Source organism: Doryrhamphus excisus, chromosome 19, assembly GCF_030265055.1.
Source record: "Doryrhamphus excisus isolate RoL2022-K1 chromosome 19, RoL_Dexc_1.0, whole genome shotgun sequence".
NCBI classification, from domain to species: domain Eukaryota; kingdom Metazoa; phylum Chordata; class Actinopteri; order Syngnathiformes; family Syngnathidae; genus Doryrhamphus; species Doryrhamphus excisus.
In genome coordinates, this window is record NC_080484.1 from 9,651,353 (window position 1) to 9,723,016 (window position 71,664).

At 41.9% G+C, this 71,664-nt stretch overlaps 4 protein-coding genes and 1 long non-coding RNA gene across 11 annotated transcripts in view; 2 read left to right on the forward strand and 3 right to left on the reverse strand.

The window, feature by feature from the left end:
* Positions 1 to 569: 569 nt before the first annotated feature.
* Positions 570 to 32,191, forward strand: LOC131107369 (tyrosine-protein phosphatase non-receptor type 14-like). Its single transcript, XM_058057327.1, has 20 exons — positions 570 to 891; positions 11,152 to 11,556; positions 13,073 to 13,248; positions 20,903 to 21,000; positions 22,238 to 22,305; positions 22,392 to 22,462; positions 22,529 to 22,616; positions 22,695 to 22,783; positions 22,869 to 22,956; positions 23,361 to 23,443; positions 23,533 to 23,593; positions 24,239 to 24,317; positions 24,490 to 24,956; positions 25,043 to 26,332; positions 27,089 to 27,229; positions 28,436 to 28,654; positions 29,776 to 29,904; positions 29,986 to 30,220; positions 30,291 to 30,454; positions 31,114 to 32,191. The coding sequence occupies exons 2-20, from the start codon at positions 11,383 to 11,385 to the stop codon at positions 31,240 to 31,242; spliced, it is 3,849 nt and encodes a 1,282-aa protein (XP_057913310.1). The 5' UTR covers positions 570 to 891; positions 11,152 to 11,382; the 3' UTR covers positions 31,243 to 32,191.
* On the reverse strand, positions 7,898 to 10,628 carry LOC131107370 (uncharacterized). Its single transcript, XM_058057328.1, has 2 exons — positions 9,900 to 10,628; positions 7,898 to 9,692 (listed from the first exon to the last, which is right to left on the reverse strand). Exons 1-2 carry the CDS (start codon positions 10,441 to 10,443, stop codon positions 8,458 to 8,460), a joined length of 1,779 nt encoding a protein of 592 aa, XP_057913311.1. The 5' UTR covers positions 10,444 to 10,628; the 3' UTR covers positions 7,898 to 8,457.
* Positions 32,192 to 32,794: 603 nt separating the features above from the next.
* Positions 32,795 to 39,168, reverse strand: LOC131107048 (N-lysine methyltransferase SMYD2-like). The gene is made up of 12 exons (XM_058056687.1): positions 38,948 to 39,168; positions 38,259 to 38,322; positions 37,633 to 37,743; positions 37,503 to 37,563; positions 36,191 to 36,315; positions 36,049 to 36,116; positions 34,784 to 34,886; positions 34,259 to 34,369; positions 34,071 to 34,191; positions 33,828 to 34,002; positions 33,213 to 33,321; positions 32,795 to 33,144 (listed from the first exon to the last, which is right to left on the reverse strand). Exons 1-12 carry the CDS (start codon positions 39,115 to 39,117, stop codon positions 33,064 to 33,066), a joined length of 1,299 nt encoding a protein of 432 aa, XP_057912670.1. The 5' UTR covers positions 39,118 to 39,168; the 3' UTR covers positions 32,795 to 33,063.
* Positions 35,357 to 55,088, forward strand: LOC131107599 (uncharacterized). 3 transcript variants are annotated; one of them, XR_009120281.1, is made up of 3 exons: positions 35,357 to 37,748; positions 38,991 to 39,198; positions 54,963 to 55,088. It is a non-coding gene; the product is annotated as an uncharacterized LOC131107599 (long non-coding RNA). The 3 variants fall into 3 exon arrangements; XR_009120280.1 differs by lacking the exon at positions 54,963 to 55,088 and having other exon boundaries at positions 35,357 to 36,373; positions 37,570 to 37,748; positions 38,991 to 39,501; XR_009120279.1 differs by lacking the exon at positions 54,963 to 55,088 and having other exon boundaries at positions 35,357 to 36,026; positions 37,570 to 37,748; positions 38,991 to 39,501.
* Positions 55,089 to 62,933: 7,845 nt separating this feature from the next.
* LOC131106884 (prospero homeobox protein 1-like) overlaps positions 62,934 to 71,664 on the reverse strand; it is an 85,375-nt gene continuing 76,644 nt past the window's right edge. For all 5 annotated transcript variants that reach the window (XM_058056386.1, XM_058056385.1, XM_058056384.1 and 2 more), the window contains one exon: positions 62,934 to 64,170. In XM_058056386.1, coding sequence (XP_057912369.1) covers positions 63,985 to 64,170 — 186 coding nt within the window. In that variant the 3' untranslated portion in view covers positions 62,934 to 63,984. The remainder of the gene's footprint in view (positions 64,171 to 71,664) is intronic.

A 71,664-nucleotide genomic window follows, 5' to 3' on the forward strand; every position in this document is an offset into this window, starting at 1 on the left:
TGTCAAAGGGTTCGTTAATTGATATGTCCTCAAGTCTTGGCCAGATGTGTCAAAGCCGACATGTTGTTAAAATGTGTGTACCAATAAGTTGTAGAGCCAAAGGGCCAAACTATGGGAGGTAAATATACGAGGGAGCATCTTTGTTGGACATTTAGTCACCTTTGTGGCCCCTGGAAAACTATTAAACCAGGAGGACATTTACCAGGAGCCCCGCATTCCTCGAATTCCTGTGGTGTGATGTCACAGAAGAAGGGGCTGCCCCCCACCATTTATAGACGCTGCTGCCGCTGCCTTCAGGGAACTTGGGATATTCCGAAGTCAGTGTTTGGCTGATTACTGCAGATGTTTTTCGCACTGCGTTTTACCGTTTACACTACCTTTATAAATATAACCGCATTTGTATTATTTCCCTGTGCTGTGACTTGTTTTTGTAATGGTAATGATTTAGTTTTCAACTTCGCTCACCGTGGAAGTAGCGTTGATTTCAAAATGTCTTACTGTTCATGAACGCAGCATCACCTCCTCTCTCCCCCGCCCGTCCTGTCCTGAACGCCCCCGTCAGGCTAGCAGGGGCTCCTCATTTACTAGCATAGCAGGCGTCCCACCGAGACGAGAAGAAGACCACGTCGCTTTTCTGTACATTTTAACCCTCTCCTGTGTCTTTTCTTCACTCTTTGTCGGTGTCTAACTTCACGTTGAGCTTGCTGAAAACTTTTCCCCCCCAAACCGTTACGGGACCGTCTGTGATCTCCTCCCTCCCGTGATTCCCAGTACAAGATCTCGCATTCCAGGTGGAGACCTAATCCAAACTTGATGGAGATTATGTATTTTATCTGAGGAGAAGAAAGATAGAGAGTGGAGCTGCTCCGGAACACTTCGGCATGTAGCGGGGTGAGTTTTGCCGTTTCGAAGTTGCTGATTGTGGGCTTTTTCTTGATGAATTCTATGGGTGGAAAGCCTATAACACTGTAAAAAACGTAGGCCAAATGGCTGGGCCACGTAGGGAAGCTAGACAGGGCATCCCAAACATTGTCACGCCTTGACCCCACCCCCTTCAACACATTGCCCAAAATATGCATTTTACCTTTCATATATGTTAAGTAATGTTTTGCATTACAATGAACTTAACATTTAGTATAACTTTAGATAAGTTGGAAATAATGCAAGGGTGCCGTCTATTATTTCTGTGTGTGTTTTCATTGTTTCATCAGTCGAAAAGTGACACTTTTCTAGCAGAACTTTATTGCAGATTTACACTCAAAAGCACACATTTACAGCTTTGGAGTATACATGATCAAGCAGTGACTCTGGAGTCCAGCAATTGGCCCAATACATATAATGTCGATTATACTTGTCTTCTGTACCTCCACTATTGACAGTTAGCGGATGATGTATTGCATAACTGACTTAGTATGCATGTTAAAGATGTGTTTGGACATGTACCAATAACTTCAAAAAAATCATCTCAAAATTTACTGCAAATATAGCTGCAGGAGGCGTAGGCCCGACACACACACGCACACACACACATCTGGCTGCCTTTATAAGCTCAAAGGCATGCTGTGTAAATTATATGGTGCCAGAGAGAGTGGTTTCTGTAGGAATACACAGCAGTTTTTAAAACACCGCTGGAGAATTTTAAAGGTCCCAAAAATTCCAAGTCTGCCATCCCATCACCAATTTAGAGTGGAGACATGGAAGGGAGGGAAAGGAGGGACTTTCGGTGTGTCAGCTTGTCATGCCAAAACAACGGCTGCTTCCAAGTAGTAAAAATAGTTTCAAAATATGTGTTACAGTTGTGGCAGTCCAAAACACAGCACACACAGAGCGTGCCTAAACTTGCCCAACTCTCTTATTTGCCACCTAGCAGGTGCTGTGGGTGTGTTGTCAATCATTGCAATGCCCCGCCTACCTCCCGCCCCCTAATTTTTTGGTATTTAGAACTCATGTTTTACTATGGCATCATTGCAGCACGCCACTCGCCTGTGGAGCAAAGAAGAACAATGCCACACAGTAAACAATCAACAACAATGGAGGACATTGGTAGCATAATTAGCACCATATTGCATTTATTGTTCATACTTCTTGGCAAAATGGCGACTTGCTGTCTTGTTTGTATGGAAGGGACCATTTTTTCAGTACCCTACTGTTTCAATCACAACAACTTGTGGAAACATGTGAAAAACTAAGATACGTTGAATGCATCATGGATGCCATGACACTTGCATGGCATTATTATGGATTATTTAGCCAATTCAAAGTAATAGATTTCAAAGAGTCTCTATATAAACGTGCATTCAGAATCCTGTACAGGTAGTGCCTAAATCGATCTGTGGCGGTAAAATTAATTAGTGGCAGACTGCCACAAAGAAATGAATGCATGGGAAACACTGAGTGTGCATCACTTTTCCTACTATTCACAACATTTAACAATGGAAACTGGGTTGTTTACTATACCTAACCTAAGTGATCCCAAATGTTTTTAACATACTGTATATAATCCTGAAATGGCAGCCAAGCGTTTTATGTAAACGGTAGCAATGCGTTGCTTGTAAATTCGACGCCTGCATTATTGCAGTGTAACGTCCTATGTTGTGCATTAGTGTGTGATGTGGTTCCCAGGCGAGTGGTGGGGGTGGGCGTCATGGAAAAAGTGAACAGCATCGTGGTTTGGCCCGAAAAAGAAGAAGAGACGTGATGGCGGATGGTCCCCTTCATGTTCCTGCCGTTGAGACCCCCATATCATTCCCGCTGTTTATTTTTCCCTCCATTCTTCAGCCCCCGCCTTTCTTCTCTTGAACAACTGTACCAACATGATAAGAGATGTCACGCCACCTCCTCCTCTGTCACTCCCTATCCCTCGCTTGCTTGGTAAGGTGCTGGGAACAGTTTGCATGCATGGAGATGACATTCCCACCATTAGCTTTCCTGTTACAGTAATACGTATCTCTGTGATGTCAGTGTTGCAGGATGCACTGCCGATAAATAATCCTTGGGAATAGTGTAGTGTACTTTTCACCTCAGCTGTTTTGGCCATTGCTGTGATTTGGCGGCAATACAATTTTTATATAAACATAAAAAAATACATGCACTGGTGTGAGCCTTTGACCTCCACTCCATCATTTTGTGCTGGATAGTATTGCAAATCAATACTGATCTTGCACATCAGGTGTTTGCTGATAGGACTCTGGTCGTCAAATGCACTGACATGACCTTTTGACCTCTGAATTTGTCAATTTTCATGTGGGATATTTTTTAAAATATGGTCCTTTGACTCCATTTTGTGTCAGATATTGTTGAAAATCAATAAAAAATGTCCTTAAATAGAGTAATATCCCCTCAAAATTAGCTACAGATAATATATGATGGACTTCTGCAAAATACTTACAGTGATACTATTCGCTATTTTGTGTTGAACATCAATGAAGTTTCTCTATGTGTGATAATAATTTGTACAAATAATAATTGTGGACCTGAGGAAGCGAAATCTGCTCACATGACCTCGCTATTTTGGCCATTTTGACCTTGTCAGCTACTATGGCGGTCTTATGTCAGCGGCGTAGCGACCCATTTATAGTGTGCCATATGTGATATCTTCATAATTGTATCAATTCTCTACAATCAGTGAAAACTGTATGAGTGCAATGCTTTTGACAGTTGGTGTTACAAGTGTGCCTGAGATGGATGAGATGGAAGGAAATTGAGCAGATGCGCCTTCAAGAAACGTCTGGCTCCCCGGCTGTATGCACCATCTGTTTGCAGCTGCTCGTATGTGTGTGTGTTAGTCACATAGTGCACTTGTGTGTGTTATGGATCATGCCCAGTTTGAGATAAGAATGTTGATGTATGAGTAGCATCCGCTAATGTGGCAGACTTGATCTCATTGCGTTCTAGAACAAAGTATCCACATTCTTCCCCAAAATATAAATTTCATGGTAAAAAAACAAAACAAAACACAGTAGTTCACCTCATACTGGAGTCAACAAACACAAATGGTGTTTTTTTTTCCTGGTCTAATCAAATTTGACTTGTCGCTAAGTAGAATTCTGTTGTAAAAATGGCAAGTAATGCTGCCAACCTCTCAATTTTGCAACAACTTCACATTTTGAAGGTTCTAGTTTTTGTTTGATTTGGTGTTTTGATTAAAATTTACACATTTTTCCCTGAGTAATCTTGCACGTAACAATCTGTTGTATAGAGCTGCAACAAATTACAGATGAGTCGATGACAGAAATGTATTTTTAGTTTATATTTTTAGGTATGTTTTGGTTTTTATATGTTCCAAATACTGAAACACTACAGTTTCAGTTTTTCGGAAAATGTGCGCTTATGCGAGTATGTCAGATTCAAATTACAAATGAGCTTTTTGTCATTTTTTTTAATGGAGATAGTTTTGAAAATATAGTCATTTGTACTCGAAAGTGTTCAAAAACACAAAGAAACAAAAAGTGTTGTTTTTGCCTAAACAGGCCCAAATACCCGACTTCCCGACCATGGACTGGCGTCGACTACGAGGCAGGCGGCAAAGCACTTAACCCATTTGTTGTGCTACAGCGTTCATGTGTAACAGAAGGGGGGGGGGCACTGGTATTTGAGACCCAAACCAGAAACACAGATCAGATTGATTGAGTTACACATGCTACACTTGTGTCCTCGGCTATGGTCTCAGCAGTGGGCTACAAAGTGCTTTTTTGTTCCCACTATTGTGTGGAAAAAGTCTGAAAGCGACGGACCGAGGGAGGGAGGTAGTGAAAGCCCTGTCTGTTGAATTTCTCTTTTTGTCCAAGTATAAAAAACACAACAAAAATAAACGGGTTTTGCTTGTGGCATTTAGTCATGAGTTGAATTGATGTCCAACCAGAGCAAAAGTCTACTATTACTTTGGGTGGTTTGGTTCATTGTCAGGTGGCACCTGAAAGGGAAGGTCAAAACATTACACTTGTCAAAGTGGGAGGGGGTATACCTGTGTCAACAATGGTGTTTTCAGGCTCATTTTATAAGCTTTTACCAGCTGTTCATACACAACGGAAGTTGACCTTTTGGTTAAATATGTCAAACTGCCTGTCAAGTCGCTCTCCTTACAATTTCCCCTGCAAAAACATAATTTTATAACGTATTTGTAAATGTTTCTTTAAGTCATGGCCATGCTAAATATGCCAATGACCATTCCTGACTGGAATACAACCAAATTTTTACAGCCTTGGCCAAAAACTGAAGCATTGTTCATTTCTTCAGTTTCATGTCATCACAGTCCAGGTTCAAATGGTGGTGCCAGACCCAAAAAAAAAATTAGAAAACAAACAACACAACAAGAGATGTTTTTTATGTAAATTTAGCCAAAACTTGCTATCGTGGAGAAGAAAAACAACCCTCTTCCCGCAGCTTTCACACGCCACAAAATTACAACGTGCAAATTCTTTGCGTTTTTTGAAACACTTGAAATAAACGCAACGGTCAGGCGAGAATGCGCCTGCAGAGCTTCTAACCTATTGTCTTTCTGTCTGACTGTTTTGACTTGGCCACGCATTCTCCCCACTTTGATGCTGATTACTAGCTTCGAGCTACGCTAACTGCTGTCTGGTCCTTTGGCTAACCTCAGAGGACCGAGCGGACCGTTTGTGTTGTTGATCCTGTGTGAGTGTGTGTGTGTGTGTGTTTGTGGTGCGCCCTTGTTCGTGCTTGTCCGTGTTTGTTCGCTACACAGTGAAAGTATGTAAGTATCTTTATTCCCGACGTCGCTGACAGGGATGTCGGGCAAGGTCACGGGGGCTGTTGTTGTGGTTCAGGGCAGGTGAGGGGTCATGGCGGCCACATGTACTAAAAAGTAAAGCAGATTTAGCGGCCTTACTCACCCGTCTTCTAAGGGTAGCTTTGCCGGAATGGCAAAGAAAAAAACATAGAAGCCATTTTTTTTTTAAATGGCCCAAAATAAGATATTTTTAAGAGCCTCTTGCCCTCTGTCATTCACTCATAAACACGCTTTTTCCTTGTGCTGCATACTTGTGTCAGGTGTGCTCTGTTTTTCCAGTCAGAGGAGAGAGGAATTTGGGCCAGGGTCCAAGCTGACTATCGTCAGTACATTACTCCATCCCGGGACAAGAAGCAACACATCCACTCCATTTGTTCTCCTCCTCCTTTTACCCCCCCGACACCCGCCCTCCCCCCCAACCACATCCCCATGATCAGTGGAGCGTTCTTGCAATGCTTGTTCTCCGACTTGCATCCATTTTCCTCATTCTCTTTATTTGCCGTAACGTGTTTGTGGTAGAACAATCAAGTTCAGAACTAGTAGCCAATACTACTTCACATTCCGACACTCGCCTACAATTGCAATAGTTAGCGATGAAATTTCTAACAAAGCTTAATCGCTTGGTAATATGAAATCAAATGCTTTTGAATGGAACTCATTACATCAAGGCAGAAAAATCCTAACCATTCCACTCCAGTCCAGTAGATGGAGCTTTTTTCACCACATTTGGTGGGTCACTGCCCCACTTGAAATTTGTTTTTAAGGAGTTTAGTAGCAAACTGCGTGAATAGTTGATCATTGCGTGATCTCTATGTTGTTTTACAAACACAATAAGGTGGATTTGTTGTGCTTAAAAAGTACATGAACAGACCAGTTTGTCATTTATCAGTTGGTGAGTTTTTTTTGTTGTCATTCCAAAACCCCAAAAAACATACTTTTCTTAAAAAAAAGGAGGGGGGGTTTAAAGGGGAACTGCACTTTTTTGGGGTGAAGGGGGGTGATCATCATTCATAATCTTTATGTGCAACATGAACAAATTTCTTTCCCTTTTCTGTGCATTATAACACGAAAAAACAAGTTAATTTGAGCTAGCTTACAATGCTATAATTGGGATACACCTATTTTGACTATGTTAATAGTTTTTTCAACATGTAATAGTTCCAGCATCTTGCTGTATTTTGATGATTTAAAACACTACCCAAACTTCATTTCTCGTAGCATTGATACATACTTACATACTGATTACATACTTATTCTAGTTTAACAACACTCGCAATGTCCACTCTCATTGGGATGGCTGTGTCTTCCAGCACAAGACATGTGCTCCAGTCCTCAGGTAAAAAATGCTGAGGGCAAACGGGCATCTTGTTGATTCTTGGAGAGCTAGCTATCCACTCTTCCATCTGTGAATGGCGCTGAGACTAGCGGCTAGCGAGGTTTCTTGTTAGTTAGTTGTGCCGAGGAAAGTTCCTTCAAAAGGGAACTGCACTTTTTTGCACTTTTTTTTTTTGCACAATTTTTCCCATCATTCACAATCCTTATGTGAAACATGAACTCAAATATCTTTCCCTTTTCTGTGCATTCTAGCGCCAGATAACAAGTTTTATGAGCTATATATGAGCTAGCTAACAATATGAGCTAGCTAACAATGGACGTCATGGGAAATCACAGCAACGTCAAATCCCTCACACAAAAGTGTTCCCTTTACATAACTGACTTGTATATTAACCAAGCTACAGCGATATTATTATTGTAGCAGCTAAATATCAACAAACTAACTAGTTAGCTAGCTCATATTAACTAGTTTTCTTGTGTTATAATGCACAGAAAAGGGAAAGAAATATGTGTTTGTGTTTTACATAAAGATTGTGAATGATTCCCCCAAAAAGTGCAGTTCCCCTTTAAGTTAATGTTTGATTATTTTTTTTACGTTAATAAAATACATTGTGTGGAAAATGTAAGTGTAAAAGTAAATGTAACCTGTCATAGTAAGTGGAGTAAATGTTTATTTAAATTTAATGTTAATTTTTAACACATGTAAACTGATACAATAATTTAAATTGAGTATTTTTTGTGTTAAATGTGTAATATTTTCATTTTCATGGTTATTAAAAACACAACATTGACCGTACTTAGGGCCCTATAAATTCCGTTTTATTTTTTCCCAAATTCCGTTTTATTTTTTCCCAAATTCCGTTTTTTCCGTTTTAATTTTTTGGAATTCCATTTTTGTTTTACCTTTTACTCATTTTACCACAAAAGAGTGCGTTTTAATAATGTTTATGAATAAAATGCACACTAATTAATTAGAAATGAACTTACATTCATTGAGGCGACACAATATTGCACTTTTCCTCAATACTTTACTACTGCATCATGTAACACAACATTGCACTAGGTACTTCAAATAAAAAATGTTTGAAGTGAAAACAAATGACATATTAAAAAATAATAAAGTGCTCAACCAGCCTTTTCTCTTCAAGCGAAAATATACTTGACTTTATACAAAACACCGTCAATTTTTTAACATAGAACATATTAAAACAATCTTTTCCACAGTACATAAAGTGCATCAAAACAAGGCAAAATGCAGCAGGAAGTTCCTGATTTATGAAATTTAAGTTGTAACATCTTTCAACTATATAAAGTGACTCAAAACTAGTATTCAAGTTATAGGACTAGTTAGTCCTTGTGAGCCATCTGGTCTCTTAAGTGTCCCACCTAGCAGAGACATCACCATTGAAATACATGATTGCCAGCCTCTTTGTGTTTTGCTCAGTGAGTGTCTCTCGCTTGTCTGTGAGGAGAGTTTTGTATTTGCTGAAGGTCCTCTCACAGTCAACTGAGCTGACTGGGAAGTAGATGTAGGGCACAGCCACTTCAGCAACTCTTGGAAATCTTGTACTCATGCCTCTCCAGTAGTTTGCGAGCTCCATATCAGTGGGTAGGGGCTCCCTGGACACACAGTGCTGATAGGCCATCCACTCTTCACTTAGCTCTGGTGATGGGTTAGCCATGGGCTTCAGTGTTGTGTAGGCTTCGATCCGCTTTTCCATTGCTGGAGCCTGCCTGGGATCAAACACCCGCAGCAGCCTGTAAACCTCTCTGGCTGGATGTTGGTCCCAGTGCTTAGAGAACTTTGTGAAAGCCAAATGGAAGGCTTCATGGAGATTGTCAAGCACCTCCCTCTTCTCTCGAATCTTCAGTTGTCTCAGCAGCTCATCCATCTCAGGCCCATATCCACATGTTTTCGCTGTTCCATTAACCAAGTAAGAGCCAAGCTCCTCCATGACATTGTATGCAGACACTGCTGTGGGTCTGTGGGTTCCTTCCAGGATGGTAAGGGATGTCATCAGTTTGGAGCAGGCCTCTGAGATGAAGGTTAGCTTGAGAGTGAGGGTCTGCACCTTCTCCTCTGTTTCCACCAGGCTGAGGATGTTCGTTACTGCCATGGCTGTTGATTCCTCTGCCAACAGGAAATCTCTGTACTGATGAACATGCTTTGTGTGATACTTGACAGCCTCAAACCAGCTGTTCCATCTGGTGCACACAGCTTCAGGAGGAATCTTTACCTGCACAACCTCCTTGTTTATTAGGAAGTTCAACCACCTTCGCTTTCTGGCTGGCTTTTTGAAGAAGACAGATCGCATCCATGTCACAAGTGAGGAAACATCAGATAAGTATTTGAAATGCTGCCACGTCTCACCCACCAGATTGATGATATGGCAGAGGCAGGTCACATGTACACTGCTGGGCATCAGTCCTTGCAGGACCTCCCTGTATGCTTTTATACAGTAGGCAGCGTTGTCTGTAACTACTGCCCAGACATCATTCAGATGGAGGTTGTTGCTGTGGAGGGAGGCTACAATGGCTTGTGAAACAGTGGAAAAGTTGCATCTGTCCATGAAAACTACATCCACCAGAAAATACTGGTTTTCAACTCCTGTGATGAAAGAAGAAAACAAACATATTAGCTCTACTCACAGACACACAGAATTTCCCAGTTTGGGATCAATAAAGTACATCTAGCTGTCTATCTATCTAGCTACGCACATGCACGCACGTGCGCGCGCGCACACACACGCACACACACACAGATGGTGACTACCACTACGCTGTATATTAGGCTGATAAATTAACATTAACTTACCAATAACGATGTTAAGCACACTGCAATCCCTAGCATCAGTGGTCTCATCCACAACAACGGATAATTTTTTCCCCCGGATCTTCTGGAGCACAGAGGAGATGTGTTGCTCAAACACTCGGGGGAGGTGAAGTTGTCGGAGGCTGCTGGCATTTTCAGGCAGCGCTCCTCCCTGTTTGCAGTGCTTCACGAGAAAAGGACGTATTTTTCCCAACTTCTCCAAGGGGATGTCGGCCTCAGCACACATGCTCACAAAATCCTCGACGAAGTCTTTTCTTAAGTCCGCTGACTTGAACGAGGCAGTAACGCATGTCTGTCGGGGCTGCCTGCTAGCGTTAGCGCTATGCGTTTCTTTTTTTTTTAGATGACTTTTGGATAACAAGTGGTCATCACATGTGTTTTTTCGCTTCCAGTCAACTGAGTGTTGACAGAAAGTACAAAATAACATGTCACCAGATACATAGAAGTCACCTGGGTACTGCTCGGCTCTGTATTTTGGCGTTAGCGTGGTATTGCGCAACTTCTTCGCAGACGGGGGGAGTGCCATGTTTGAAAAGGGGAGGTAGGCAGGTATTGTGTCACATTGATTACCGACCTCCGGGAACGATTCCCCAGGTTTATGTTCCTCTTTCTCATGAAAACAGCATTTCCGCGATATTCCGCATTCAAAATAATTTCCGTTTTTATTGTCCAATTCCGCGATTCCGTCCGCGATTCCGCGAACGCGGAAATTATAGGGCCCTACGTACTGTATTATACGAAATCTGACAAAACGTCCAGAGTATTTTCCACTGTCTTGTAAACTATAAAACCACAATTTGTGTGGGCATGTCAGCTTTCCTTCTTCATAATATTACAGCAGCTAATGGTTGTTTACATACTCAAGCGCCCTCTCTCACCATAACAGTTGACATTGTGTGTGTTTTTGTGGGAGAGCATCGTCTTTGTGATGTTGCACACTACAATGGTCTGGCACTGTGTTGGCCAGAATGTGCGGCATAGGGGTGATAAAAAGGAGAGGAAAGGCCTCCCACATGGGCAGATATGAGTCTTGGAAGCTCTATTAGCTCCTCAAAGCCAGCCGCCGACTTCAGATGGATGCCTCAGTCGGTTGTTTGATGTCCATTGATGCGAAGCCTCAAAACCCGGGGTTGCTGGGGGGAGTGCAGCTGTCACAAATGTAGCATCAAACTGTACTGCTACTGTGACAGTCATTCAAGCAACCTTACTGACAGTCCTTTTTTTCTTTCTCCAGGACCTGTCCATCTTCCTCATCCTCATCCGGACATCTTATGGGAATGGGCCAGCACCTGGCCAGGGTGCATCTCTCCACCCGGTGGTACGGCCGGCACCGTGCGAGAGTGAGGGGGGCAGTGGCGTGGTCATAAAAGGCCAAGTCCCCTCTTACTCTCTCCTATCTTCTTTGTGGGCTTTCACCCACGTTGACATTTGACCCTTTCACCCTTGTCGTGCCCGGCTACCAGCGATGCCCTTCCGGCTAAAGCTACGCCGCACGCGGCGCTACAACGTCCTAAGCAAGAACTGCTTTGTGACGCGCATTCGCCTGCTGGACAGCAACGTGATTGAATGCACTCTGTCAGTGGAGAGCACGGGGCAGGAATGCCTGGAAGCTGTGGCCCAGCGACTGGAACTCCGAGAGGTGAGACAGTTTAATTCCATTACTACAAGGCAGTCACATTAAAACTTTAAAGGGCACAAGATCAAAATACATATTTACCTATACTGTATATATAATTAGGGGTGGGAATCACTGTTTTTTAATTGTATTGATACCTAATGCTGATGTATTGATGCTTTGCTACCATAGAGGCCAATACTAGCTTCCTTAGCACTGGCTAAACCCATCGACAATCATAATTGACTTGGTATTACGGCCTCCATCAAGACCAATTTTCACCACAGCTCCATCTACTGGATTTGGTGGGTTGCTGCCCCACTTGGGCCCAATTCCAATTCCAGTAAAAGCAAAGTTTTTACTTTGGAAATAGAAAACAAGATTTAACTTCTCTCTGTCTTAGAACCTGCGCCACCCGTAATAATGCAATACATAGTCAAATATTGATCGTTTGTCCCGTTCCACAGTGCATCACAACAAACACCGTGTAATTTTCCTTAGCCAATCAGCATAGAGCAATGTAAAGACAAAAATGACAGACATTGTTATCAAACTAGTGATTTACATGTAAAAGTATTATAATACACCTCCAAGGATGCTACATTTAATTTGTTTTCAAGGTCTACTGGAGGATTAAACAACATGCAACTGTATTTTTTTAATACAAATATACTTTGATACATCATTTGGACAGATTTTTTTCATTCAATAGCATGAGCAAGTGTATCCAAATTTATGACAGTTACTGTATAACTACAATGGATTATGATACTGCATTGCAAGCGGGGGTTGGGGGGGGTGTTTATGGTGAATCAAAGTGTGCGCGTGCTTTCGTGTACGCATCAGAGGAACGCTGTATGTGTGTGTAATGTTGGGGGTGGCTAACAAAATGACAGAAAAGGGTGGTGTGATGTTGGCTACTCACACAGTGTTGTGGTATTTGCCGGGTGTCAGACATGTTATAAATGAGGTGCTGCGATGCCTCAACCCAGGCCCTGTTTGTTGTGTTTCTCTTTATGTTTGTTTACGTGAGGCGCTGGCCGCACTTGCGTGTGAAGGGGATTTTTTTTTGTCTTGGTCATGTGTGTCTTTGCAGCTGCAGCGACTTAAAAAAAAAAAAAAATCCCACCGCACGCACAAAACAGGTGTGTGTAGCCGCCCCTTGAAAGCGTTGACACACTCAAAATAAATGTTGCTCTTGCATGCTTATTCACGTGAAAAGGATGGTGAAGTCATGCTGCAGGTTGTTAAATAATGTAACCCGACTCACAGCTTTTCTTGAGGGGGAAGTGCCGGCGTTAATTATGCTTTACAGAAGACCATTTGCAATGATGAAATTTATGATGTTTGATTAAATGACAGATCATCACAATCCAAACAACAATTGTGGAACATAGCAACACACACAAAGTTTGGTCAGATTTGTTCCCCGCCCCCTCAAGTACAATACTTCAACATATTTGTGTGATGCTCCATTCCACTCCATAGTTCTTGTGATCCTATCTTTTCTGACACTTGTGTATCTCCATCCTGGCTCTAGACCCACTACTTTGGCCTGTGGTTCCAAGGAAAGACGCAGACTCCGGCACAGCGCTGGGTGGAGTTAGAGAAGCCCCTCAAGAAGCAATTAGACAAGTTTGGCAATGAGCTGCTACTGTTTTTCGGCGTGATGTTCTACGTGCCCAGCGTGTCCCGCTTGGAGCAGGAGGCCACAAGGTAAACACCGGACCGTAATCTGACAAAACCATCACTATTTCACTTTGCTTATTTTCCCGTTTTCCACTACATCACATTCTAGTACCTCATCAGCTCGCGTTCCAAGCATGCATTTGGGGATGCATAGCCGGAAATGACCAAAAGAAATCGCTGACCAATGTAATGGCCACATAGTTCCATAACAGAGTCTAGAAATGTCCTTAAGCGCGTCACAATTGGATGGTCAGTTGGAAAATAACTATTTGTCATCACGTGCAGGACGGGTTTATTGTGATTAAACAGTCGTTGGAGGTAATTAAGAATCTGTGTAGTTTGGACACTTGGAAAAGTAAGGGTTGTTAGATGTTATATTATACTCCACAGTCTCCTTTTTGCTTCAGTGGTCTGTTGGATTGCTGCCCGCAGTCTCCTTTTGGATATTGTTGGATTTAGCTGTTTCTTAACACGTCTCTTTACCGCTGATGAATTGAGTGCGGTGTGGTTTTTGCAGTTTCCTTGGACTATTTTTGATGTGGAAACTTGCACGCCCCGTACTGACAAGACTAGAGCTGAAACACTGCAAAAAAATCTAAAATGTCTCAGTTTTGATGGGTATTTCTTTTTTAGGTAAATAATCAAGCAATACAACACAAGAAAGAGTTGAGCATTATTGTCTCTGTAAAGGCAGGTTTTGCATTGGTTGATTACATTGTGAGTTTTTTGCCTGTACATTTCCAAAACCCTTCCTTTGAAAACAATGCGGTGATAGATGCAAACCATTCCACAATATTGCATTTGTGTGTTGAATCCGCTCGTACATAACACCACTCTCTTCAGACAGTGACAGCTTGTGCTAACAGATGTGAAAGGGAGGTGCGTCCAGGGGTCAGCGTGGAGTGGACGCTTTCGGATGGCTTGTATACTCGCACACGTAGCACTAACACCCAGCTGGTGAATATGTGGCTTCTTGGCTGGCTAGATGTGCAAAACGGTCGACTGCAGGTCACGGCTTGAGACGGTTGAATTTAAATTGTGTGTGCTTCTTTACCATTGTGGCACTATTTTTTTGTACTGATAGTTGATGTGAATGGATGACTGACCAGCCTGACTTTGTGTGAGAGTGTGCCGAGGCTGGGATCTGCTCTGTTAAAGGGATGGTATTCCAGGAATCCCCTGCGGGCTTTATGGTTTGTGTGTGTGTGTGTGTGGATATAGGGCTTGGAAGGGCCTGAAAGGCAATTTAGGGAACAATCACCTCCTCTTTCTCTCTCGATTACCATGCCTGTACATAGTGTCAGAAGCAGATTTTTATTCTAGACCCGTATTTGATTTCTTTCACTCCATCCCTTCATCCTTCCCTCTCTTTTTCTCCTTGTGTGAGTCAGGAATGTTGGCACAGCCATCCAGCGTAGGAGGCGGACCACACATTCCTCCCAGCAGAAGTGCAAGGGGGCGGGGGGGGTGGTAAAAAGTAAGGGGGGGGGGTGTCTGGTTTACACAACACACACATGCACACACGCTGGCTTCACCTCACACACCTCGCACACTCTCACAAGAATCCATGGAGAAGCCAGCTGCAGGGCTGTCAGAGGACTTAGTCACAATGCGGCGCATTGTTTCTTGTACGCTCTCCCCGAGGCAAACTTTTGGGAAAGCCCCGCCCCCTTTGTCACAGAACGCTGTAAACAAACGTCACCGTCAGTACCACAATAAATTCAAGGGTTATGTGCTGGTTAGACAATTTGAAAAGTGAATATAATAACAGGCTGGCCCAGCAGTTAGCAGGGTTAATGAAGTTGCGTCATTAACGCATGCAACAGTATGTCACAATATAAACAACAAGGGTGAAAGCCAGGGCTCTCGTAGTAGCAGTACTAGTATTTATAATACACACTCCTTTTTCATGCACTAGGTTAGTCAGATTCCCCAAATAAATCTTGCATATGTGTCTGTGAGCCTTATTTCTAAGTTGATTGTTGGCCGTATGCTTCATTGTTTTGATTTTAGTGCATGTACTGTACATACTGTAAACCAGGGGTGCTCACACTTTTTCAGCATGCGAGCTACTTTTAAAATGACCGAGTCAAAATGATCTACCCACTACAAAAATGCAAAACATCTATTTATTTTCAAATGTATTGAGGATTATTTGTACGTACAATGTATGTTGATGTACCTTACATAACCAAATGAGCTAATATTGCAAAACACACATAATTAACTATTAACATTTTTTGTAATTACCTGAGTTTACTTTGATGACTTGCACTGAATTGAACCAGCCAGGGATGCATAGTCCGGACAGTAGCTGCTGATAGCTAGCCTCAAGCACACTTCCAAATGTTTATCAGTCATGGATAATATCCGTATCATAATATCCGTATAATATTCCATATCCGTATGGAAGTGATATGTTTTTTGCCTTTTTACTTGGTCCAGTTTTTGCCTTTTTACTTGGTCCAGCTCCTTCACTCATTTTAGTGACCATAAACTTTAGCGAGGGCTTAAAATCTCGCAATTCGCCGACTAGCTTAGCACTTTGCATCGTTGTTTACGCATGAGCGGTGACCTAAAGGTCAAAATTCAGTTGTCATCTGACTGGTTGTCCTGTATGTCAATCAAGTAACGGGGATGGATGATAGGCTGACATCGTAAGTTCTGCTGCACTTAGAGACGTTGTTTGATTTGATTGGTCGCCCGAAGGGCAACATTCAGTTGTCATCTGAATGGCTGCCCTGTATGTCAATCAAGTGACGGCATTGATGCTGGGATGATATTTTTTTAATGTCACGCCGCGATCGACCAGCGATCGACCAGTACCACCTCCGCGATCGACCGGTAGATCGCGATCGACTTAATGAGCACCCCTGCTGTAAACATATTGACTGCCACCGTGGTGTTATTTGGAGAGCATTACAACTATATGTGCTACACTTATAATACTAATTAGACGCACGACATCCATTTTAGTTTGGTCTAATGGGTTCTGAGTCAAACCTTGTCAACTCGGACGGTTTCAATCTGTGAGTATTAACATAAACTTTCAAAAACAACTCTCAAAGTAGACATGATGGTGTTAATTGTTGGATGAATGAACATGGAAAGACACATAGATAGAAAAATGGCCCTGACTGCACACCATCTGTATCAGCAGTGACTAAAAACACACCAATCATTATTAGTATATTTTAAGTTTATAGCACTTTCTTTAATTAAGTATGGGAATAAACACAACTTTCCTTTCAAACGTAGCCCTCCTTTGTTCTTTGAAGTTATTGTTTTGGGTTCACGTGGAGGTGATGTGACACAAGGGGTGATTTTGGGGAATATCAGAGGAGCAGCAGAAGACATGCGGGGACGGAGAATGTAAACGTTTGGCAGCGAGACTTGTCTTTTGGTTTACACCACATTATTTATGTGGTTATAACTTGCTGCCCGCTTGCTTGAACTTAAATATAATTATGTCTCGGCTCACCGCACAGAAAACTATGTTTATGCTTTTATTGTATACACAGAGTGAGTAGCTCGGATTTGGGGATATTGTTTTCTTGATTTACCGCTGACAAATGTTGTGTGTGTCACCAGGCATTTACAAACAGTTGTAGCTTAAGATGTCCTGCATTTGTCTGCCTTTCATACGAACCTAACACGTTACTACAATCTTGATTTCCACAAACCAAAACTCTTATTCACAGTAGATGGCTGAAATGTGCGTTATGGCCAACAATTTTGAACATGAAACCATGTTGCTGTGAGATGGAAAGACAGCGTCACAAAGGAGTGTAACTGAGAAAATGATCCGTTTAATAACGTGGTCCCAACTTTGAAGTTGTGACTGATGTGTAACCCGATGCCTGATCTCTTTCTTTTCCCGTCGATCCATTCATCTGTTTCATCTTCTCTCTGTGCAGCTGTGAAAACTGGTGGTGTGTGTTTTAGTAAATCTAAGTTAAATATTCAGAATGATCCAATTGTTAGGTAATGAAAGAATAATTCAATAAAGGCACGGCCTGTAAAAACACTAATATGTGTATGAATGCAGGGATGCTCAGCCCAGGAATGGTATGAAGCATAACTAACCTGTCATAAACTGTGGTAACACATTTAATGTGTGGATTGTGTAGATGGAACCTCTGGATCTCATCTACGATTTAAAAGCTGGCCCAAAAAATAAAAATATTTGGAATTTGGAATCTATACAGATCTCAGTATCTGACCTCAACAGCCCCCAAGGCTAACTACTAGCAACACCCTTGAAATCCTATCTTTTGTCCGGCTAGTTATCACACACAGCTGCACTGTGTAGTCCCCCTTGCTGATTCAACATATTTCAATTGAGATCCTCCTCGCTTCCCACACGAGTCGTCTGCTCGCATCATGGGGCCGCAGGGGTTCCCAGGGTCAAACTGCATGGGGTAGAGAGGTTGTGGTCGTGCAGCTGGCACATTCACATTGAAGCATGCATGCACATATGTTTGCAGGCTTGTTGTGTAAAGATTCTTTGGACATCTGGCTGCATGTCTTGCGTGGGGTTTGAACATACTTTGGGCTAATATAAAGGGCTCTTTGTGCCTGTGAGGACTGCCTGGAGTGCCAAAAGAGTGCTCTGCCACGGTGGAAGTCACAAGTGACTCCACGTTAGGGAAAGTTTACCTCATATGTACCACATACTATGTAGCTTATTCAACTCTCGTTACTCCCATGGTGATGTCATTCTCACGTGGTTGGTGTGTGCCAAAACAGGTCTTGTTCACTCCAAATATTCCATCACAAATCATAGATTCATGTATTGATACTGGATATAGGCTTTCTGGTCATGAGGCTTACCCATAGACCCTTGCAACATTTATCAAGTTACAATCCTTCAATCCTCTTGTGTTGTGTTGAAAGCGATTGTCATTGTAAAAAAGTGAAGTATTGTATAATACTGACACCATCCCTCATCTATCTGGAAGTTGCATTATTATTACTGATAATAGGATGTATTATAACAATAGTATGTAAACAGCATCCATCCATTTTCTATGCTGAAAAATTGTATTAGTTTTATTCATCATCAGTGTACAGGTGGTCCTCCGGTTACAAACTAGTTCCGTTCCTACAATGTGTTTTAATGTCTAACTTTAGTAAGTCGGAACCCATACCTGAATTAACACTTAAGTCACTCACAATGTACACCAAACACACAAAGGACGCTGTTTAATTCATTGTCACCTTCAATTATTTAAATTATTTGTACAAATTACTGTTTACGCTGTACATTGTTGTTCATATTTGATGTCATCTATTTATTCTCCACATTATTATTTATTATTTATTATTACACGGGAGGCAGGCAACGACATTTCGTTGGCAATTTCACTGCTGTGTTATTGTGCAATGACAATAAAGAAAGTCTATGTCTATGTCTCAGATCTGCTATGTAGCAGATCCTTTATCGTACGTAAGGATACTTTAACGACCTGCCAGTGTATGTTTGTGATTTCCATCGGTCTGCGAACGTGACTGCGTGTGTGGGGGCCACGGGAGGAAGACAACTTTGTGAGCAGTTAAGTTTGGTGTTGTTGTTAATCAAGCACCTCCTTGTTATTGTCATTATGATGTTTATCCTTAATAATGGTCGTGACAGTCCAAGGTTGACAGTTAGTGTAGCTTCGTGTGAGCCACACAGCATATTCTTCACTATAACTCGGATTTAGCTGTCAACAAAAAGGAGAAGGGAAAGTAAAAAGCAGAAATGTCATGTTGAGGCAATATGCTGCAGCCATATGCTTCTGGTCTGCAAAGGTCACAAGTCGACTAGATGGGTTTGGTTTCAGGGGTCAGACGCCAGAAGCGTTGGTAGGAACCACTGGCTCTGTAAGATTAGATGTTATTGTGGCCGTGCTGTGTAGTTTGGGCACCCCTGGGACCTTTGACTGCGCTGTTTCTAGCACGCTTTCCCCAACTTACATTGTCATTTCAACTGATTCCTGTCTGCCTCTATGTTGCACGAAACCCTCGGGAAAACACGAAGCGTTTGTGCAAACAGCGATCCACAATGGTTTTGTCCCGCTAGGCTCCTCCTTCTCCTCTCTCCCTCGACCGCATCAAGCTCCACCTCCTTCGCTGCAGCCGTGGCGGTGCGGCCTGGCTAATTAGAGGGTTGCCACGGGAACGGAATGGCATCCTAGCCAATGGGTGTAATGACAGGGTGTAGGGAGGAGGAGGGCGGGGTCAGATTATAGGCTCGGCAGTACACTGAAGAGGAGCTAAAAAAAGGAAAAACAGAAGTGAAGAGGGGGCGGCGGGTGAGAAAAAAAATGCAAGGAGGTTAAGAATGTTGGAACCACAAAGTCATGCGGCCCTACAGTGAGACTTGAACATGTACGTTGGTGTCTTCACACTGGAAAGACAACGCCTGATGTTGCCTTGGCAACAAACAGGAAACAGCATGCAAGTTTTTGATGCAGTCACCCTAACTGTTTCTCCCTCCTTCCTCCTTCCTGTGTGGCCGCACCATTCTGCTCAGTTCAGTTCTAAAAGTGGACAAAAAGGCACTGGAGAGAAGCCCTTGGGAATTGAACCACATTGTGTGAAAGCTCTGGTGGCCTCAACAATCTTAGCAGTGTCATATTATATTGTATCAGCTTACTGCCAGGCACAACCACAGCAGCCCCAAACCACAAGGCATCCTGGTTTTTCCCAAACATTGGCACAGGAAATTGTAGCGTTCCTCTCCTTCTCGCGTTGCACCACCTCACAGTCGGCATTAAACGGAGTAGAATATTTGTCATAAATCTTGAGTGCAAAAATGAGTCACTTCTGTGATTCAGCCATTCCTCAGCGGAATTCTACAAAAGGCTTCTGTGGCAACTTTTTTCTCTTGATGTGTACTTTGTAGTAGGTAGTTTTTTTTAGGTAAAAAAAAAACAACTTTTTTTTTCATGTGGCATGACAGTATTTGTTCTTCATGTTGCAGCAACTCTTAAAAAAGCATGCTTAAAGCGAACAACTGCTTTCAAGTTCGTGTTCTTGTCCTGTCGTCTGATTACGATTACAGAGTACACGTGAACTTAAAAAAAAAAAAAAATTTACAAATTGGATTGCGTATTACTGTCTGTGATTAGTGTCAGTCCTAGTGCTTGCTTACGTGATCGCCTAAGGAAAAATAACACTAGATGTGCTTAGATAGTATTTAAGAGACATATGTCGCTGCACGGCGGACAAGTGTTTAGCAGGCCTCACAGCGAGGACACCCTAGTTCAATTCCACCCTCGGCCATCTCTGTGTGGAGTTTGCATGTTCTCCCTGTGCATGCGTGGGTTTTCTCCGGTTTCCTCCCACATTCCAAAAACATGCTAGGTTAATTGGCGACTCCAAATTGTCCATAGGTATGAATGTGAGTGTGAATGGTTGTTTGTCTATATATGCCCTGTGATTGGCTGACGACCAGGCCAGGGTGTACCCTGCCTCTCTCCTGAAGACAGCTGGGATAGGCTCCAGCACCCCCGCAACCCTCATGAATGAATGTCGCTCCAGTATTATACACTGTACTTTGCGGCCTTCAGTCTCCTCTTGCATAAGTCACATACACCAAATACAGGAAACTCTTTCACCTCCATTTCTGTTGTTGTTTGTTAGCCCCAAATATATGTCCTCAAACTCTAACCTTACCTACCCCTTTGTTTTCCAGGTATCAGTATTACCTTCAGGTAAAGAAGGAACTCTTGGATGGACGTCTCCACTGCACGGTGGAGCAGGGTATCAGACTAGCTGGCCTAGCAGTGCAAGGTAAGACTGTGTGATGGGTGACATGCAAGAACGGCTCATGCGAATAATCTACCCGAGGGAAACAGAAGACACAAGAGAGCGCAACCTCACACTTTCTCAGGTCGTCTTGACTTCGCTACCTAATATGGCAGCATACCACAGGGAGAGCCCAGTCCACTTGAGTTCCTATGGTATCAGTTTTAACACACATACACATACTCCTGGTTGATGTCTGTGTCTCCAGGGGAATGTAAACAGACAGTTTGCTTATCACCAGCTTCAAGCTTAGTCTTGGCCTCCACCAGGAAGACTGTTATCAGGCCGGGGAGGTGAGGATCCGCTTACTATGCACGGAGCAAAACACTACATACAACGCCTAGTTGGACGCACGACCTTCTAAGTGGGAGTACTACAGCTATGCTGTTCACATTTAGTTCTACATTCATTTAGAATCACTTACAAGAAGAAGTGAATCACAAGAGTGGGGGGTTTGTGATCAACTCTGAATCACTTCTCTACTCTATAATGAGGCTGGGAGTCGGAATTTCGTAATGTAATGGAGTTGTGTAACTTAATATCCATATAGTATCATGTGTAAGTCAACACTAGCTTTTTTGTGTATTCAGCTAGCAGGATTGTACTAAAACCACAAAATTATCAAAAGATACATTTTGGTGAGAATCTGGATAAACAAGACTACGGTATCAATGGAATCACAATGACTTTGTCTTGGTTGTTATTCTTTATGAACTAGGAAGTAGCCTGCTCGCTAACAAACACATAGATGAACAAGCACACCTTTTTTCAGTATTGTTGACAGTCTAGGGATGTGTACCGAAACTACCATAACATATAATGGCATCGCGGCTGATGTAAAGGGTAGTAACTGGACCAAAAATGCCTCATTTCGGTGCTAAATGAATGCAGACTCAGCCACCTACAACAAGTGCTAGAGGATAATATTGTGCAAATAATGTTTCTGTCACTCTGGACACGAGCACGTCAACACTTCCTCATTATCCACCAGTCATAGTCACAGCGAGGTGTATTCACTTTGGACCGGAATTCTGACCATCAACGTTACAACACAATTCAATATACAGTAATGGACATACAGTATGTAAAGTATTATTTCAATGCTGATGCAGCAACATATGGGAAACACACCATTTGTCAGGCCAAAATCTTTACCCACATCTGTTTATGGTCATTAAGGAATTGCTATACTTCAATAAGCGTGCATCACTTGTTTTTCCAGCTGACTTTGGGGATTTCACTCAGTTCATGTCTCAGGACTTCCTCAGGGAGTATGTGCTCTTTCCAGTGGTGAGTAGTCCCTAAATCATATTGATAACATCAGTACTTTTCTTTATTACAGAGAGCTACAATTGCACTCTTGTTTTAAACCCTAGAACTGGCCTAATGGAGATGAAGTACTTGAGGAGTGGACTCAAAAGGTTGCAGAAGAGCACAAGAGCCACTGGTACTGGAATGAAATATTTATGCAATGTGGGCTTTGGTTCACTATTTTTGTCATGCATCTTTACAGCCGAATGCAAGCAGCGGAGGCTGAACTCTTGTACATTAAGGAGGTGGAGAAACTGGATGGTTTCGGACAGGAGAGCTTCCCTGCTAAGGTGGATACTAAACCCCCAAAATATCCGCCACACTTCATTTCATGTAGCATTTCTTCTGATCTGTTCCTTCATCCGCAGGACAACTACACCAACGATATTTTCATCGGCATGTCTTTCATCGGAGTGTTTGTCAAACACCGAAATGGGCGGTCCATCATGCTTCACAGGCAAGTCCTATTTCAGCCCACATGGCCTCACATGTGCCATGACAACAGGCGTACATTTGTGGGAAAATAAGTATGTTTGCCACAGGTGGAAGGACATCGGCACCATAGCGCACAACAAGTCTGCCATCACAGTGGAGATAACGAGCCGGGATGACACTATCATTTTTCACACAGTGAGTATTGTGTCTTTGCAAGTATGAAGAAGAGCTGATAGCTTCTTGAAGCTATCAGGCTTTTAAATTGGCAAAATAGCACAAAAAGCAATAATTCTATGGTTATTTTGCATTCACGATGCATTGTACTATGTATAACTGGGTATTAATCTAAAGTTAGTTTAACTAAATAAAATAAGGTTGCCCAAAAAACAAACAGTGTGATTTAGTGTACACCATTGCAAACTCCAATCACAATAATAACCATATTGGGAAATCATTATTATCTTTGTACACTTTGTACTGTAATGTTATGGCTAGTGTTAGTACACTCGTGCACATGCTGGGGAAGGGGGGGGGGGGTCCACTATTACAGCATGTGCTGTGTGAATGTTACACATCAATGTTATTGTTTTTGCCTTTAGGAGGATATGGAAATGGCCAAGTACATCGCTCGTCTTTTCACGGCCAGACACAAGTTCTACAAACAGAACAAGATTTGTACAGAGTAAGAGAGCATTGAATCAAACATGTGATCAAGCCACAGCGTAGCTGTACAAGTTTTATTCATTTGCTTCCTTGTTAACTCATTTTCAGGCCAACTCATTCCCCTGCACCAATCAGGAGACGACCCACCTGGACTCACCGTCTCTCTCTGGTACTCTCAGCTTGTCAAAACCTTCCGAAATTGAATTGTGCTCTTTTTTTGTCGGCCTTGTGTAAAGCTAGATGCCAGATGGGTTTTGTAAAGACTGTGGTTAGAGTCTTGACCCCGCTCTCCCACTCTTGGCTGCTCTTATATTGGGCCACCGAGTCTCGGGTTGAACATGTGGTGTGGTGTGGGTGTTGTTGTAAAGTTTGCCTGGCCGTCTCTTGCTGTGATTTCCGGTGTGACAATGAAGGCAGTGATTTGTGTGTCTCCATCGCTGCTGACCAGACAATGGCTGCAGCTAAATGGGGCACAATGGTCCCTCGCTCCGGTTGAATATTCTTATGTCTGTCTGTTGACTACTCTACAGACCATAAGTATGTCACAAAAAGGCTCAAAAATTAGCTAATCCAAATGCTGTATACTGAAAATTGTTTTTTTTTTTATTTCAAGAAGGCGATAATTTTTTTATATATATGACAACATTTGACTATAAACATATACACAACATAGTGATTCATTCAGTGTATTGCACAACACAACACCAGCATAAATAACAACAAGTACCTGCATAAATTGTAGGATGCCCAGTCTGATACCTGGCAGTCGTCTACAAACTAATTGTTGCATTCGTATGTGTGTTTCCTATTCTAGCCACGGCCGCAGTCCTGTAACTTCCAGACAATGCATTCCCAGTATGGAGAACATTATCAAGACACACAGAGCTCTCAAGGTAAAAGACACGCATATTTACCTTAGAGTTTAGGGTCCTTTGTATTAATTACAAAAGTGTCGGGATTGAGTCTCACAGCTAATTAGCCAACAGTTTGGGATTACTTCAAGTTGATTTATGAATTAAAGGACTTCAACTGTGTCAGTTGTGTACTCCTGTTTTTCCTAAATAGACAGTATCTTCCATGACGACCCCTACTACAAATCCCAGACCAGCCTGGACCACTGCCAGGTGGACTTCCCCTTCCGTAACGGAACCTTGCCCAATGGAAGCATGTACAGCAGCCCGAGCTTGAGCTCCCTCAACCATTCCCAGACGTTCATCCCGCCCTCGCCAATGTCCTCCAACCTCAGCATCCCGGGCAGCGAGCTCATGCGCCCCGATTACATCCCCAGCCACCGCCACAGCGCCATCATCGCTCCGTCCTACCGGCCCACGCCCGAGTACGACGCTGTGATGCGGCAGAAACGGCGCATGCTCCCCGCTCACCACGACCTCCACAGCCAGTCGCTGCGCAGTCTGAACATTAGCAATGCCTGCGCTTATCGCCAGCCTGAGGCTTTGGTGTACAGCCAACCGGAAATGAGGGAGAGGGGGCCTTATCACGGCCTGGGACCCAGTCCTGGACCTTACACACAGGTAAGAAAAATGCAACTCCTACAATGTAACATTCCTATTTAATCTATTTAAATTGAAGTCTTTTTCCACATTTCTTTGCTTTCCAGATCAGCTACAGTAAGCCGGTGTCCCATGGCCCCCATCAGGGAGGACCAGCCAGCAATCAGGGGCCCTGTCATTCACCATGCATCAACGGAGGCGGAGGCAGCAGCACTGGAGGTGGCGGCGGTGGTGGTAGTGGTGGTGGTGTGGGAAGCTCAATATCTCACACAGTTAGTACGCCTGAGCTTGCTAATACCAAACAGCAAGGGACTAATCCTGGGAACTACGCCGCGACCGCTCATATTATGAGAAACCACATATCACGACCTCCCCCGCCGTATCCCTCCACCCCTTTCCGACCTGCCACGAGCACGCCAGACCTTGCCAGCCACCGACTTCGCTGCATCGGGGGAAGCAGTCCAGAGTTGGTCACACGAATGGTGCAGCTGTCGGTGAAGACCTTCCAGCCGGACAGCTCGGCGGTGGTGCACCAGTCCTTGCAGGAGGTTAGCGAGCCGCTCACCACTGCGGCGAAGCACCGCTCCACGTTGGGCAAGAGGCACAGCATGGAGGTGATTAGCAGCATGAGAGCAGGAGGTGGCATGGAGGGTATGGTGATGAAGGGCATGAATACCCCTCTTCATCGGAGGAATACTCTCCGAGAGCATGTGATGCCTCCTCAGCCCATGCCGCAAGCGCAGCCCCAACCCCCTCAGCCGCAAACTCAACCACAGCCTCACCCAGCTCCTCCTCAGCCAAAAGACTTGCCCATACCCATCCCTCCCCAGAAGGAACCAGCGGTGGCGCCGCCTGCTCCTGTTGCCTATCAGCATCAAAAGACTCTTTCAAACGCCACCATGCTCATCCACAGCAGTGAAAGCGAGGAGGAGGAGGAGGAGGAAGAGGAGGAGAGGCCTGAGCTTGATGTTCAAATCCCAGGTTTGAATGAGGACATCAGCATCAGTGCCCAGTTACAGGCCGCCTTGGCGAAACTGCCCAACAAACCCCCTCCGGAGTACCCCGGTCCTCCAAGACCCCCCAGCAATGTTTCCATTCACTCTCACAATCACACTCACCACCACAATCAAGCAGCACACAGCAGCCAGGGACCAATGGACCCATGCCAAGCCCAGGGTCAGATTCCTGGGGATGGCGGTCCTGAAAGTGGTGGTAGTGGGACTCTAACGCGAGGGGACCAGGGTGCGGTCAATGGGAACGTTTTAGGTCCGTCGATTTCGGAACCCGATCTGACCAGTGTAAAGGAGAGGGTGAGGAAGGAGCCGGTCAAGGAGAGACCCGTGTCGGAGATGTTCTCTTTGGAAGACAGCATCGTGGAGAGGGAAATAGCGCAGAGGGTAAGACTTTATCTGCTTGAATTTTGGCAAATTCATCTGAAAAATGTCATGTATCATTTCTTTAGTGCCATAAATGTGCAAACACACAATCTAAATAGTTCCAGGGTCATCCTTTATCTTAACTTTCTTAACTTTATTGAGCACAAAACACACTATTTAATTGCACGGTTTGCTAAACTTTTACACCTCAAGAGACAAGGAAAAATATATGACATATTTTCCATTGATATTGACATTGACAAAAACATAAATAATGCTCAATATTTCAAAAACATTCTGTAAGGGGAGGAGAACACATGCACGTTCTTTTTCCTCCCCGAAACAATGTTGTTTAGCTAGTTCCTGATTAGTAGTAATCCGGGGTTCAGCACCTGAGAGGGTAGCACTAGGCTCTGAGTCCCGCCAGGCCACTAAAACCTCTTTAAACCCTGCAGATTATGCTTTGGGCTTGGCTGGTTCTCTGTAGGTTGGTCTGACTTGTGGAGATAAATCTGTTGAGTTTACAACAAAGAAGGCCAATGCATAGCTGGCGGTCACCCTCCCTGTTGTTTTGACTGTCCTGACGAGGTTAAGAGGTGAAGGGTGGGGCTCTCCTGTAGGTTTTAATAGCATTTGAGATTAGGAGAGATAATCTTTTTGAAGGAAGGTGGGACCAGGCAAACTGGGTCAGAGTTTGGTTCCCTTTGCGGCGAGGGAAGGAGCAATGCTGTCATGCTGTCGGTACCTGTAAGCATGGGATTCTCCTCTCTCTTGAAGACGCTGGAAAGACAGAAGATGTCTGTAGACTCCATGAAGAGACCCTTGATGATGGCGGCCCTCAATGGTCTCTACGTGGCCCGGATGCCCGTCCCGGAGTCTCCTTCGGAGGATGGTGCCAAGGCTGCTATTGATGAGCGGGTAAGAAGACTGCAGCAATGCATAGAAAAAGTGTTATCACCAATAATGTTCATATTATTTTTGGTCGTTGAGAAACCACAGTAATAAACATGTCACATTAATACTCTGTAAATACTGATGAGGCACACCTTTACCATAAGGGGTTTTAAAGGGTTTCGAAATTTCAACCAGAATCAATTGCCATTCATCATTTAAAGTTTATGAAGCAATTATTAACTAAGTTATACATCATTAGCTAACCATTTATCTTGATACTGTCACTGTAAAGTGGTCCAAAAGTGGATTTTAATATTTTCTCACCCACCAGTTTGTCTGCTCAAATGTTTATTGTATACATTGTTTATTATGGCATATTTAAATATTATTTAAATAAACTACCAGACTGAAGATTATATATAATAAAATCCAATAAGTCAACATTTCTTGGTTTTAATATTTATAAAATATTAAACATATATATTTGTTCCACCCTCGGCCATCTCTGTGTGGAGTTTGCATGTTCTCCCCGTGCATTTGTGGGTTTTCTCCGGGTACTCCGGTTTCCTCCCACATTCCAAAAACATGCTAGGTTAATTGGTGACTCCAAATTGTCCATAGGTATGAATGTGAGTGTGAATGGTTGTTTGTCTATATGTGCCCTGTGATTGGCTGGGGACCAGTCCAGGGTGTACCCCGCCTCTCGGCCGAAGACAGCTGGGATAGACTCCAGCACCCCTGTGACCCTCGTGTGAATAAGCGGTAGAAGATGAATGAATGAATATAAATTTGTATATTAGCAAATATTAATATTAAGACATGTTTGTTTGTTTCATGTCCAAAAGAATCAAGTGAACTTGAGTTCATGTCAGTCATGCCAGTTGAATTCCGCTATGTATTCGCCATGGAGAGGAGGACGTGTAACACCAGGCCCTTTGTCCACACCGTTGCTAAGCTAACGAGGACAAACCCTAAGTGGGCCGTGGAACGCGTGGCATGGCGGTGCTTTATCGCCTGTGGGTCCGTTGGAATGTTAAGAATGCAACCCGGCCTCCGAGATGGACAGCAGTGAGGGAAAGATGTTTGTTCATTATTCATGCTTTTCATTCTGTACTGATGAGAACTTCACGCTTTGTAGTCATCTCTTGTCTGAATTGGGTGGGGGGCATAAAATGATGTGGTGATGATGGGAATTAAAATACCCTCCTCCTTTCTTCTTTCTTCTTTCAGTGTAAGACATTGGAGCTCAAATTGGAAGAAGAGAGAGTCTTCACCGAGTACGAGCAGGTGCCCAAAAAGAGGGCGGACAGCGCTCTGACCACGGCGACCCTCCCGGAAAACGCAGAGCGCAATCGTTTCCGCGACGTGGTCCCGTACGAGGAGAACCGTGTGGAACTTGTGCCCAACAAGGAGAACAACACAGGTTACATCAATGCCTCGCATATTAAGGTGGGCATACCTGTACCTTTTACACACAAGTACCTTTTACATACAAGATTTTTTTCCCAGAAAAACTCAGAAAATGTGAAGTTTTATATTCAGGAGCTGGACATTTATAGGTGCAACTTCTCTGAAGTTTCACCAAAGAGAGTCAGAGCTTTTCTTCTTGTCACTTACACACACACACACACACAGAGCAGTGATCAATATAGAGTCCAAGAGGAGGCTGAGGGCAGCAAAGAAAGGGAAAGTGGAAACTGTGGGCTGTAATACTGTAGCATCCACAACTACCACACATTATGTCTTTATTTTGCTCATTTCCGACTGCATCCTCAAATATTCTGATGAATTTGACTACAAGCAGTACCTTGTAGTACATGCTTTTGGCAGTGGAAAAGCATCATTAGTGAGTCGAGCTGTGGAAACTTCAGTCACGACCGAAGTTGATTGATGTTAGTGTCTCGTATAACGGCCACATCACACAGCAGACATGAAGGGCAAAGGATTAACAAGACACACTCATACTTCTTCTTCCCTTTTATTGTGGTCACCTCTGGGCAAAGAAAAAGCAGGAAGGATAAAAGGCAGGCCTTTAAGCTCAAAGAGCTCGCAGGAATTCAGCAGGAATGTTCTCCAAACCCTCTTAAGTCCATCTGAGCTACACCCCCTCCCTCACCAACACCACCACCACCACCACCTCCTCTGTTCCTTTTCACTCGCATCATGCATGAGTTCGGCGTCCTGCATGCAAGTTCAGTCTGATCACTGCCTGTCACGGCGTAACCCTCTTACGCTACAGCCACCGCCTGTCATGTAAGGTAGCTGCTACAGAAAAACAACCTTATTTATTCCCCATCCATGTCTTCATAACCATTACACTCAGGATAGGTTTTTTTTTTTACATTTTTAGCCAACTCTTGTATTAGATACTATTCAAGTGTCCAAGTGAACCCAATGAAGTGTAAGATTCTAAATGGGCTCCTTATTGCCCTCCAGTGGTAGTTTGCCACATTACTGACAACATTTATTAGCTGTGCTTTAAAATGGTAGCTTATCTGAATGTTTCTATGTGTTTGTGTTTTAAATTTGGTTTGGTAAAGAGTGTATTTTGACACTTTTTTTGTCCTCAGGTGACCATCAGAGGCGAGGAGTGGCACTACATTGCCACCCAGGGTCCGCTAGCCAACACCTGTGCCGACTTCTGGCAGATGGTCTGGGAGCAGGGGGTCAGCGTTATCGCCATGGTTACAGCTGAGGAGGTATAAACACACGCACGTGTTGATTGCTGATGGTGTGTTTGCGGTCAAATATACCATGGGTTTAACTGACTCGCCATCCAGGAGGGAGGCAGGTCAAAGAGCCACCGCTACTGGCCCAAACTGGGCTCCAAGCACAACTCGGCCACTCACGGCAAGTTCAAGGTAACCACCAAGTTCCGCACGGACTCCGGCTGCTACGCTACCACAGGGTTAAAGGTCAAACACCTGCTCTCGGGCCAGGAGAGGACCGTTTGGCACCTACAGTACACCGACTGGCCTGAGCAGGGCTGCCCCGAATACGTCCAGGGGTTTCTCTGTGAGTCACCTCCTCCGCTTTTTTAAATCAACCCTATTGTTTAACGTCACTTCTCAACTTCTCTTTGCAGCCTACCTTGAGGAGATCCAATCTGTGAGGAGACACACTAACTCCATGTTGGACACCTCCAAGAGCCTTAACCCCCCTGTGGTGGTGCATTGTAGTGCAGGGGTGGGTCGGACAGGTGTGGTCATCCTCACTGAGCTCATGATCAGCTGCCTGGAGCACAATGAGGTCAGTGGAGCACCTCCATACTTGGAAAAAACACATTTAAAGAAACTTACCTGTGTGTGTATGGACAAAGGTATCAGGGCATGTTTTTGAATAATAATGTGTTTTGATAAACTTTAAATAAATGTAAATGTAATAAAATGTTTTTGAGCAATTTCTGTTTTATTTAATTTCTTTTTTTTCCAAAAATATAAAATACAATTCAATAAAATATATATATATTTACTTTTGGTTAATCAATTGTACTTGAAGACACAAGAAATATGAATACTTTTGCTATTTCAAAGTACATTTAACAAAAACAACAACAAAAACATAAAGTTATTTATTTCTGTAAAGTGTGCACGTGTATCTAATGAAGTGTAGGAGCAGAATGGGCTCTACATTGCCCTCCTGTGGTAGCTTGCTAACATTGCGTTTGAATTATTTGTACGTTTAAATTTTCTGTTAAATTGTTATTAATTCCTGTGAATTGCCATTGTAGTGCTATTAAAACATGTGATATGATTTTAAACTATGAAAAATCCTAGAATTTTCTGTTTTTGTTGAATTTTTTTCATTTTTATGTGTTTTTTTTTTCATAAATATATAACAACATGGTCATCTACAATCATGCATTCCCACTAATTCTACTGTTTCCCCACCTCTCCCATCCTCTCCAGCCCGTGGAGGTCCCCACCATGTTGTCAGGTTTGAGGCAGCAGAGGATGCTGATGGTCCAGACCATCTCACAGTACAAGTTCGTATACCAGGTCCTCATTCAGTTCCTGAAGAACTCCCGGCTTATTTGACTCGTGAGGACGGCTCAGTCAGTCTTTGCTGTCATGTTGGTGGAGAGTTTGGGTCAGATCGTTCATTCATTGAAAGTCTGCAGTGCAGTCAGCGAACAATAGTTATTACAATCCATCATTTTCAATGCTAAAATATTCAGAAAATTGATTAAATATACATGTACATATACACCCACTTCAAAATTGTGCCTAATCATATTCCCTGTTCGTGTTTTCTCCTCATTTAAAACATTTCAACCATATTTACAGAGTTTCCTGAGATCGGATTGCCTAACTTTACTGTTAACCAGTGTTGCGTCTCCTTGTAAATACTGTATCATTGTGCCTTACTGATATCTTAACAAGAAGATATCGACATACCTATCCTTGTCTTAAAGTATGTTTTTTTTTAACCTCCAAAGATAAAATCTTGAAATCAGTATTTATTACTTTTATTGGTCTTGTTGTGAGAGCAACACTTCAAATGGTCTTTCTTCCTCTCAGGTAAGAGAATGCTGATGTTTCGGTTTAGTTTTTGAAGGAGAAAACAAAACAACGTGTTTATAAAATTTCTACTCGGAGTAATGTTATTTTCTCAGTGTTTCTTTTGTACATGTGTGAGAAGACTTTTTGTATTTTTCCTGACTTGGTACTCCAAAATACCGCAACCTGTTCAACTATGCATGCATTTTTAAAATATTTTTATTGTATATATAAACATATATATATATATAAATATAAATATATTCTGAGATAAATATAAGCTTCCTGCTCTCTTTACAGCCAAGTGTTTTATTGCACTTCTGTGTCACGCGGCATTCCACTGTTTGTTCATATTTAATCCCCTTTTTTGGCAAACCTCACCCTTTTTGAAAAAGATGTGTATATGTTTTGTATATGTGTTTCCACTGCATTCCCCTTACTTAAACATGTACTTGCTTATCATGCAATAAAGCCTTATTTTCTTTAAGAGTGGCCCAAAGCTGTGTTAGTTATTAGAATGGAGTGTTTATATGCAGAGGGGAATTCCTCTCCACTCGTGCTAATAGTGAAGAGCTGTGAGTGCAAACATAGAGAACGGTTCTTAAGAGGCTCCCTGGTGGCCAAGCTTCCATCCAGACTTCACTGGTAGGTCAATAAACAGTCACACACACAACACACTGCATGTCTCTATGCTCTGAAACAATGGTATCGTCATTGGCCAGTCAAGCAATAAATAGGGTGGATTTTAGTGGGGCATTTTTTCAGTCCAAACATATCAAGTCTTTTGATTAATCTCCTCTGGACATGTCCCAACCATCTCAGTCTGGCCTCTCTGACTTTATCTCCAAGGCCTCTAGCATGTAATGTCCCTCTGATGTACTCGTTCCTGATCCTATCCATCCTGGTCACTCCCAATGAGAACCTCAGCATCCTCATCTCTGCTACCTCCAGTTGTGTCCTGTCTTTTCCTCAGTGGCACTGTCTCTAGACCAAGCAGCATGGCTGGTCTCATCACATTTCATTTCCCAAAATGTTTTTTTAAAGAAAACTCGAAAAATAAATTTTGTTCAAATTTTTTTAAATAGTCATTGTTCCAGGAAAACAAAAAAGAACTTCCAGAAAGTTGTGAAAATGAAACAAATATTTAGTTATTCCATTTTTGTTACCTTTTTATAAGCAGGGAGCTAAACAGTAAAGAGTTAAAACAACAAAAACAGCATCCAGCTTCACAACAGTATACATCACATGCACAACTTTCTGGATGGACATGACAAAAACATCTTACAAACACCCAGCATCCCAAACATGTCATTGACTTCCATTCTTTCAGTATCAAAACAGTAGAAAGTGTGTTTCTTTTCACTGTTGTGCCATCTCTTTGCGCAGCTCTTTCAGATAGTGGTGATCTTTGCCGTGGGCCACTTCCATGATGGCCATTGCCTGTCGACACACAATTCCATTGAAGACATTGAAGTCTGTAAATGATACAGAATGACTGCTTAATGTACCTTCTTCAGGGCACTCAAGCCCATAGAGTGCCTATCCAGTCCCATGTAGAGTCTGGCCAGCTTCAGGTACATGGACGACACGTTCAGAGAGTAGGCCGGATACAACTGGCTGTGTGGGTGTTTTTAGATGTTATGTTGCTGTACTCACTTTGAAAAAGTCATTTTTTCCACATTATACTACTCAGTTTTGGTTCAAACTGCCCGAAAACTTTAATAATATGCGTATCGTTATGGTTGCAGCTTGTGGTGGCTGATGTGTCTACATCAGGGTCACCGCTGGGGAGCGCCAGAGGCTTTAAATATCATTTGTGTTTATTTTCTGCTAATCTAAAATGATTAAAAATATTATGTAAAAATGACCAATTGATGGATGGATGGATCATGAATTTTAGCCCAATGGGAATTATTATTATTATTTTTAAGTTTTTCAAAAGTTTTTTAACTGCAAAAAAATGTCTGGGAAAATATATTTTTAATCTGAAAATATATATTACTTGAAAAAGGATATTTGATGGATTAATTGCTAAGGATATCTTTCCAAAAAAAATGAGAAAAAACTAAATAATAAACCATAGTGGTGTACCTAATGTTATGTCCCCAGTGCTTGACAGTTACCTGAAAGGCTTGAGGAGCTTCTCCCCGTATCGCACGGCTCCCTCTATGTCTGACATGTATATGCACACACCCATGGCCTGGTACATCATGTGGAGCATGTAGACATTGGAGTCGTCAAACACTGCCCCCATCTCCTCCAGGCTCTGCTCGCACATCTCCAGCAGCTCACTAGGGGGTGCCATTGAGTCAAGGGCAACTGCTAATGACTGCCTCTTGAAATATCTTATTCGAATCAAAGGATATTCTTTACATGTTTGAGGGCTCGAAACTCCCGGATGGTCTTCCTGGCATAGCGCACCATGGCGCTGACGGCATCGGCCTCGATGGGCTCCCTCTGCTTACGCACTTTCAGCTTCACCTTGTCCTGCAGGCAAAAGTGTCAGTGACGACATTTGCGACATTTATGCTTTGCGACACTGTCCTGCACTCACTTTCGACCTGCTCTTACACTCCTGGCAGTCACATGTGAAGTAGTAAGACTCTCTCAGCCTGTTGTTGCGGTCCTCGGTAGGGTAGAGCAGGTCTATGTAGCTGATCAGGACCTATACGTGGAAATAAGCGCACTTTTTGTCAGCCATGCTTCTTTTAACACAGGTTTAAAGATAGCACCCACAAGCACATGGGGACACAAATTACATTCATGGACATATTTCTGATTGTCTGCCAGGCACCTATTAAACATGTTTAAAGTTTAGGGCCAAAAATAACCAATTGCCATTCTACTGTGGAACCTCTGAGGTCAAACACAGCTCATATTTTTCCCAAAGGAATTAATAAAGACATTTCTATTGTATTTTTTTTACATAATATTATGAATTTATAAATATTTGTTTTATGACAAAAGCTCAAATTCCAAATGTATGTGTTTTTCTAAGTGTAATTATTCCTTGACATGTTGAATATATAGAAAGAAAGATGAGCCAACCCCCTCTAAGGCAGCTGTCACTTTTCCTCACTTCATCTCCGGGCTTCATGTCCTTCACCGCTCGAACCTCAACCCGCGTCCTGTTGTAAGTGACTATGACGCTGGGCAGACAGCTGTGGTTTATTAGCGCCACGCTGCAAAGAAAACAAACACTTCATTAAGTACACCTGCACAATAAGATCCGACGCAACAACTGTTGCCAAAAGTCTGCCTTCGCAGCAAGAAACACATAATTTTTGTTGTTTAAATCACAATACAGTAATTACCCCTGCACCAAAATCAAACATGGTATGGTCCCTTTGTATTATGTTATCCTTAGTGAACCAGGAAGTAGAGTGTAAGCTAACAAACAAGACTATGGCGCTCTTCTTTTTTTGCTTAAGTCACAATACCAAATACAATCATTTTCCAAGCTAAACTAATTTGCAATACAGTTATCCCTCCCTAAATCGCGTTTCGAACATCACTTCCACACTTTATTGTGACTGTGACGTTTGTGTGCCTTTAAGAGGCGGGGCCTGGAAAATGACATGTGACGTCAGCAAGCTACTGTAGAGTTGCTGTGCGTTAGCATGTTTAGCAGTGAGAGTGCCAGACTGCTAAAAACACTTTGCTGTAAATACAAAATTAATCTATTTATAAATAAGGAATCATATTCTAAAATTCACTATTCACAAATTCAAGCAGTAAGTACTGTGCTAAAACAAACCACAAAAAAAAACACAATAACGAACGTGAGTATTTCCACTTTTTTTAAAAGGCATTCATTTTTCTTAGTTTGTTGTTTGGTTCCCAGTAGAAGCATTTCCCCTGTCCCAAAACAACACATGGTATGTTCCTTCTTTATTACCCCTTGAAACAGGAAGCAGTATGCAAGCTAACAAATGCATGCTAACAAAGGGACAGACAAAAAGACATAATGCACATTTTTAAAACTGTTTTTTTAGAGGCACTTTTTCACATTTGGGGAAGATTGAGTGTCAATAGAACTATTTCTGCCATTTGTATTACATTATCCTTCATGAACCAGGAAGTAGCTTCTAATGTATGTGCTGTACGAACAAACACAAATGGGAGGTCTAAAGTGTACCCATCTGGTTCTGTTTCTAAGGATGGTGAATGGGTAACACAAACACATACTGCTGCACCCTAGTGCACCTTGCTTACACATCATGTGGTTGACATTGGCTGACAAGGTGGACACGGAATGGAGGAAGCAACTCAGATGTCCAAATGAGTATTTTGAGAGGGTGTGCAGTGTTACATCATCATGGGTGAGTATGAAAATAAGCTTACTCTGGGTAGACTGCGGTGCCCATGTGGGACAGTTCATCGTCCTCTATGGTGAAGCCATTACAGGACACCTGTACACAAATAAGATTCATACACAAAATTAATGTAATGTTACACTTTTATCCAACCGATACAGGTGTATTACCTGTGAGATGAGCGAGAGAAGCTCTTTGGAGTCGGGAAAGTCCAGATGTTTGGAGTAAAACTGATGCAGACCGGCGATGTCTGCCTGGTTGTTTTCTCTTTTCTCATTGTCTATGTCCTCTACGTCTATTGGCAGGGATAGGGACAGAGAGGTGAAGTTTAAGTGCGTCTGGACTCTTTGCAGGTATTAATAGAAGGGCTCTCTTCTGGTGGTTGAGACAGGAACATATTATCACCACATTATTGAGGAAACACAATGCCCGATGACCTACATTCATCACAACCTCATAAACAAGATGTCTACTATTGCAACATAAGCCCACTGGTCACCACATTAGGTACACCTGTACATACAAATATAATGGAACATGAGAGCCGGTCCAGAATTATGCTTGATAAACAATACACAACAAATCTCGCCTGTTAATAAGGTTCCTCTAGCTAATTAATAGTGTATTGTGTCAAAAAGCAGTTGTGGCTGAAGGCAACTCCCAGATGTAGCTTTAATTAACGCCACAAGATGGCAGTAGTTGGATTTGAAGTCTGTCGTGTTTTTTTGTTGCTTTTTCCTCATCTGATTATCTCGGGTCATTGGTTCCAGACCTGAATTGCATTAAATACATTTCTGTGATATACAATTCAATGTTAATAAATGGAATATTTTTGTTGTGAGAGTAAAGATAATCCTGTTTATGACTTTTACCATTATTAGAGCCCTGTAGACTGAAATAACACCCCTATAGCCATCATTAGTCTTCTATTATTCATTGTTTATACCGGATTGCACAACTATTATGCCACAGGGATAATAATAACATGTTAGCTAACAACATGAGCTGAACGGTTTGCCTTGATTTTATTTCTTCTAAAAGGCTTCAAACGGAGTGGGGAAGAAGGACAAAGTAAGAATCCACAAACTTACCACTTCCACACAAAATGGGGGGAGAAGCTCTTTCACTCTGCAGCCTTGTCTGGCTACATGGAGTGTAAGGCCGGGTAGTGTAATAAGGATGGATGTTTCATCCATGTAAGGGATGACCTTAAGGTGATTGTCTTAGGTCAAAGTTCACAATGAGGTTAAATATCAATGTCTAACAAACCACACAGAGTCGTACCTCAAATTAAAGGTCTTGTTGAGGACTGTTGACATCTGCTATTGTTAAAGGTGATGTAATGGCCAAGAAAAACATTTTTGGTGTGAAAATGTCACTAAACTCCAACACTATTACACAATTTGGCATCATAGGTTGAAGTGGGATATTTTTTGACACTTGTGACGTGTGTGTGTTTAGGATTATAGGATGTCAACTCACGAGACTGCATTTCTCCAATCTGTAAAATCTTCTCAGACAAACATCGTTCTTTCTGTGTTTTCTGCAGGGAGGCCAAATGTGATTAACAGAAATGTGACACAAAATCTCAATCTCAATGTGGGCTCCTAACCTTCTTGGCGAGAATTCGAGCCACCAGTCGGGATGTCTCTGACGGGCACCATTTCTCCCCGAATGCAACCATGGCAGAGCACTCCAGCTTGTGCATGGCCCAGTCCCCCTTCTGCGGTAACACAAATGGTCATATTACATACAATACTACCACAAAATGTACAACTTCAATGTGTAACGACTGAATGGTTTGCTCTACCATAAAAAAAAGCGCTGCCGCTCGGCATGTATGGCCCTACCAGCTGTAGCAATTCACAGCGTGGTGGAATGCAGCCACACAATGTGTTAATCTTATACTACTCTCACCTTTTTACTCGCTATAGTGTGCAGCTTGACCTCATGCATTGACTGCTGTTTAGCTCAGATTTAGCTTGTCAAATATGATGACATATAACATGCTGAGCATTAAAAAACAACAAAACTAACTAAATAAAATATATATCTGTGTTACAAAAAGAATATCAATAAAAAGGGTGACAAATATTTCAAAATTTGATTAAAAAAGGGATAATTCTAATAATATACATACATAATAAAATGGGTTTGTCATGAAACACATAAAAACATTATTATAGAATCATACCTGACACATAAAAAGTTATATTTCATATAATTATATGATCATACCTGACATTTGACATTGCAGTAGAAGGCTTTCTTGCACTTCCCGCATCTTGCAAGGTTCTCCTTCCTACAAAAGGCATCACATTGTATTTATTCTTTTTTATGTGCACATGGGAATGCTAGGTTGTATCTGGGTCTTCTACCATGCTCCTCCATTACTTGCCGGACACTCCCACCATTACTGGTAACTGATAGCAACGGGCGGCTTTAAAACATTCTGCGGTATTAATAGAGCTGACCTTAGACAGGGCCAGCTGTCTGGCCTGAAACAGTAAAGAAGTCCAAAAGTGTCCTCGCTGCACTAACGTGACATGCGAGAGAGTGCTAATGGTACCAAGTTTCAATGTAGAGAACATGAGCTGATATTAAATCCTGCTTCCTTCCTGGCCACTGATTGGCTGCCAGCATTCTTCCTGTTCTTACTACTTTGTTTACCTCACCTGTCATCACAGCAGCACAATAATTAGTTGTTGGTATCAGGCAGTACAGTTATACATACTACTGAATTAATACTTCTTTGAGAGTGTTGTTAAAACATGAGCAGTAGTATCTTTTTTCTTCCTGTGTTTATTACTGTGATTTAGAAGATAAGCTATGCCTTAATTTGTCCCTCAGTGGGGAAATTTGATATCATGCAATACTGATATTCATCCACAACAAACTTTCTGTAATATAATAACAGACATTTCTACCTGTTGAAGCAGAATTCACAGTATTCTCCTTTCTCTTTGGCAGATAGCACATAGGAGTAGGCCGGGCTGGAGAAGATCAGCTCCCCGACCTTAAAGGCTCTCGTTACGCGCAGACCTCGCCCTTTGCCGGGGCTGTCAAACCTCTCAATCCCGTCGATGTTGCCTGTCATCCTGCCTGCCTCCCACTAAGAGGTCTTTCTCCGGAATGAATGAGGAGGACCTGTATGGATGGACCCACCCACCCCCTCCTGGTAGAGAACAACCCTGTTATAGAACCCCAAATGTCCCCTGAAGTCATTAAAACTCTACTCAGGAGTAAACTATCTTGTGTTGTAGGTTTACAGTATATTTGGGAGCTCAGTAACACAGAAAGACTTTAAAAACGAACTGTATTTTTATTTTCTTGGTGTGTTTTATGGACTAAACTTGGATCAAACTAGTGAAACAGCGCCTCCTTGGTTTTCATGGCTGAGAAGCGAATTTCATCCGCCTAGTCATAAATGGAGTTTGGAGTTGATTCGTGTGTTTCTACTATTTTGACACCTTCATGAAGATAAATGTGGTAGCAATTAAATTTTAAACTGTTCTCAGGATGATGATGATAATTCAGTGGGTTTTTACATTTAAGATAAATAAAACAAATACACTAACATATATTGTCCATCAAAAGCTTCTTATTGATGACGTTCGATCTAGTATTGGCTCTCACTACATGTACCTAATTAAGTGGAGTGCAGAGCAACAATTTATTAATATGGGCAAATGAGGCCATCTAGTGGTGAAGGAAATTATAACCTCACCCCCACCTTCGATAAACTATATTTAACAATTATAAATAGTGAAATAAAAAACAAGAATAATGTAATGTGCTATATATAAATGTTTATTTTTAACTTTTATCAATTAGACTGCAGTTTTCTGGCACCTTAAAACATCGGAAAATCCCTTATAATATGTAATGTGGGGACTATCATTAAATTGTATAATGTATACTGTTACCAATAAACAATATAGGGGAAAAGCGGTAGAAAATGAATGAATGAATGAACAAAAAAAATAATCCTCATTACTTGTCTAGAGAAGTACTGACAGAGGGAGCCCTCGTGTGGAGACATGTTGTAAGTACACCTTAAAATGATATACTTGCAGCCAGTAATTCCATATAATAGAGTATTTTAATTGTGTTGTTTCTTCTGAGAGGGATGCGTACTGTATTTCACTAGATGAAGTAAAACAAGCTGACACAATGCATCCAGGTACAGTATGTGTTTATTATGCACACAAATACTACTGTGAAGATTTGGCCCTAATGTATCTGAAGCCTTTATCCAACCTTGCCCCAGTTTCCCCACCCCCTGATTTATTTATAATTCCATTTCCCCACTCTTTCAATCTAAAGATGTGTTCCTCCTCGTTTTTTAATAATGTCCAAGCAAGGCAGGCATGTCCCACTGGCAGATTACTCCGTCGTCTTTGGCGTCTCGTCTTGATTACATCAGAGGAACCTGATTTGATTTGGAAGAAACCCCCTTGTTCCGCCAGCGGATCTCTTTAGACCTTTCCTGGCGTGCTGAGTTCTTGCTTTGTCAGAGAGGATGATCTTGATGAATATGATCTGAGAGAGAGGGAGGGAGGATTAGGTGAAGGGATTATAATTTCCAATGATGACAAATAATAAGAAACAATAAATCCTAAAGTAGATTTAGTTCTCAAGGAAAACCTGTTATGGAAAACAGACTAAGAGACAGGGCAGAGATATTAAATAGATACAGCCAAGGCCTGACCTGCTTCCACATAAGTTGCCATCATAACTACACTTACTATGACTTACTATTTCATTCAGTAAAATCAATCCACTTTCATTTATCATGTACTGTATATTAATACCTCATTTACCTCCATTGGCCACCCACTACAGCCCTTTAAAAGGGCTAATTAAAGTATTCTTCCATTATTAATATATAACGTTTTGTTGACAACCAATATAGAGGAATTCACTTAAAAACATTTAATAGAAATAACGATATTATCATGAGCCCCGCTAATAACAGTAAAGAGAAAATAATCTTAGTAGGGCAGGGTTCATGTGCATTAGTGATGAATGAACGGCCTCTTTATTTCCATTGTTAGCGGCAAAAGGCTAACATCTGGCTAGCTACCAGCTAGCTAGCTAACAGCGGGCTTCTCTTGTCTTTATTTCAACAATCAAAGAGCAAATCAAATTAAAGAGTTACAACAGAATGGAAATGACACTTACACCAAATAGTCATGGCTAGAAGTTGGACAACAGTTTCTGCAGTGTCGGTGTATATTATCATTTGTCGTAGTCGTCCAGCTACAGGCGCTTCAGATGTGCGAGTCACGAACGAGTCGTTCAAAACTCGCCAGTATTTTACTAAAGACAGACTCCGAACTCGTTGACTTCCTCAACCATGTGACTGCTAGTTAAAGGGATGGGGTAGCCTGTGATTGGTGATTCAAGTAAATTTCGTACCCGAGTCACATTTCTTTGGAACGACGAAGTTCAATCGAGTTGTTCAATCGCTAAAGTGCACTGCCTTAATTATGTTACACTCTAAAATCGCCAGGGGGCGCACCTAGTTGAAACTGTACAAAGTAGTGTAAAGCTGGAGCAGCATTGCATCTCCCAGCAACATGATCTGTCTCATAAATTAATAATAAAAATATAGTGTCTAAACACAGTCATGTTGACTGTACATTAAAGCTTTGCGTTTATGATCACGTCAAAGTGAGATTACATTTGCCTACCCAGATAGCACTGGATATTGCTTATTTTTATAAATGATCCGTAGAGTGGCGTCGTAAGTGTGCTGTTTTTACACCTCTCAAAGACGCGGTGTGTATAATTTACAGGCATACTGTTGATGGATACGCGGGGCATTGTCACATTGGGAAGCTCATAAAGCAGCAGCTGCTAATGCCTCTATGGCGGGGAGGTCGCGGACGAGGCTTGTGTGTGAAATCCAGCGTGGTTAAAGACCTCTGCCGCTCTCGGCCGTTGCGGTTGTAGTGAACCAGGCCCTCCTCGCTTCGTATTCATGACCTTGTCATCACACGCTGTTGGCGGTGTGCTGCACTAACTAGGGGGTCACCGGCGGGGCACGGCTCCGGAGATGGATGCTTGTTGTGTGTTTGTGTACGCTGGTAATTTTGTCCCGATATTCTTTTGAGCTGAGCCCAGACGATGTACACTAAATCCACTTTCTTACAGATGAGCCCCCTCTGACTGGACTCAGACATTTTCATCCCGTCGTGTCCTTTATCAGCCTCAAGTCTAGCCCTGGTGTCTCCACTCCCAGCTGATGGATGGAAGAGTGTGTGTGTGTTGAGGGGGGGGTTGGTTTGACGCCTGCCGGCCTGCACGCTTGCATCTTAGCTGGGTGGGCTTTTCGGGCGCGGAGCCTCATCTCGCTCTGTTTATCCATGTGTCTTTGCTTTGGCTCGCGCCCTGCGTTGTAGGCCACCGTTGGGCCGAACGGGGTCCGCTGGCCTGTGGCCCCCCGCCTAAGCTGTGCTTTCACTGCAAGGCTTAGCGCCTCAGCCCTCGCCCGCTTTATGAGCAGACAGCTGGGCTAATCTGCTGCCCTTGCCTTGTCTCCTTCGGTCCTGTCTGATTGTGTCTTTGGACTCCTTTGGTTCTGTGATTGATGGGTAGTTAGGACTCTGGTGCCTCAGATTGTTGGAACTGCATCGTAATTGAAAATCAGACGAGGAAATAAGGCTAGAAATGCCTCGGTTTTCATATTTGGTTTTGTCAACATTTTTTGCTAAAATGTTATCTCTGTTTTCGTCCAATATTGCAGGTAACAAACTAGTCCATTTGCTCTTTACTGTCCCAAACAAAGCACCCTACACGTTTCTGACTCAGTGTTGGTGCATTTACAGCCATCAGTGATTCTCAAATGGTGGGTGGGGCCCCAAAAGTGGTTTGCGGAGCTGTTTGGTATTCGTATAATGACCTGATGTCACTTGCTACAGTATAACAGGTCTAATGGATGACTTTGTCAGGCTCGAAGAGGCAGGGAAGGAAATTGATTGGGACATTAACGTGCCCTCCGTCCGACACACAGCTGCAGATATCTGGTGGAGAACAGCACGTCGTACAGAGAGGACAGCTTCTCACTGCTGCAGCTAATCTAGTGTTACAGGCAGTCCATTCAAATATCAAATATTTGAGAAATTTGATATAGAATTTCATAATATTATGACTTATTTTAAAAATATTTTTATTTTTATATATATTTTTTGTTTTTGTTTTTCTACCGCTTATCCTTACGAGTGTCGCGCGCGGGTGCTGGAGCCTATCCCAGCTGTCTTCAGGCGAGAGGCAGGCTACATCCTGGACTGGTGGCCAGCCAATCACAGGGCACATATAGACAAACAACCATTCACACTCACATTCATACCTATGGACAATTTGGAGTCGTCAATTAACCTAGCATGTTTTTGGAATGTGGGAGGAAACCGGAGTACCCGGAGAAAACCCACGCATGCACGGGGAGAACATGCAAACTCCACTCAGAGATGGCTGAGGGTGGAATCGAACTCGGGTCTCCTAGCTGTGTGGCCTGCACGCTAACCACTTTGTCTAATTATTTAATTTTAATTTTAATTTTAATTTTAATTTTAATTTTAATTTTAATTTTAATTTTAATTTTAATTTTAATTTTAATTTTAATTTTAATTTTAATTTTAATTTTAATTTTAATTTTAATTTTAATTTTAATTTTAATCTAAAAAAAAAAATATTATTCTCTTTAGAATATAACTTTTTTTTCTTAATAGTTTGACTTCTAATATAACGGCTGAATTTCCCATTTTTTTGGGAGATTTTTAGATCGTGCCGCTGGCCGCAAATGGCCCCCGGGCCGCACTTTGGACACACCTGCCCTATATGAACTGCCAGCAATACTAAATCACATTGGGAGCGTGTGGGAGATGAAGTCATGGCGCTCCGGTCCAAAGAGGCGCCATCAGCTTTGACCTCGTCATTTTCCTCCTTCTTCGGCATTGGCTGCCTTCCACAGCATCTCAATCTGCATTCTTTCCGTCTTCCATTTGCATCCATTTCAACATCCGTCCCGCATCTTTCGTTCCCCTCTCGCCTCCTCCTGCCCTCCCTCCTTCTTCTTCTTCAGCTAAACTTAGACGTGACAACAGTTGCAGAGTGACACCAAAGTCTAAATAAGACCAGAACAATAGTTTACCCCCTCTCCCTCGTATCTCCTCTACAGCCCTCGTTATAGACCACCATTGTTCTCTCCATCCACCGCTGCTCTTTCAGGGAGTTTGTTCGCTATGCTAATGATTGCCGGGCCTGCACGGGTTTATCGAGTGGGGATTTGATGCTCTTTAAACGGGCACTTCTGGAAAGCACGGTCAATCATACACACGGCCTTTTTATCCAGTCAAATGTCACCGGATTGTGGCACGTGCCCCGCCCCCCTTTCACTCAAACATTACCTCCTGTGTGTCAGCATGTTCGGGAGACCTTGCGGAGAAAGAAAAAGCGCCAAGTAAGACAAGATGCGAGGAGTTGCAGTCAGTCGGTGAGACATTCAATCAGTCAGTCGGTCTGAAAATAGCCTGGCTCCTTTGAGCCATCGTCCAAGAGGAATTCTCTTTCTCCTTGGTGTATTTATAGCGCCTGGGCATTGTTTCCTACAGCAGCACTCCCGCAATCAAAGGAAGTCGGCCTGCCAAGTATACAAATATTTTCCTTTGTCCCTATGTTTAGACGGCCCACAAGAGTCCGTTCCGCGTGTGCACGTGTCCTCGTGCTCCAGGATGAATATCAGCTTGTTTATTTATTTGTGTGCGTAACTATATCTACGCTGATACATCCTGGATTTAGTTTTTGGGTGTACAATGTGACCTTCTTCTTTGAGAGGTTGGGCACAGACGGGTTGTGGATGTGCCGCTATGCTGTTTGATAGATGACATGCTAATTTCATGTGCTGTCTGTTTATGTACGGGTGCATATTTAATACTTTTACAGGCCCAGGAATCTTAAAGGGGATGTCAAACTAATTGATTTTTGGCTCGAATATTAAAGGCCACTCGGATATTATCAGATATGCTAAAAAGTTATATTTCAAGAAAAAAATGCATCTCTGCTTTGCGATATATCAGTGACATATTAATACAGGATGTCTGATATTGGCTTTTTTGCCGAAAAACTCTCAACTGATATCGCATTTTTATGCTGATATCGGACATCCCTTATACTATTAGTACATTTGCTCTTTTTTCTCATTTTTTTCTGTTTCTTCTCGCAATGTTATGACTTTATTCCCATAATATTTTGACTTTATTTCCATCAAATCTTAACTTTTTCTCCCAAAAATACAATTTTAATTTATTTGTTTCTCATAATATTATATATAATATTATTATAATACTATTATATATTATATATATAACTTAACAAAAAAAATCAATTTTTTTCTGTAGTATTTTGACTGTATGCTACTACATTTGCACATTTTTCCTCATATTACTATAACTTATAGAACTGTGTTTTTATTCTCATGATATTTTGATTTTATTGCCATCAAATCTTAACTTTTTCTCCCCAAAAATATAACTTTAATTTGTTTGTTTCTCATAATATTACAACTTAACAAAAAAAAATTCTATAGTATTTCGACTCTACGTATGCTACTACATTTACACATATTTTGCTCATATTACTATAACTTATAGAACTGTGTTTTTATTCTCATAATATTTAAATTCTATTTCCATCAAATCTTAACTTTTTCTCCCAAAAAATACAAATTTAATTTGTTTGTTTCTCATAATATTACGACTTAACAAAAAAAAATTCTGTAGTATTTCGACTCTATGCTACTACATTTACACATTTTTTCCTCATATTACTATAACTTATAGAACTGTGTTTTTATTCTCATAATATTTTGACTTTATTTACATAAAATCTTAACTTTTTCCTTCCAAAAAATACAACTTTAATTTGTTTGTTTCTCATAATATTACAACTTAACAAAAAATTAAACATTTTTCTTTAGTATTTCGACTCTATGCTACTACATTTACATATTTTTTCCTCATATTACTAGAACTTATAAAACAGTTTTTTTATTCCCATAATATTTTGACTTCATTCTCCTAACCTTTTCCGCAACTTAATTTCCTCAAAATGACAAATTTATTGGTTGTGTCTTTCCCCTAATATAATGACTTAAAAAAGTCATTTTTTTCTTTCATATTTGAACTTTATTCACCAAAAATTACACACAAATTCATGTAAAATTGCAACATTTTCTCCTTAGATTACAAAGTTTCACATTTAATATTTTGACTTTATTCTCCTAACCTTTTCCGCAACCTAATTTCCTCAAAAATGACAACTTTATTGGTTGTGTCTTTCTCTTAATATAATGACTTAAAACAGTCATTTTTTTCTTTCATATTTGAACTTTATTCACCAAAAATGATACCGAAATTCATGTAAAATTGAAACATTTTCTCCTTAGATTACAACTTTTCACATTCAATATTTTGACTTTATTCTCGGTGGAGTGTGGAACAAACTAACCCCTGATAAATAAAAAATGACTGTACAGTGGTTAGCTGTACAAAGCACTGTATGACTTGCTGGCAAGATGAGGTGAAGTACCTTTTGTTGTGTTATTGTTCATACTAACTTCTTAAGTCAGTATTATAAGGTTGATGCCCACATTCACAATAGATGTGCAGGTTTTCCAATGACGGCATTTTGCCTCAGATGTTCTTCCTAAATGTTCAACGTTCCTCTTTGTCTGTCCAATAAGGCAATGAGCTCTATTTGAATGGAAATCATTAGGTGTTAATGCTCTCGGAGGACCAATATTTTCTTCTTAATTGTCAGTGTCAGCCAAAAGCGTGTGCCAAATTAGATGTCACAAGCTCACGTTGAATGTTTTTCAAATGTGTCAGAGCCTTGACCTTGCGTCCTCTGGCTCTGCCTTAAAGTCTCCCTAAATTGGGATTCATAGACCTTGACAGTGTATGCTCACACACACACACACACACACATACACACATGTGTGAGTATACATTGGGGGTTTGTTGTCTACCTGCAGAGTACTTTATGCACTCACATACGCCTACGGGCACACAGATTAGTCATACGACACACACACACACACACACAGTTTGACTGTAAGTGAAGCGGGTTCGAGTGCCCTGTGGCCAAGTGGCAGCGTGGAGGCATCATCGGTCACTTGGAGTCTGTGCCCGTGACTCACCAAGGGCACAAAGGAATTAGTGCGATCCTCCACGATGTGACAGCTTGCTCTGGCTAAATGGTGTAATAATCTACCCCTCCTCTCGCAAACCTACTAACAGCGAACACACACACACACACACACACACGCAAACACACACTCGCCTCCCTTTTTCGCCCTCCCCATACCAACTGGCAGCGATAACATTGTCTTAAGCTATAAAAAAAGATTTCTCTCCCCCGTCCCCTCCCTCCCTTCCATCTCCCTCTATTGCGGTAATTATTGAATTAATGCAGATGGAGAGAGACATCTGCATGTTAAAGTGTTGGCCTCTCTCTTATGCACAGCAGATGTTCCCCTGTCATTTACTCAAATTATGCTGCATGGATACACGAAGGGAGCGAGAGAGAAAGTTACTCGCCAAGGCGACATTGTCTCACAGTCGGTGGCGGCGAAATTCATGATGCATCTGTCCTGGTAGACAAACACGCTTGTCTTCATTCGAGATGCTTCTTGTTTCATCTGTGCTCCTTCGCAATCCGCACATTTTAGGGGGAAATAGTGTAGATTTTTCTCTAAAGTCAACACAGCTAACAAAAAAAAAATAGCCTCAAAATGTCTGCAAGAGCATCAGGATGAACTGCCCTTTAGCTTTGGATTTTTACATTCTTAACTCCTTCAATTAATTTGGCTGATATTTCAAGGCACACAGATTATTGTGTTCCACAGCTGTGTACTGGAAACATGGAACCTACCAAAAGAAAGATATGATTCCCGTCTTTCGTCAGAAAAAAATAGTTTGTAGCTTTTTCCATTATTTAGTACAGTAGACCACAGGTATGTTTCAGGAAAATATCAGTTCCCAACTAGAAAAGGGAGAAAGGCACGAACTCAGAGGAACTAAGGCAGATACATTTAGAGTAGTTACTAAGGAACTAATGAGTAGAACAGTTTCCAATGAACTAATGCACATACTTTTAGAGTAGTTACTCAGGGAATAATGAAGAACTAATCATGAACTAATACTCCTTAATTGATTAGTTGATGAACTAATTAATGATGAACTAATACTCATTAGTTCATCATTAGTAGTAGAGGAGCTAAGGCACATACACTTAGAGTGGTTACTGAAGAAATAACGATGAACTAATGATGAACTAATGAGTAGAGGAACTAAGACACATACATTTAGAGTAGTTACTAAGGAACTAATGAGTAGAATAGTTTCCAATGAACTAATGCACATACATTTAGAGTAGTTACTCAGGGAATAATGACGAACTAATCATGAACTAATGAGTATTAGTTCATCATTAGTTATAGAGGAACTAAGGCACATATGCTTAGAGTAGTTACTGAATAAATAATGAAGAACTAATGACGAACCAATGAGTAGAGGAACTAAGGCACATGCATATAGAGTAGTCACTGAGAAACTAATGAGGGATTAATGGGTACAGGAACTAAGGCACATACATTTAGAGTAGTTACTGAGGAACTAATGAAGGACTAATGGGTACAGGTACGAAGGCACATTCATTTAGAGTAGTTACTGAGGAAATAATTAAGAACTAATGGGTACAGGAACTAAGGCACATACATTTAGAGTAGTTACTGAGGAACTAATGAGTACAGTCGTTTCCCATTAACTAATGCACATATATTTAGAGTAGTTATTGATGAAATAATGAAAATCTAATGACGAACCAATGAGTAGAGGAACTAAGGCACATGCATTTAGAGTAGTTACCAAGGAACCAATGAGGAACTAATGGGTACAGGAACTAAGGCACATACATTTAGAGTAGTTACTGAGGAAATAATGAAGGACTAATGGGTACAGGAACTAAGGCACATACATTTAGAGTAGTTACCAAGGAACTAATGAGGAACTAATTGGTAGAGGAACTAAGGCACATGCATTTAGAGTAGTTACCAAGGAACTAATGAGGAAGTAATTGGTAGAGGAACTAAGGCACACGAACGTAGAGTAGTTACTGAGGAACTAATGAAGAACTGAGAAATGAGCAGTGGTTAGGTTTAGGTCCCGTAGCTTAGTTAGCAAGCACCAGTAGCTAAGCCCAACCATTGCAGCTTCACATCATACCTGTAAATGTCAAATGTTGACCTCGGACTGTAAGCTTAACCCAGCGTGGCGCGTCAGGACGAGGGACAATGTCCTCTTAAAGATTATCTGTTGATTATTCCAAGCCAGTTTGAGACACGGAGGGAGCCCATGTACAAGTGCATCCCTGACCTTCTCCTTGGGATTATGTTTCCCAGGTTGGTTTGGCCTCGGATCTCCGGATTACGTTTGGTCAAAACATTCTTGTATTATATTTTCTGTGCTTATTTTTATTAATACTCAGGGACGGGTCCCCTCTAAAAGCTCCGTCCCTCTGCCTGCTTTGAGGTAATCTTCTTCCACTTGAGCTCTTAAAATGTTTCAGGGTGGTAATACTTTTTTACTCCTTCATTTGACTTTTCCATGAATAAAATTCCAAGTTGTTGTTTATCAATTCTATGGCTTTTGTATACATTTCCAGAAAATACTGCATCTCTGCTTTGTGATGGAAGTGAAAAAGCCTGCTACTAGTATCAACTTGATTTTGTTTTGTTTGTTTAAACATAATATTATTGTGTTTACAAATATTGTATTTTTCAACTCTATGCTATGAAAATGACATTATTTTTCATCACAATATTACAAATAGTTTCTTGTAAAATTGCGACTTTTTGTGACATTTTTTCTTAATATTTTGATTTTTTTGACAGCTGTTTTTTCATTTCTGCTGTTTATTTTTTTCCAATTCTTTGTTGTTGTAAATTTTCTTCTCATAATTAGGACCCCCCCCCCCCCCCCACAATATTTTGACTTAATTCTCCTAACTTGACCTAGTTTTCCAGAAATTACAACCTTGTTTGTTGCTTTGTTTCTTGTTGTTAATAATATTACCACTTATTCATATACATGTTTTTTTCTTTAATGTTTCATATTTGACACTACTAAAACGACATTATTTTTATTCATAATAGCAATCCATTTTCTATACTGCTTATCCTCACGCCGGGGTATGCTGGAGCGTATCCCAGCTGTCTTTGGGGGGCGGGGGTACACCCTGGACTATTATTCATAATATTATAAATATTTGTCATTAGATTCCAACACTTTTGTCCTTATGTTTTGACTTCAATCTTATAAAATGCAGTTTTCCCCATTTTTGCTCTTTTTTTTAAGTTTAAATCAATAAATTATCATTTCAGCATGGGCCACAAATAGCCCTCGGGCCTCACTTGGGACACCCCAGGTATACACACAGTATACCTGACGCCCTCTAGCGGCCGTGGTAGCAATGACGGTTTCTAAGGAGGAACTCAAGTTCACTCTTCAGACATCCGTGGAGTCAACACAACACCTGACTTCAGTTCCGGGTCCCGAGCTCAGGTTTCACATGTGCAAAAGTCAAATGAAGTCTGTGCTTGGCTCAGACCACATGTGCCAAGACTTCCTTTTTAACAGCGGAGCCTGTTATTAATGTCACTATGAGAACACGCTTAAGGAAGTAGACCCAGGAGACATCTAAGCTATTGTCGGTGTACTGTACTACTGTACGCATTCTGGTCTACTGCAGCTGCATGTTACTGTATTTGTACTATGTATGGGTACTGTATGGGTACTATAAACATGAAATCTTACTGCAGCCTGTTCAATCAGTCAGTCACCACAATTAATTAGGTGTTTGCTAAAAAGAAAGTACTATTTGCACTATTACCAATAAGAAGAAGAACTCCGGTACCAAGGAGGCATGGGCCTTTTATTGTACTATATTTGGTATATGGAATATATATATATATATATATATATATATATATATATATATATATATATGGTATATTGGTATATTATATATTAAAACAAAAATTAATTATATTAAATTATATTAATTATATTAAATTATATTAAATTATACACAATTAATAAACACAATTTTATATATTACAACACAATTAAACAAGAAAAAAAATCAAAACAGCAAGAATGGGAAAAGAGTAGTGAATTTACAAGAATAAGGTCATAATTTTAAATATAAATAAGTATTAAATTAATATTAAAAATAAATAAAGTTGAAATAATGACTAAAATATGTACCAAAATATGGACTTGTATACTTAAATATGTTAGAAAACAAATAAAAGAATAAAGCTGTATTTTGGTGGGAATTTATTATGATAATAAAGTCAAAATATTATGAAAATCAAGTCATAATATACTTGGAAAAAATATACAAGAAGAAAGTTGAGATATTTTTTTTGAAGTAATATTTAAAAACGTGTCACTAACCACACAAAGCTAAGACTCAACCCCTTTTTTTTCTTTAAATATGAAAAATTATGTCATCATATCTTCCTTGGTTGCTTAATAAAATGTAAAAAAAAACGCATTTATTAAAAACAAATTTCTTTTAAAAACTTCGCTTTGGTTCCAATTTTCTACAAGAAAAGCTCTGATAAAACATTCCACAAGTTCTCAAATATCTTACTTTTTATTTTTCTACACAAAATAAGATGAAAAATAAATAAACAAATCACGAATAAAGAAAATCAATCAATCAGTAATAAATAAATAAATATAATAATAATAATAAAACGGCAAATAATAAAAACTTAAGAAAGCACATATAGTTGGTGGGTAGACAAATTATTTTTTTCTGATTAAAATGAACAAAGCATTATTAGAGCCCTTTAGACATGACAAAACACGACTATAATCACATTTATACTTTTTTTATTTACAACATATTGCACAACTGCAGGGTCTTGAGACACATGCTAACTCGCAAACTAGAGAGCTAGCGACCTAAACGGTAGCCTTCAAGTTATTTCCTTTAAACTTAAATAGCCAAAAAACTTACCACTTCCACACGGATAGGGAGGATAACTATTAACAGTTATTTAACCTTTAACATGAATCAAACGTAATAATTTATTTCTGGGTACATGATACCATACAGCATCCATATCAAACTTGTGCGGGCCGCACTAACATTAAACCTTCATATCATATCAAACTAGTGTCCTGCGGGTCATGTGTTTGAGACCCCTGCCCTAGTCAGTCATCGGTTATAGTAATTTGCTATTCTCTAATATTGGAATATGGACACCCAAAAGATCCATAGCGGCCAGGCTCCCACAGTAGACCCAGTGGATGGAGTCTGCACGACTTCCTTCTATTCTCAAACCAAAAGCCTTAAATCCAACAGATGCTTCCTGGTTATGACTGCCAGTTATCACTCTTAACTCCCCCTGATAAGACTTTACGTTCTGACCCAGATGTTAAGGAGTTCAATTTATCAGATGCACGGCAGGAGCGTACAGACGAGGGGTGGATGAGTGAGCGGTGAAAATACCCGCAAGCTTCAGAGATGATTTTTTTTTTTTTTTTTTTTTTCTGGAGTGGCGTTAGCACAGTAAGGAGCTCAGCATCTAAAGAGGCTTTGGAATGGGCGGGAAAGATGTGCCATATTACAGCACGGCCAGAAACCTGCTTGATTAATGGGCCAGGATAATCACCTCATCAAATCACTCTCACTTATTAAATCTTGTTTAATATTGTAATGAGGGGCCTCCTGACCTGCTTTGGTCAACTCCCCCCTCCCTCTACCCTGCTTCGGCCTTTTCGCTTAAACAGGAAGACACTCCTTTTTACTGGTTTCTCAGTTCAGGGGGTGCAAAATGTCTTGTGTCCCACCCCCTGTCCTGTAATGTGTGTTTACAGCAACGCATCAAGGGCGAGAAGTGCCGGGGTCTGTTTATTTAATCTCTCTTATTTGTAATAAATGATGTTCTCCACGGTATCATCATAAATCACCGTGTTTGCGTGTGGGTCAGGACCTTCTTGAAGAGCGATGCAGCTTCCCAAGGCTTTGGTTCACCGGAGTTTATGGAAACACTTCAGGTGAAGTAATATCTAAGCTGTCTCCTTGCGGGTGATTTGTGACGCGTATCCCAATATCGGTGTTACTTCTGGGATGGGGATTTCAATTCCTTTACTTGACCTTCAACGGGAATTGTGTTGCCAGATGATCTCCCTCAGAAGAAAACGGCTTTCTATTGTTATATTTATGGTGTCCAATGTGTCAAAGTCAACTGGTTGGACTGGGAAGCAGCATTGGAAAGCCTGGATGACAATTCCCTTCATACACCAATCCGTATTGGACCGTGGACCGTGGACTCATGGAACAAACCAAAGGTGGTCTTACAAAGACCGCCAACTCCAGCAACAAATGGCCCAAGGTGACCAGGCTTGAGAGGGAGGTTAGGGATGCATCTTCCCCCCCACCACCACCCGCAACCGAGTGCCTTCCATTTTTGTTGCCTTTATCGAGGAGCAGCTGTCGTGTACCTGGACCTCATGAGCGGCGCCTGTGCCGGGTATCTTGGCAGGCCGGCTCCCCCGAGGATTTGGATACCAGAGTGAATCAATTCTTAAAGATGACTGTCTGCATGCCGTGTCACATGGACAAGCCCTGAGTGAAGGGCTTAAGGGGCTCTGGAGCTGGAATGCTCTTTGATGGAACGGGCTGGAGAATGAGGAGGGAGGGGAGGAAAGGAAAATACTAGGGGGGTGGAGATGGACCTATTGTTGTGCCAAGGAATGCCCTTGATGGAGATAGCGGGGTATTGTTTTGATGCCCGTGAACTCTTCTCGGACTTGGGGTATTAAGGGACGGTTTAGCAGCGAGGCCACAGGACGTCTTGGTGTCTTGGCTATTTTTACCTGCGGCGAGTTTCTCCTTGCGGTTAACTTGTGGAAGCTTAACACCCGACCGCTCTGACAGGAGACAACACCCGCAGGACCAAACTCCTGTTAAGTTGAGCTGAGCAGGAAATGGCCGATCCACCTCCAAGTCTAAAGAGATAGAGACGATCATAAAGGATGACAACACACAACAACACACAGCTAACCTCCATTTTTCCCTTTTCTTTCTTCTCGCATCCTTTTGAAAAAAACAATGCCACCCCACAGGACCACCCCCACTATTCCACCCCACCTTGGAGAAGGCAGGTTTATTAATAGTTCAGAGCCGGGTGCTCGGGGCTAGAGGGATGAGAAGGTTAAGAATGACTGGAGTTAGCGGGCGGCGGCAGTGCTGGTAGCGGCGTCTTTTTTGGAGAATGAGCCCTACGCTCATCCCGTGTCTGTATCCATTTCATGACAAATGAAATACCACAAGCCCCCGGCCAGAAACAATGGCTTGTTTGGCTGGCTGGAGGCCCTGTGGGGGGAGTGGCGGTAGAAAAGAGGGGGGGGTGTAAGACTGGCTTCCAGCCCCTGCAGCTGTCCCGGTTGTCACTCCTTGTCTTAAGGCTCACTCCTGGCTCAACGCTCCATCCCGTGGATCAAGGGGATGTGTGTCGGCACAAGTGTTTGTGTATGAATGTATGTGTGTGTGTGTATATGTGTGTGTGTGTGTGTGTGTGAGCATCCTGCGAGCCCCCAAGAGATACCACCAGGCGATTCTGTGTACTCAGCAGCATCTGAAAAAACGGCCCCAGACACAAAAGGCACGTTGAACGGTGTTAAGACCCCTTCGCCGACTCCAGGCATGAAGTCATCAGCCTTGGTTTAGCCCGCCTTTGTTCCGCCGCCTGATTGACAGGAGGGGTGGACTGTCAAAGACAATTGTGCGTTTGCTGAGCGCTGCGGGTTTTAAAATGCACTCACAACACAACTGTTCATGATTATTTGCTTTAATTTACAGCCATCGCCAACCAGAATTTCACCACTCCAGATACTTCTACCACCAACCAGATGGATGGATCTTTACCGAGGACATTCTGACACAGTGGAACCTCCATTTTTAAAGAAAATATTGTCTTGGTTTTTGTACACTGACTCATTATAGTCAGACAGTCTCCAAAAAATCCTGTACAGTAACTGTGCAATTAACCATGCAATAAACCGTGCAATAAACCCATGTATTATATAACTTCTTGATTTGTATTCAGCATTTGTATTGTATTGTGCGTTGTACTTTTGCTGCTGTAAACATGGAATTTTCTCCTTGTGGGACTAATAAATGCATTTTGGTGTTGGGACACTATAGACCAGGGGTCGGCAACCTTTACTATGAAAAGAGCCATTTCACCCACTTGCCCACTAAAGAAAAATAGCCTGGAGCCGCAAAACGTTGTATGTTTAAAACAACATTGGAGGGAAAAAAAAAAGACGAGTTGGAGTACTCTTGCTAGTACTGGAGATAAACTTTTGTTTTTAAATGAGCTCTAATTTATTTTTTAGAATCGTCAAATAACTCATTAATAATAATTAATAACTCAAATAACTCAAAGTATTACTCATTTCCCTTCATGTTAACCTGTCAGAGAGAACTGGATAGCATCCTGTCTGCTCATTCAGTCACCAGTCAGAACTCAGTCAGGATGCATTCATGGTCTCACACAAAGTTGGATTTTTGTAAACTCATAACGAAGATGTGCATTTTCACCACTCGGGTGCTTAAAAAATATTCAAGCATTGCAAAGGGAGCCGCAACAAAGAGACTGGAGAGCCACATGCGGCTCTAGAGCCGCGGGTTGCTGACCCCTGCTATAGACAGATTCCAGTCAGGGAATCCTTTAACGTTATGTTTTTTATGACTTTCATTAATTATCGGTGCTTTATTTGTTCATCGTACATGCACCCAACCATGAACAATCAGTGAGAAGTGTTTAAATAAGTGGATGTAAGCAGCTCTAAACGTCCACTCTTTTGTTTGCTAGTCTTCAATAAAGGTAAAAGTCAAGTCATTCATCCATTTCATTTGTCATTTATATGTACAGTAATAAAGTTACAGCATAGAAAATATGTTTAAGACCTTCTAAATATGTTTTTTAGCTTTATCAGAGCCCTGTAAACTTGAAATAAGATTCCTATAGTCACTTTTATACTTGTATTGTCCACTATAGTAGACATAATAATACAAAAGACATCTTAAGACATAAATAAGACATTACATAGACTCATACTTTAGTGTCATAACGGGTGGTAAACTTTGATACTTGACTAGTATCCCATAAGTAAGCCTTTGGGTTTGTGTACGTATGGGTCGAAGGAGAAAGACAAATCTCTTCCTGTTTCCCGTTTGTCTCCGAGATTAGCCTTTTGCTCAAACGCCTCCTGTTCATTTAAGTAATTAAAACATTCGAATTATGGGATTATGAACTGCTTTTGAATTAATCCAGTATTCAATGCTCGGACCATTTTGCCAAATGGGTCAATAGGAAATATAATGGGCCTCTGTGATTTCTGATTCAGGGGATCTGGAAGAGGCAAAGAATGCCAATAATGGCTATTAAAAGCCAGAGTGTCCTGGAGGGAATCATGGAGAGGGAGACACAAATCCCAGACCAGATTTGCCCTGAGTGCCATCTGTCTTGGACCCACTAGACTCGGTTTAGTGTTTGGGAAGCCAAACCAGTTTCACTTTCTATCTTAAAGCCTTGCGACCCGATGATGGGGAGTTTAGTATGACCACCACCTTAACGGCAATGCAGGTGTTTGGCCTTGGGGGCTGCAGTGCGGTACTGTACCCCTTGCTATTGTCCACCCCACCCAAAACCCATCACTTACATTCACTTTTAGACTTTGAAGTCCCCGCCTCCCCGACCCCCTCACCTCTCTCCCCAAGGTGTACCTCTTCATCTGTACCGTGATGTATTGGCCTCTAACTGGCAACGTGTGGAAGCATGCGCCTTCTGTGTTTTTGTCTGTGCGGCTCGCAACAAGAGGTCCAAGTTGACACAGTGACAGTTCCTCGCAGAGAGCAACAGAGGGGCCCTGCCATCCAACAACAGAGGCTTTGTCGCCATGCTCCTCTTGGCTTGTTACGGACTTCCTTCCCTCTCTCTCTTTTGCCCTCTTTCTCTCCCTGTTTTTAGCCAGTCCAATTCTTGTCTGAAGTCTTAATTTGGGGCGCTGGCCAGTGGGGAGAATGAAGTGAGGCGAGGGGGGAAGAAAGGGAGGGGTGAGAGACAGGAGAGGAGAGGACTTGCTTGGGTGGTGATGGCTGCAGACGGACGGCCCTTTGTTCCTCCTTTCCCAGGCTCCTCTCTTGAGCCTCCGAGGCTCCAGTTGCGTTGGAGCCTTCCAGTCCAGAGAGAGTGAAAGAGTGAGGGGAAAAAAAGAGGGACAGAGAAATAGAGAGAGAGAGAGGGGAAAAAAGGGGGGCATGATGATCTGTCCAACTGGAATCTTTCAATTCCAGGAAACAAATGAGCAGGGAAAAGAGCAAGGTGCTAAAGAATGAGGAGCGCAGTGAAGAAAGACCAGGATCCTCAGATGCACAGGATGCCCACTAGGGGTCCACTGGTCCCCATGCACGTGTTTACATGCACTGTACATCATACAGGGAAATAGAGGGATAGCGATCGGATGTATCCTACTTATTATGTGTTAAACTAAGACAGGAATCCCAGTATGGAAGATCTAGGGCGCCGTGTTAGAGTCACGTCCCCCCAGTGAGTCAACGTGGGACAAAGTGGGGGGTTAGTTTTTGTTCTTGCTGTAGATTTCAACTCCTGCTAATGGGGTAATGTTTCCCGAAAGATCTTAATGGTTCTGTCAGGATGACACACTCACCCCAGAATATTTATTTATTTATTTACATTGTTTTTCTTTCTTTTTCTTAAGCTGCTCAGCCACTCTTTCATGGTCTGCAATGTCCCACAGTTTGACGTTATTATGCATTTCTACTGCTTAACGATCGGGAATCGGACCAAGACTTGTTCTTGAACCCGACCATGTGATGAGTGATCACGGAGGGAGGGGGGTGCTCGGAGAGGGACCTTGGGGACCGTGTCAACGTTTTCTGTGCCGGAGCAGGGACAAACATTGGGCAAACATTGGGAAAGGCTGGCAGCCTTTGAGATAGTCGGCTGTTGATCTAAGACTGAGAAGCTGAAGTCCACTATCTCCCGTCTGATACGGCAGCCAAGGTCTTGCTGACACACAGTCACAGAACAAACACGGATACCTGAAGACAATGACCTTTGAACCCCCCCCCCCCCCCCCCCCACACACTCCCGGTGGGAGAGGTGGAACAAAACAGGAAGCGGTGAAAGTGACTCCAGCGACTTCCTCCCTGCAGGCCAAGAATGAATCAGGTGGAATGATTGTTAGTACACGGGTAATAAAACACACACAAGTGTGCACACATTGTTCAGCACAGATGTGGTGTGCGCACGTGTGTGCATGATGTGTGTGTGTGTGTGTGTGGGCAGCAGAAGAGGCAAGAGAGAGAAAGAGAGGGAGTCTTCAGATGTAGCGACAGATGGTATTTGATTACAGAGCAGACGGTCCGTGTTGTACAAAGATGCTGTCTCAGCCCAACCTAAGGAGCTGGACGTAGCCTCCGGTGAAGGCAAGCGGGGGGAGGCAGGTGGAGGACAAGAAGGGGGAAAAGGAGGGTGGGGCAGAGAAAAGAGAAGAAGAAGAAAAAAAAACAGCGAACGACACAAAAGAAGCAACTCCAAAAATGAGCATCAAAGCAAAACGAGTGAAAGCAGTCCGGTGAGAACAAAGGATGAAAAAGGAACAGAAAAGCGGGTAGGCGTGGTGGAGAGTACAATCAGGTCGTGATGAGCAATACACAAAATAGTCTGAAAATGTATACAAAAGAGTTTTTTACAAATATATTGTCAAGTTTTTAAACCCAAGTCTCAGGTAGAACTTGTAAAAACTGGGATGGCGTGTGTAATAAATAAAAATCCTGTGGCGTTCACTGTGGGAACGGAACTGGAGGAGTCTCTCCTATCCACATATGAACACACTGACATGAAAAACCCACATAGCCAAAATCCAAGTCCAGTTATAAGACTTTAATATCGTCAAGTCGAGTCCAAAATCATCAAAATTGTGACATGACTCGAGTCCGAGTCACCTGACTTGAGTCCACACCTCTACAAACCTCAGCCATTAGGTGGACACATTAAATTTACAATAAAATGGAACGCATGTGCTCCAACTAGTTTCTCCAGGGAGGCAATAACATGTGACACAGCTGCAACACATTTAGTGTTACGTTCTACTTTTGGACAATTATCAACACTTAAGGTTGTGAGGTTGGGATACTGATAATATATATATATACGTATATATATATACTATATATATATATATATATATATATATATATATATATATATATATATATATATATATATATATATATATATATATATATATATATATATATATATATATATATATATATATATATATATATATATATATATATATATATATATATATATATATACACACATATATATATATATACCATTAGGTACTATATGTGATGTTATTTATGTAACTCAGGTTAGATGATTGAAGTATTAGTTCAAAAACACACAATTTGGCCAATTCATATATTTCCCAGGTGCTAAAAAACTCATTATTTTGTAATAAAATAGAAAAAAAAATAAATTTAAGAGTTAAGAATTTCACCCTACCCTTTTTAAAATCTCTAAAATGATTATTCATGCACACATGTATAAAAACACCAAAAAAAAGACGTCCTTTTTATTCCCATTTTTATTGATTTTGCACAAGCTTGCATATATACTGCACATACATTCAGTTCATAGAGGGTGAAGGCACGAAAGGCAATTTGACTACTGGTTGTGTTTGGGCTCAGCCAAAGCAATTCATTTCGGGGCAGAGGACGAGGAGGGGGGGGGGTAGAGAAGAAAGAAAAAAAAACACATAATGAAGAAGAATAATCTCAGGAGAAACCACAAAACAGCTTCAAAGTCGTTTCAGCTTTCTAGCCCACCCTCGGCTCTGTCAAGGAACAGTTTGGAGAAAATGTCCAGTTCCGTTTTAGCTGCCAGGACACCCCACCTCCCACCCCCAACTATCTACTCAAAAAAAAAAAAAAATGCAGTACAGTCTTCCCGGTTGGAAAAATAAATGAAAACAACACAGAATAAATTAGGATAAATTAAACCAATAAATTACACACAAACTGCAGGACACGAGTCGACACCAAGAACAGGAAGGGGGTCATGAGTTGTATATGACAGCCTGGTCCAATTGGAATTACTGCACTAGAATGGTATAATCATAATTAAAAAAAAACACTATTTACATAACATATTGCTAAGTTATACAAAGGCAGTGTCCGCGTCATGATATTTACAAAAGAAGCATGGTAATAATAATAATAAGAATAATCATAATCATAATAATAATCCTATAAAGAATAACTAGTTAAATCAAATGAATGAGAATCATTTACATGTCAGGATGGCACTCCCAGGGGGGGTGTGGGGGGAGGGGGGGTGTGAGGGAGGGGCCGCAGTGTTGAGAATTGTGTCACTAACTGGTTCACAGGTTCTCATAATCGGCCTTTATGAGAACACACACACTCTCGCAAACACACACACACACACCAAATTCCACCAAACTTTTTTTTCCACTGTAAAAAAAAAAAAGAGTATAAATCACCTCTTCTTGTCTGCAAAATAGTAACTGTACATACCCCCCCCCCCAGCCCCCCCAATGACACCTTGGATGGCCGAACCACCCATAATGTGTTCTTGTTTCTGTAGAAAGCGAAAACTGAAGTTATATGCTGATGTAACTTGAGAGAGAGAGGGGGTGTGAGGTGGGGGCACTATCCACGGACCCCCCCCCCCCTTTTTTTTAAAAAAGCACGTAACTTTGTGTCAACCACTTTCAGACCATAGAAAACTGTACAGCTATTCTCTCTTTCTCTATTTACAGTAGCAACAACAATATTTCATCAAGTTTCTTTTGTGTTTGTCAAGAAAAGGGGCTATTCAAGAAAGCAAAAAGGAAAAGTAGTCGACTAACTAATGTACTATTCGGGAATACTAGCCGTCACTCCTTCCACTGCGGAATATCATTTCCCCATAGATTTATACTGTACAATCCTTTCAAAAAAAAGACTAAATATGTTATTTAATAATAGAAGTTCAAAATCAAGCAAAAATATTTCCATGTTGGTGAGCTTCCTCCATCTTAAACGGAGCGTTTGGAGCTCTTGGGGACATTAAAGGAGGCGTCAGGAAGCAGGAGGGCGTGGAGCGATATTCATCTGCTCATAAGAAGAAGAAGAAAAAAAAAAACGTATCCTTTCCTTTCTCCTTTTGTTTGTGGCACTTTAGAGCCCTCGGCTGGTTGGTGCTTTGAGACGTTTAGGGCCGAGCCCATCATTCAGTGAGAAATATGTCCCACTCGTTCTCTCACAGGCCCCGCCGATCTTAAGAAGAACGCTGTCTGGGGAGGAAGGAGGGGGGGGGATAATGAAGGGAGTTGCTCTCAGTGCTTTTGTCGGCCGCTTTGTCTGGCTTAGGAAAGTCAGCAGGTTAGGCAACAGGCCCCTTTTGATGTTTTGTCACCGCTGTGGACACGCCGTGGGCCCGTGTATAGGTGTGCCAACACTTGCGGAAAAATGACACAGGTTGACATTGATCATTCATCAATATTGTTTTAGAAAAAAAAAATATTGCTGGTGATTGGTGAAAATACCATGAAAAAATGGCACTTTCAAATCATAATGTTGATTTGTGGTGGGTGGTCGGGGTACGTTGGCCTTCAAAATGAAAGCCATGAAAATACATCACGGCTGCACAGTGGACGAGTAGTTAGCGTGAAGCCCTCAGAGGTAGGAGACCCGAGTTCGATTCCATTCGTGCGTGGGTTTTCTCTGGGTACTCCGGTTTCCTCCCACATTCCAAAAACATGCTAGGTTAATTGGTGACTCCAAATTGTCCATAGGTATGAATGTGAGTGTGAATGGTTGTTTGTCTTTATGTACCCTGTGATTGGCTGGCCACCAGTCCAGGGTGTGCCCCGTCTCTTGCCCGAAGACAGCTGGGATAGGCTCCAGCAGGATAAGCGATAGAAAATGAATGAATGCATCACACATCATTCCACCACGGGAACACATATGTTACACATATCGGTATCAGTATCGGCTGATATCGTAAAAATTAAGAGTTGGTGAATATAAAAAAAAGCCAATATCGGACACATGAAAGCATATTTGCAGGCCATTCTAACCAATCAGGAGCCGGAAGAAAGTAATTTCCTGAAAAAGCTCAATAATGGGAATCATGGACAGTATCTGACCTAGTCATTCCCAAAAATGGCCATTGACAAAATATATTAAGAAATTAGACTTAAGATATATTTTCAAAAAATGACATTTCTGTCACAAAAACATGGAAAAGTTCTCTTTTTTAACAAATACCTAAATTTGCTTCAGTTTTGCCTTCAGATGCGGAAACAAGGGGATGAACTAGTGGTGGGATATCATTTCCGACTGAAAGATTGTGGATTTGAGTAAAAAAAAAAATGCTGCAAATTGCCCCCGGCTCGCACTTTGGACACGCCCCTGAACCAAAAACGGATGAAAAATGTGCTTATAAGGTGTCACCATGTGTCAGCATCCAATTCTAGTAGTAAAAAAGCAAACGTAAAAGTATTCGGGTATTCGGCGCTGGCCGAAACAGCGTTGGTGGGACCAAGTAGAGGGTTTCAGGTGCGAGTTGCCCCCCCCCATGCTGACTGAGTCTTTGTCCCTATAGTCTTTGTAGTGCTGAGAGCTCCTCCATCTACCCCTGGGGGTAAAAATGCTCACCTTCGACCTCGTATATTGTTCCCTCCAGAGAGGAGCTGAATCACTCAAAGGCAGGTGAGCATGGGGAAAAAGTAAAAAAAAAAAAAAAAAGGGGGGGGTCTTTCTTCCCCCTCCTTCTCTTCAATTGTACTTCAGTATTCTGATATATTCAAGTATCAACTGTCATTCACACCAACATCCTGACCGCTGGCTGGAAAATAGTGCTATTATATAAAAGACCCTTCATCGCGTGTGCGTACAGTAACCAACAATTACATCCATCCCCCTCCCCCCCCCACCCCCAGACTTTTGTGGCAAAATTGAAAACGGCCAAGGAAACGCAGCCGTCAACGAGACGAGCGGCAAACAAAAGGCCACGCTTCCTTTGCACATGTCTGCTCTTTGAAACTCTTACTTCCACCATCATTGTCTCGCTGGCACACCGCAGGAAACTCTACACAGAAATTGCCATGGAAGAAAAAGAAATATCAAAGAATCAACAAATCCTGAATCTAAACTTTGAATACTCTTAATAGGAATAATTTATTTTTGTCTGCAAAGGCATTCATTAGAGGGGGACAAAGAAATCTTCAAGTGCCAACCTTCAGCAAAGTGGTGGTGACAAATCATAAAGTCATCATAAACAACGGAAATATTCATCAGCAAATCAAAATATACACCCAATAAACACTTCAAAACAGGGTAGAGCTCAGTAGCTATTTGAAACCAGTCCAAGACCCACTTTAGACTACAGTCCGCTCTCGCTAGTCCAGTTTGGGGACAACGGTCTAAGGGGCGCAGTTCATTGGATGGACCGCATCAATGCCATTCAGGAGTCAGTGTTGATCCTACAGCAGCCCCTCCCCCCAAAAAAAAAAAATCTCAGTTCATCAGGCGCAAAAACATACCCCATGTCATAATAATAAAATTCTTCTAGAAGAAAAGCAACACAAGAACTACGTCATGGAGGAACGGACGTCAAGGCTTCAAATCGGGAATGCTACTTCATAACTTTCATACCTTCCAAAAGAAATAAAAAAAAAACAAGATAGTGGGGAAAGTCGATCAAGAGAAGAATAATGCTCTGTGAAAAAAATAATAAAAGCGCAAAGCGTTGTGAAGCGAGCGCAAACGGGGTTTACTCGTGTAGAAGCTCTTGGAGACAATTAGGGGACTTGAAGATCTCAGGGACCTCGCTGTCCAGCTTGCAGATCACCTTGTAGATGGCCTTCTTCCAGGAAGGGTCCACATCTTTGCCCGCCACGATGGCATTGAAGAACTCTCTCAGCGTGATCTCCGCCACCTCCAAGAAGCGATTGGGGACCTGGAAGAGAGACAACAAGGATTCAGGTCTCTACGGTTACTGAAAGTGACGTTGTCAACCTCTTGTTTGCTCCTCAAGTTCAATTCAGGCTTCGCTACACATCTTAAACGCAGCCTGGAGCTCTGCCACATATGAAGGTGGGAGCTGTAAGTTTGGGAGTTACAGTAGCGTTTCTCTGAGACACAGCTCATTAGCATTAAAGCTACAGACCCACAAATACACGTATTCCCTGTCGGGCTTATTAAAAGCTCTTTTAAACGTTCTAGATTCCAGCTTTCTTAAAAAACGTTTAGACAACACACTTCCAATACACGAGGGGTGTCCAAAGTGCGGCTCGGGGGAATTTTTTTTTATTGGCCCTGCAGCACAGTCTCAAAAAACATTGAACATTTCACTAGAATAAATACAATTATTAAGAGAAAAAAGTTGAGATCGTAGCAGAATAATATTGTTTTACTTTGAGGAAATGTTTTCATTTTTTTTAGACATGTAATATTATGAGAAACAAAAAAAAAATAAAGTTGTAATTTGGGGAAAATTAGTTTGGGGGAAAAAGTACAATATTATGGGAATAAAGTCAAAATATTATGGGAATAAAGTAAATATTATTGGAATAAATAACAATAAATACATAAAAACATCAGTAATTTGATGAGAATAGAGTTAAAATATCAAAGAGGAAAAATATTAATATTATTAATCTAAAAATATTAATATTAAATAATAAAATAAGTTATTTTTAAGTCATAATATTATGAGAAACAAACAATGCAAAGTGGTAATTCTTGGAAAATTAAGTTAGGGTAAAATGTATAATAGTATGGGAATAAAGTCTTAATATAACCAAATGTCATGAAATTTTATGAAATCAAATCATTTAAGAAGAAAGTTGAAATATTTGAAAAAAAACAACAGCAAAAATATTGAAATATATTATATAATATTATATATAATATTGAAGAGCATAGACCAAAGTTGATAATAGACTTTTTCACTGATATCTCAAAGCTGGGTTGCACTCTTTATATAACTTATAACTATTACTTGCATCTTTTCATTTTTGGACACCCCAAAATACACTAATGAGGGGCCTCTAAGATTTAGTAAATAATCGTATAATTTGTTGTCCTTGAATGACATGCATTACTGAGTGGATCCATGTTAAAAATAATAAGTTCTTTGGTACAAACTACATTTTTTGAGTTTTCTATACAACAATAACCCTCTTAATCTAAACCATACACTACTAGCTTTGTAAAAGCTGCCTTTTTGACACAACGGTTTTATTGGCTGTCATCCGACTGTGTCATGAACCATAAATCCTGACTTTCTACTTCCTTAAAAGCAAATGGAGCCTTTCCACTTGAGCAAAATCACTTCTTGCGAATTGTCAGCCCACTTCCCTCCCCACGTGACATCTTTATGCGTCTCGTTGTAACAAAAAAAAAAAAAAAAAAAGATTAAACAAGACAAGAGAGTGGAGAGTGTCACCGAGGTGCCGCTGAAAGAGGAAGTACTAAATGCTTTGGGAACTAGGAGACACGCCGGCCCTTTAGCGTTCAGCGTCCCTGACAGCAGCGCTCAGCCACACTATGGACATGATGGGCCTGGCAAAGATCTGTGACACCTCCCTGCCAGCCAACACGCTGTCACATGCAGCCGCACAAGCGCACACACCTCCTTGTGCCAAGGAGATGACACATCCTGTACCGCGATAGAGGCGACATATTGCTCAACACACACTTGCCGCTATTTGGCTTTAGTCTCCTTCCTCAGTCCAAAGCTGCAGGGCGACTCAGCCTTCAGGGGTCACCTGCTTGGATAATGCTGACTGTCTCCCGACACACTCACACACACACACACACACACACACACAGCCTTACAGTGCCGCGCTCCTCCAGTGTCCTGCAGATACTCATCAGGAGTGTCAGGACACAGCAAGGTTAGTGGCCACTGGAACACACACACTTTAACAGTCATGCCTGTTCACACAAACACACATGGGACGTCTACCCGCCCCCCCTTTGGGTGATGAATGGAGGCTACCACGTCCGTTAGCCCGTGTGTGTGTGTGTGTGTGTGTGTTACACTATGTCCAATATGATGCGTGTATAAGGTGTGTGTATAAAAGGAGATAATGTCTTGTTTGGGTTGTTGGGTAGGAGTGTAGTGACACCGACAGAGGACGACATCATCAGCTGTGAGACACCGGGAGTGCCGCGTCACTAAGAATATTCCTGCATGGAATTTCTCCTGACGTTTTGACTATAAAAGGACGGCAAAACGCTGACTACAAGGAGAAAGCAATGTCAAGGAGAAAAGGGTATTGGTATTTCAGATCCTCTTGACTAAAGGCGGGGGTGTGGAGCTGGGGGGGGGGGGGGGGTGTAGGGAGCTGAGTGCAATGGCGAGGGACGAAAGGGGCTGAAGATGGAGGGAACGGGGTGACGGAACAGTCCAATAAATTGTTTTGTGAGCGGGATGTGCCGTATCTCACATTTCACCAACCGGTATAATCGCAGTATATCTACTGAAGAGACAATAAGGACAGTAATCACGGTCTGGGATGCATGAGTGCTGCTGGCAGGTGGGGGAGCTGTGGTTCCAACATGAGCAGAGTGTGATAACTGGCCGCCATGTTGGATTTCAGGAACCCAAGCATGCCTCTTGCTGACAAAGCCAAGTTTTTTAAGTAAAGGCCAAGTAATTTTAAGTAAGGCCAAGTAAATTAAGCATTTTCAAGCATAAAATGGCTAAATGAAAGAAAATACAAATATAATACATTCAAAAGACATGGTACGAAGTGTAATACAGTACTTGTGACTTGTTATGTGTGCCTTTAAGAAGTGACGTCAGCTAGTTAGCTGAGTGTTAGCAGCAGGTTAGCACCTGTGTATACGTGCACGGCATGCGTTCTAAAAAGCAATTGAAGTGAGTCTCTCCTTGACCACAAACGGCTATTTATGTCTAAGATGGCTTAGTGTCTATTATTATGTCTACTATATTTGGTAAGGTGACTATAGGGGTGCTATTTCATGTCCATAAGGCTCTAATAATGGTAATAGTAATGGTTTTATTTCATTTGAAAGTGCATCAGATTACAATTGAGGGCATCACATAATCAGTTCACTGTTCCACATGTCCAAAAGGAGTAGGAAGAAGCAAAGCTTACCCCTCCATCTGGTACTTTTACAATGAGTAACTGTTATATTTGTTCACTTCCTGCTTTCCTAATATAGTTTAAGTTTTTTTAAATTATTTTTTATTTACTTATTTATTTTTGTCACTACCGAAGTACAAGGTGATATGACCATACAATGACATAATGTGTACCATAGTAAGTGTCAATATAGTGATATATATAGCACATCATGACTGGTTCAAGACTCTTCATCCTTGTATTTAGCAAACATCAACTGCTTGTATTGTTTCATGAATTGGCTCATTGTTGTTCATTGTCAATAATGGTAACAAAGACATGCATAGAAGGTCATAAACAGGTTTTCTATGCTCTAACTATGAAAATATTCAATTTCTTTATATTGAATCCTACTTTGTGGAAGTTCACCAATCAAGTTTGGGTCTGGCAGCAGAGAAACTGTACTGCTATACAAGCTGCACAGTGTCTATTCTAAAGTATATACAACTCTCATTTCAATAATATCATCAAATGTTTGCTGAAACTTGCCGGGTGTATTCACTTGTGAGATACTATATGTATGAGAGTATTCAGTCTGAAGTGTTTGTCCCTGCTCGGACGCCCCAAAACCCCCCCCCCCCCCCCATCCCTCGGGTCAGCTGTTGGGCCTTTGTTCCAGAGGCATTGTGGGGGATTATCCAGTGTGGCCGTTCATTCGCTCCGCTGTCCGCTAAACGGGGCCAATCGCGTGGCTCACAATCACTTCATACATATTTCATAGGGTTTCTTCTTCTCAGCAGAACCCCCGAAATTGAAGGACAAATGTGCAAAGGGGGGAGGAGACAAAACAAGGTGACTGAGATTCCATCCACCAATTTCAAAGTCAATGTCCTTTTACGTCCTTACTTTTTTTTTTTTTGCCTTGGGCAAAACAGAGTAAGGAGCGTATTCAAGGGAGTGTGTTTGTTTTTGTTGCCGTCGTGATCAAACTGGTGGATCAGTATCGTCCGGCTAAATATGTCCTACTCTTTTTACAACGCCATTGTCAGGAAGAAGCATGAACGGCAAAGTTTGTAGCTAAAGTTTCATTACTGGACTCCTGGGTCAACTAGTGGCACTTTAACAAGCTTTAACAATCCTGGTCAAGGGTACAAAAGCACCACCTTTGAGGGTAGCACCCCTACAACTACTACCCTCTACAAATCCTTCATGAAAAGACATACTGTTGTACCCCCGTTGTAACATAATACGTGTTGAGTCCTTGCACATGCGCCCTGTCCGTCATGGTCCTTGTTGGGTAAATACCAATCAAGGAGACAGAAAGATGAAAGAAAATGAGAGGCTTCTCCAACGAGCGACGAGGCAGTTAATCACTCTCATTCATTGTACCCCTATCCACCCCCCCACCGGTTCCCTCCACCTCTCTCATGACAGGTTGCTTTGAGACATGAGGATAAGCTCTTTTTCAGGGAGGGAGGGAATCGGATTTCCTGCTTTTTGATGAAATAATAAAATATGACGGCGGACAATAGCAGCCTGTGGTCGGCTTGCTGGGAGCTATTCACTCCAACAGCGGCCCCTGTCTTAAGACTGCTTAGACAAACGTTTAAAAAGGTAGCCGGGGGGGTTTCAGAGAGGCTACTGTTACCCCCCCCCCCCCCCCCCCCCCCCCCGGCTTGTAAGTGTGTGTGTGTTTGGGTAAAGCCTGAGAAATCTCCTCTCTCTTGGTGACTCAGGGTTGGCTGTTTGTTTGGTCAACGTGTTTCACCCCCTTGCTTTTGGGAACTGTCAGGAGATGTATTGCACCTTCTATTTGCACAGCATTGGCCAAACAAGACGAGACCCTGGAAGATAAGGCTCTGCTTGTGTGTGTGTGTGTGTGTGTGTGTGTGTTAGCTGTAGCCTTGAAGGATGAAATGCAGGGAACACAACATAGGCCCTGATGGCCAACCGGGTTAATTCCTAACCCGAACTTTGGCTGGGAACACTCATACTTCCCATGGCTTTTGGTCACAGTAGACTTGGACATGAACTGCTTTTGTGAGCCCTGAACACCTGAATACTTCGACATCAGTGGTTTTTTTTTGCAGTAGTCCTGCTGTATGTAGTACATCCATAGCTTTTTAAATGTAGGACTTTCTATACATTCTCTTCAAGACAGTTCATTAGAAGAAGACTTAAAACTGACAAAAAGGAGATTCACACGTGTCAAGTATACGGTACTCTACTATAGTGCTTCCCAGATAGTGGGGCGGCCCCCTGGGGGGACGCAGAAAACTGTCAGGAGGGCGCAAGATGTTTTCATTTCAATGCAGACCTGCCAACATGTACAAATTTATAGTACTCAACACTTGTATTGCGCAAAAAAATATGTCCCTAATGGGGGGCATTGACCGAAAATAATCGGGAAGCACTGCTCTACTACAATATCAAAACAACTTTGAAAAAAATCTGATGTTATGACATTTTCGGTGTTTTCCAGGGACTTGACGGCCGTAAAGTTGAGCAGGCCAGTAGCGTTGATTCAAAGCAGACACACAAAAAAACACATCGGCCCCTTTGCCTCACATATCTGGTCAGATCAATAATCTACAAAGGCCTTGATAAGTCCTTGGCCTGTACTGTCACTTTGGACAAACACAACCCATGTCCCCAGTCTTTCTGCAACCCCCTCTTCCACTGATAAGACTGGACGAAGAGTCCAACTAACAGCTGAGGAAGAGAAACAGCATTGTGGAGTTTTGACTTTAATCGCGCCAAACGGTGCTCTCCATCCTCCCAAACTTTAGATTCCACACTTGGGAAGTCTTGAACGCTCTTAGGTGAGTGCTGGGACAGGAAAGGGGCCTTAAAGCTGAGCAAACAGCAGCCACCCTCAGGCCGCTGATAGCCTCCAGACCATGGAGCCCTTGAGGCGCTTCTGCGGCCACACGCATGTGTGTTTGGGTCGCTCGTGTCTTTGTTTGTGTGAGCATGTGCTAGTAGTGTCACATTAGCTGCTTTCAAGGTGCTCGGAGTCAAGGGCAGGGTAAGGTCAAAGACACCCAGGAAGCATTACCAGCTCACCAGTTATCCTTGTTTCTTTGTACTTGTACTTTGGTGGCTTGGCCCACCAAAACCCCCAAACACTTCATTAACACTGGAAACTAAGTATGGATCCTTCAACCAGTACAGTACCTGAGCTCAGGCTGTCAACTACACTTCAAGGAACTTTCTAGGCCTGTCTTAGACCTAAAGTGGATTTGGGACCTAATACAGGTGGGCCTCCATTTTGCGGGTTAACTGGTTCTAGACCAGACCTTGACAATATTATATTAATAAATAGAATATTTTCATCATTAGGGTATACAAACCCTTCTTATGACCTTTTTGTAACATTATTAGAGACCTGTAGACATAAAATAACACCCCTATAGTCAACTTTACACTCATATTACCCAATATTGTAGGCAATAATAACTCACCAGCATTGGGAAAGTTCCTTGTTGTGGTATCTGGATCGCATGGCATTAAAAAAAGATTGACGCACATGAATTGGCATACATAGACGTACACTCTGACACTACTGCTAACTTTGTCTGCACCACGTTTCACAACTCTTAAGACACAGCCGCCACTTTAAACATCCACCAAGCTAGCTAGTTAGCCTCCAAGTGTTTTATTCACAACTTAAGAATGGGTTTGAAGCTGAGTGAGGACGAGCCATGCACGTGGCGGATGTCGGATGCAGGATGTAGGATGTAGGCGGACTTAAGTGGTAACACCACTTAACCGCTTATGTTTAATCTGCATTAGGACTCCCAAGGCAGTGCGGAAGACTCGAGTAAAAGTGAAAACCAATGATGGAGAAAAAAAATAGTAATGACTGGTTGTTTGTCCCATCCAAGCAGCTGAAATGCGCTGACCATCCTGACTGACGTATAAAGATGGTTTCTTTGAACATGCGGAGGAATCTGCTGCTATGAAATGAACAGTGATAACAGCATAAGCAGCGTTGTGGTCTCCTTATTGAGACTTTCTCCTTCCTCCATTTTTGTATTACTGTATTCTACATGCCTTCTGTCTCCAGTCTGAGTGACTTAGGAGTTAATTTAGGTAAAAGATCCGACTTACAGCAAAACCCTTACATGACAGCCTAGGAATGGAACTGATACGTAACCTGAGGACTACCTGCAATGCGTACGCAGAAGAATTAGAACAGCAGTGAGCCCAGAAATCCCACTTCAATCCCTTGTATACATTGTTTGGTTCAAGGAACAGGAACGAAGGCTGCAGGGGGAGAGCGGCCACAATGAGCGAGGTCACAAAGTCAAGTAAGTTGGGGGGGGGGGGGCCTCTGGAGGTCAGCGAGTCAG

Coding starts and splice junctions, on each gene's coding strand:
- LOC131107048 (XM_058056687.1), bottom strand. CDS start 39,117: ATGACAGGCAACATCGACGGGATTGAGAGGTTTGACAGCCCCGGCAAA. Junction 34,370..34,783: donor ACATGAAGCCCGGAGATGAA/GTGAGGAAAAGT, acceptor TTCCACGTATAG/GTCCTGATCAGCTACATAGA. Junction 34,003..34,070: donor AGCCCTCAAACATGTAAAGA/ATATCCTTTGAT, acceptor ACTCAATGGCAC/CCCCTAGTGAGCTGCTGGAG.
- LOC131107369 (XM_058057327.1), top strand. CDS start 11,383: ATGCCCTTCCGGCTAAAGCTACGCCGCACGCGGCGCTACAACGTCCTA. Junction 26,333..27,088: donor AGAGGGAAATAGCGCAGAGG/GTAAGACTTTAT, acceptor TCTCTCTTGAAG/ACGCTGGAAAGACAGAAGAT. Junction 29,905..29,985: donor CCATGGTTACAGCTGAGGAG/GTATAAACACAC, acceptor CTCGCCATCCAG/GAGGGAGGCAGGTCAAAGAG.
- LOC131107370 (XM_058057328.1), bottom strand. CDS start 10,443: ATGGCACTCCCCCCGTCTGCGAAGAAGTTGCGCAATACCACGCTAACG. Junction 9,693..9,899: donor TGTGCTTAACATCGTTATTG/GTAAGTTAATGT, acceptor CTTTCATCACAG/GAGTTGAAAACCAGTATTTT.